Source organism: Trichosurus vulpecula, chromosome 1, assembly GCF_011100635.1.
Source record: "Trichosurus vulpecula isolate mTriVul1 chromosome 1, mTriVul1.pri, whole genome shotgun sequence".
In the NCBI taxonomy this organism is placed as follows: domain Eukaryota; kingdom Metazoa; phylum Chordata; class Mammalia; order Diprotodontia; family Phalangeridae; genus Trichosurus; species Trichosurus vulpecula.
The window spans coordinates 219,051,892-219,123,980 of NC_050573.1; the positions used below are offsets into that span (position 1 = coordinate 219,051,892).

Below are 72,089 nucleotides of genomic sequence, written 5' to 3' on the forward strand. Positions count from 1 at the left end.
AGGGGGGTGGAGCCAAGATGGCGGTTCGAAAGCAGTGACTTGTGTGAGCTCCCCACCAGGTCCCTCCAAAAACCCACAAAAAATGGCTCTGAACAAATTCTGGAACTGCAGAACCCACAAAATAGCAGAGGGAAGCAGGACTCCAGCACCAGGAGAGTGTGGATGGTCACTGGATGAGGTCCATCGCACATGGAGCAGAGGGCAGTGGAGCCAGCATGGGCAGTGCCAGGAATAACCAGACCAGGAGCTGGGCAGAACAGGCCCTAGTACCCAGAATCAGTGAGCTGTAGCAGTTACCAGACCTCTCAACCCACAAACACCAAAGTCAACAGAGAAGGTTAGTGGGAAGGGCAGTGGGGGTGGTGCAGCTACAGAACTATAGCTGCAGTTGCTTCTGGCCCCAGGCCCACCTGGTGGGAGGAATTAGGTGGCAGATCAGAGCAGGAGTGCAGAGCCTGCTTAAGATTTGCATCAGGTCTGGGTTGGCCATTCTTGGGGAAGGAAGAGTGCTGGTGTGGCAGAGCTCGCTGTATAAAAATAGCTCTGAAATCAACAGCGCATTGCCTCAAGCTTGGAACAAAGTATTCTATACTCTACAAGCAGTCATACCCTTCTGAAAAACTCAAGGGTGAAGTAAGTTGGCTGGGAACATGACCAGGTAGCAAAAACAAACCCAGATTCAGTCTCAGACTTTGGAATCTTTCTTTGGTGACAAAGAAGACAAAAACATACAGAAGTCAACAAAGTCAAAGAGCCTACATCAAAAGCCTCCAAGAAAAACATAAACTTGTCTCAGGCCATGGAAGAGCTCAAAAAGAATTTGGAAAACCAAGTTAGAGAAGTAGAGGAAAAATTAGGAAAAGAAATGAGAGAAATGAGAATGATGCAAGAAACCCATGAAAAACAAGTCAATGACTTGCTAAAGGAGGTCCAAAAAAATACTGAAAAAAAATTGAAGAAAACAACACCTTAAAAAATAGAGTAACTCAAATGGCAAAAGAGTGCCAAAAAGCCAATAAGGAAAAGAATGCCTTGAAAGGCAGAATTACCCAAATGGAAAAGGAGGCCCAAAAGACCACTGAAGAAAATACTACCTTAAAAATTGGATTGGAGCAAGTAGAAGCTAGCGACTTTATGAGAAATCAAGATATTATAAAACAGAACCAAAAGAATGAAAAAAATGGAAGACAGTGTGTGAAATATCTTATTGGAAACACCACTGACCTAGAAAATAAATCCAGGAGAGATAATTTAAAAATTATTGGACTACCTGAAAGCCATGATCAAAAAAAAGCCTAGATATCATTTTTCAAGAAATTATCAAGGAGAACTGCCCTGATATTCTAGAGCCAGAGGGTAAAATAGAAATTGAAAGAATCCACCCATCACCTCCTCAAAAAGGTCCCAAAAAGAAAACTTCTAGGAACATTGTCACCAAATTCCAGAGTTCCCAGGTCAAGGGGAAAATATTGCAAGCAGCCTGAAAGAAACAATTTGAGTATTGTGGAAAAACAACCAGAATAATACAGGATCTAGCCGCTTCCACATTAAGGGATCACAGGGCTTAGAATATGATATTCCGGAGGTCAATGGAGCTAGGATTAAAACCAAGAATCACCTACCCAGCAAAACTGAGTATCATACTCCAAGGCAAAATATGGATTTTCAATAAAATAGAGGACTTTCAAGCTTTCTCAGTGAAAAGACCAGAGCTGAATAGAAAATCTGACTTTCAAACACAAGAATCAAGAGAAGCATGGAAAGGTAAACAAGAAAGAGAAATCATAAGGGACTTACTAAAGTTGAACTGTTTTGTTTACATTCCTACATGGAAAGACGCTGTATATGATTCATGAGACCCCAGTACTATAGTAGCTGAAAGGAATGTGCATATATATATATATATGTGTGTGTGTGTGTGTGTGTGTGTGTGTGTGTGTGTGTGTGTATGTGTGTATGTATATATATATATATATACACATGTGTGTCTATAGATATATACATATATGTGCACATATATATACACACACATATATACGCACATATTATATATATATATATATATAGACAGAGGGCACAGGGTGATTTGAATATGAAGGGATGATATCTAAAAAATAAAATCAAATTAAGGGATAGGAGAGGAATATATTGAGAGAGGGAGAAAGGGAGAGATAGAATGGGGTAAATTATCTCACATAAAAGTGGCAAGAAAAAGTGGTTCTCTAGGAAGGGAAGAGGGCGCAGGTGAGGAAGAATGAGTTAATCTTGCTCTCATCAGATTTGGCCTGAGGAGGGAATGTCATACACACTCAGTTGGGTACTCTGTTAGGGAAATGTTTGTTTTATTCCACAAATTAAAAATAAAAACTTCATAAAGGAATAGTATAAGACAGTGTCTTATTCATATGTGAACAGCTTGGCTAAACTAAGAAAAGGATAGTAGTTTTAAAAATGATCATATATTTGGAGCAGTCTACTAAAGGTCATCTAATCTAACTTTCAGAGGTCACTAGCCTGATATCACACAGATAATAATTATATTTTGAGTATCACATTAATTCAGGTATTTGGGTCTTTTCTGGGGGTCAGGGTGTTGTTAATTAGAATGTAATATGAAAGGCAGCATTATTTTTAGGCACCATCTTATTCTCTTAATGAGTTTTAAGGCTTTGTTTTATACTATTCACATGACACCACTGATTATGTAGAGAAATGATAAACATTATTTTTGACATTTCAGGGACTGAAAGACTAGTAAAAGAGAGGTCAATTTATTAGTGGTTGAAAGACTAATAAAAGAGAAGTCTAACAACTTATTAAATATCAAATGGAAAGGTAGAGTTGGTTGGATATTTTTTTTTTGCAAATCATACATTTGTTTTGTTCAAACCTTGATCTTCATATTTGCTGTTCTATACAAGAGCTCACTAAATGAAGATCCGCAAGGGATGTTGAACCAAAGTGTATTCATTCTAGCCCACAAATAAGTATGATATTTTATTACCAATGTGATACCCACAACAGCTGCTATGAATATGCCAGTGAATTCCCAGGTTTAAATCACAAGATATAACAGATTCTTCATTGAAGATGAAACTGAAACACTTCTTCAAAACCCAGAAAGCCGAATCCATCATAGCAACAAACAAATCTATATACATTATCAATGTAGGGAGCACTGCCATCCCCAAGCCTGTCAGGACTCCCCACAAACAAACTCCCTTAAGCAAAATCACTCCTTCTCTCCTGCTAACTGCTCTGCTCTCTGTGCCTCCTCTCTCTCCCCAGGCTCCACCTCACTGCAATTTTCTGCTCTACCCCTTCCTGCTCTACCCATTCAGCAAGTTCCTCCCACCACAGACTCCATGTGACTCAGACTCAGCTCAGGCTTCCATGTGACTCAGGCAGGTCACATAGGACTGTTAATGGATGGAAAAGATCTTTCTATTGCATTAACATAACAGATATTAAAAAAAAATCTATTTTGGGAAAAGTAAAATGGGAAAATACAAATGTGAATAAAAGTAAATTGTAACATGGTTAAATTTCATATATATCCTTATATAGATAGATATATATTATAAATGTTCATACATCTGTTTTCAAGAAAACATTAAGCTCAGAGGAAATATTAGCCCCAGGCATATTTTCACTTTATTTAAGAGGCCTTGCATACTGAATTGAATTTAGGAGGAAGATTTCTACAATTTAATATCAACTGGACTTTCTACTTCCCTCTACTTCCTCACCACCCAATCCAGGATCATTTTAAAGTCACATAGAATTAGGTGTCTTCTCTAGAAACATGATACAGGAGGAGTCAGGAAGCAGGGGATTATATATAAAATAGATTTGGGCAAGGCTTCTTCAGAATTGAATTCAAAGGCACATCCTTTGCTGAAAGGTAGTACAACTACCACAATTATTTCCAGCAGGAAATTACATTCTTCCAACTCGAAAATAGCTGAAAGACTGTAGCATGAGGACATGAGTGGGGGAGTGTGGGGTGGTGGTGGTGGTGTTATGCTTCCATCTGTGCCAGGAAACTAGAACACCAGCTCAAAGGGAGAGAATGGAGCTGTGTGTGTATAATGTACTACCAAAAACCCACACAGAATTTTAAGTTTCTTAAAAATACTTCTCACGCTTCCCTAGTTCATTCTGTGATTAATTTAACAGTATTATGAATATATGTGTGTGTATAATTGCTAGATTTTCTATAATAAATAGAGAGAACTGGAACCCAGAGGGGCATACATTAGGATTTTATTACAAAGCATCTTACAAAATTTACTTAACATTCCTGATTGCAGAAAGGGATCTGCCCTTGTAAATCACTTGCTGTTTCTTATTGTATTCTGTTTTCTAATTAAATTGGTCATAGAAAGCTTCTGGAACCTTGGGAGTTGAACTCAAAGAACATTATGGGGGCAGAGCTATTCATTTCAAGCTCACTGTTGTTCTCTTGCATGCTGATTCACACTAAGAGGCAACTGCTGCCCTCCCAGGTGTGTTTACAGCTCCCCTTGGGCAGATTTCAGCCCGAAATGCTCGTTTCAACGAATCACTTTCATTTATTTCCATACTGTATATAACATCAAGCAAATCAAGGTATTTCATTATAATCTCTAATTGCTCCTCTGAAAGGTAGCATGTTTAAATGTATTAAAATATGTTAAACATGAAAACAGACCCACAGAGAGCCATTTGTGTCTCAACATCATCATCACCTGTAGGAAGTAATATAAGGTACTTCTGTTCTCCCAAGCAGTTTCTTAATTTGAGTGGAAATGATCAGAGAAGTAGCTTTCACAATTACTCTTTGCCTTAAGATACTGCTCCAAATGGGAGATAATCAATATTGTTTTTAGTAGTACATCTAACTTTCCCAGATTTCATAACATGATACTCCAGGGATAAATTTGTTCAGAATACTCAATTGCTAAATAGATATATTTAGAGATTTAATGAATAAAGATAGGTATAGATATAGAGACATACATACATGTATATATAGATATGAATATATGTAGTGTGTATATGTATGTATATATCTACATACATATATGGATATATATATATATACCCATACATACATATACATATAGATATATCTCACATGCTTTTTAATCTCATACAAATAAATCTGTATAAATTCGTCCCTGAATCTGTCTCTGAACCCTACTCATGTACTGTGTCAGGGATCGTCTAATTAAAAAAAAATCCTAACAAGTTTCCTTTTGTTGCACTCATATTCAAATAATTATTAGTACTTTTTACCCAAATATTCTAAGGTTATATCCTAGTTCTATGAATTTGATTTGCAAGAACAGGCAGGCATATATACATCTCACATAACTAATTGCTAAAAGAATAGTGTTATAGGGAGCATTTATTGCCACAATAACAATATTATGACTGAGAAATAAATTCCTATGTAGGGGGTAAAGCTAAAATCTTTGGTCAGTAGTGTATACTAGGACAGTAAGATGAATCTGTCATAGTAAAAATGGCAGAGGTTTAGAGGATAATTGTGAGAGGAGGGTGTCAGCTGCAGTGAGGAAGACTGAAGGCTAAGATCTACAGAATGGGAAAGGTCTCATGCCTAAGGACTACAGAAGGGAGGAGAGGCTACAGCAAAAACATTGTTGAGCTAAGTAGCCATCATAGGGATCATTGTTTGAGACTGGTATTGTTTTCATTGACTGGTCAAAGGATAGCTAATATAACAACAAGATTTCATGATATTAAAGTATTATTTTGGTAAAAATTTGTTAATAGCATTGTTGTAAAAGAGTATTGAATGGGAAAGCACTATGTAGGTTATTCCTGATACCACAATTATCCTTAAAATCAGCAAGGAAAATTGTATATTTTTAAAGAAAAACAATTCTACTTTTTAAATCATTCACTTTACAAAGTGAATGTCCTAAAGTAGATATAACTGCATAAATTCCTGATCTATTGCTTCCTTTGAGACTGCAATATCATAATTTCTTATATTCATTAAATGACATTTTAAAGAGTTTTCCTACAAACTATGTCCTACGATCTTCAGAACAATCTTGTGAGGTAGGGGAGATTATATTATTCATATTTCACATTCATATAATAGGTAAACCCAGTAACAATAATAACCTAATAACCATGACAGATTACTCTGTGATTCAAAAAGCACTTTACTCACCATGTCCTTGTGAGGCAATGCTTTTGTAGTTTGGTGCCTTCATGGATCCTTTATTTTGTTCAATATAGACACTTTCTCCATGCCTACACATCACAGACTTGCCCATGATTCCCACCCATCCTTTCCACCACAAGGTTTTTTTTTTTAATTTTCTGTGATGCTTGAAAATGTCTACTATAAATGATTAATAGAAAACTCACTAAAATTCACTGGAGGATTTCTGACCATTTGAAAAATATATTGGGAAGACTAATATACCAATTTATTACTCAGGTTGCCTATCTTACCTTGAGTAGATCATCACCTAAGAAAGACAAATCTTTTATTTTTTCCTAATTTATGCTCTATTGAATTCCCTACATTGTTTCATACTTTTTATTCTCTCCTTAAGCCTTGCACACCACCACATTTTCCCTCTTAGCAGAAGACCTGACTACATCATACTTTACTAACAAAATGAGGCTATTTGTTGTGAGCTTTTCCTTTTTACCTTTTCTTCATTTCAAAATTATTTGATAGCATTCCTCATCCTGTCCTTATTTGTTTAATTTTTGCTAAAGAAATGCTATTTCCTCCTCCTATTTGTGACCTTGATCCCACTCCTCCCATCTCCTTCTTCCCCTATCAACATCCTCTTTTAATTTTCAGTTCCTCACTATCCAAAGACTCATTATCTGTTGCTTATAAATACATCTCCACATCCTAAAAGATAAAAAAAAATAAAATCTCTATTTTCCCTAGGATCCATCAAGTTATCATGTTTTAACTCTCTTCCTTTTCACAAACAAATTGCTAGAAAAAAGTTATCTAAACACATTTCTTCTACTTTCTCACGTTTCACTTCTCAACTAACTGAATTCTGGCTTCTAAACTGATCACGCAAGTGAAACTGCTCTCTGTGAAGTTAACAATCTTCACTGCGAAATCCAATGGCCTCTTATCCCCACCATTTGAAATTGTTGACAATGCCTTCTTCTTGGATATCTTCTCCTCTCTGTATTTTTCATGGCACTGCTTTCTTTTGGTTCTCCTTCTGCACACCTGACAACTTCTTTTTAGTCTCTTTTACTTGAGTATCATTCAAAATCTACCCCATAACTTTGAACATACTAGACAGCCCTGTCCAGAGCTCTCTTTTACATTCTCTGCACTCTGCCTTTTGGTAATTCCACGAGTTTCAACAGGTTCTGCTATCAACTTGCTATAAATGACTTGTAGATCTATATGTCTGACTTTCATGTCTTTATTGATCACTTGTGCTGAACAAATTGGTCATTTTCAACTAGAGGTCCACTAGGCATCTGATCTCAATATCCCGGAGACAATTTATTAACTTCCCCCTCAAACTTCCTGCCTTTAAATTTTTTTGCCTTTTTCTGTGTATGACACTTCAGTCCTTCCAGTCATGACTTTGGAATCATCTTTAGCACTTCAGCATCATTCACCCTCCACATCATACCAAGCCTTTGTCGATTGCAGCTCTAGAAGCACTCACACCCATACTCTCTCAATCCACAAGCCCTAAACCCTAATTTCAGGCCCTTATCACCTCTAGCCTGAACCATATTAGTATAGCATCCTAATTGTTTTTCTTGCCTCCAGTCTCTCTTTTATCCAATCCATCTTGCACAAAGTAGCCAAACTGATATTGCTAAAGCACAGGGTGGACAATATGATTGTTCAAAAATCACCATCAGCTCCTTGCTTCCACTATGATTACTTTCAAACTCCTCTATTGGCTTTTAAAGACAACCCCAATCTAACCATGATCTACCTTCTTAAGTTTATTACATACCACTCTAATTCACATACTTGCTATTCCAGGCAGCATAGCCTACTTGGTTTTCCCTAAGTTCCACTCTCCATCTCCTGCCTCTACATTTATGTAGGCCATCCATCCCTGAAGGCAGTCCTTCACCATGGCCTTGAAGAATCCTGATCTTTCTCCAAGGTTCAGCTCAAATGCCACTCCCCATTCTCTCTCATCCATCCAGTTGATAGTTCGCTTCTTCCCATGCAAACTTAGGTTGTATTTACTTTTTAAATATTTTATTGTGTTTGATTTGATTTAATCCAACAGAGTGCAAGAAGGGACTATTTCATTTTTTTTCATGGCACAGAGCCTAGCACTGAGTAGGTGATTAAGAAATTCTTATGAATGGAAAAAAATAATCAAGGATCAATCTTTTCTTTTGTTTGGAATTTATATAGGACATCTTCTATGAGGATGACTCAATGTTGTAAATGGTCATATATTTTTCTGTTTTACACTTGTTTTGTTGTAAGTCCTCAGTGAATCACTAAACAAAGTCATCTTGTCTGAAGAGAAACTTCAAGGCTTCATTTTGTTCTTTAGAGGCAAATTTTAGAATTGCAGAACTTCAGAGTCTGAAAGAACCTCATAGGTTATTCAACCCGAAGCACATCTCAGTAGAACTTCCAACTACAACATCTTTGAAAAGTTAACCATCCAACCTTTAATTTAGGATCTCCAGTGAAGGGGATCCCACTGGTTCCCAAGTTGCCCATTCTGCATTGGGATAGCTCAAATCTTTAACAAGTTTTTCTTATAATGGACAGGGATAGGGAACTGAACATGTGACTTTATTGGTATAGGGAATTCTTGTCTGAGGAAGCTGTCTACCAGTGTAGGCTGACTTATAATTTTAGAGAATTTCCTAGAGCCATGAAAGATTAAATGACTTGCTCAGGATTACACAGCAATTATATTTCAAAGGTACAACTTGAACCTCCATCTTACTGGCTTCCTGGCTGGCCTTCTATCCACTTAGTCATGCTGCTTCTCATTTTTTTATTTACATCAATTTAATGTCTGTAATTTTTACCCAATCATTTTCCTGTGAGGTTTAGAAAACAAGTCCATACAACAAACTTGAAGCCATTTCATGGCTTCAAAACTGAATATTAATGTCTTATTCCTTTAATTCATGGCATACAGTCCTGTTCTCATCCTCATAGTCACCCTGCTCTGAATGTACTCCTGTTTTAAAATGACTTTTCCAAAATTCTCTGTTTGGCAAAGTAATTCCTAAAATGGGGTAACCATAAACTCCCCATTGGAGTATTAAACACAATACTACAGACATTGTCTGACCAACATAGAGTACATAGGGACTATGATCTCTTTGTTCTGGTCAGCATACCTCTATTTATATGGTCTAAAACCTTTTTAGCATTTTTACTGACCCTATAAACTCATGTTGAATTTAAAAGCCATTCCAAATCCCAGATCTTCTTTTACATGATCTATTTTTAACTATGTCTCCTCCTATACAATCATATAATTAATTTTATTAAACCAAGTGTTTAATTAATAATATAAACCCTATTAAGTTTAATTTTATTAGATTAAGATTTTTAATATTATTTTTGTATCCTAAATTTGTCATAAAATACCTTAGCTTTCCCCAACGTGTTGCCTCATTTTCTGATTCAATAAGAATGAGATATGTCACTTTACTCAATCAATATAAGATAAAAGACAATTCCTTATGAAATTTGCAGAGATATTCCATCAATTTAAAATTGATCCATTAACCCCAATTCCTATTATTCAGACAATTTCAAATGAATGTATTTGTAATGAAATCTAGTTTGTAACTCTACATTTTCTCCACAACTATATCATGGAGAAAGCTTGTCAAAAATCCTACTGAAATTTTGTTACATTCACCATGTTGGTGAGCATTTCCTAAAAAGGTCAGCCTGATACAATTTAGCATGCCTACCTTATAGGAGTGTTGTGATCTACAAATGAGAAAAAATAGATGTATTTTCTGAAATTAAAGGTGCTATAGTTCAATCACCACCACCACCACCACCACCACCACCATCATTATCATCATCATCTTTGTAGTGGTTGTTGGTAATAGTTATTGTAATAACAGTGGCAAGAAATGATTTTTGCTTTTTATGAGATATTTCCCAGAATCTTCTGTCTCTCCTCTGGAATATTTATAAATGTGTATATATCATATTGATCTCTACTTCTACCTCTACCTCTGTCTTTTTATTCTAGCTCTCTCTGTGTCTCTCCTCTTTCTCCTGTTTTTCTCTTTCTTTCTTTTGCTTCTCTTTTCCTCTATCTTCATGTCTGTCTATCTTCATCTTTATCTCTGTGTCTGTCCATCTGGTCTCTGTTTGCTTCTATCTATTTGTCTCTGTCTCTGACTCTGAATGTGTCTTGGTATGCCTGCCTGTCTGTCTGTCTCTGTATCTTTCTGTTTCTGAATGATTCTCTCTCTGCCTGTTTTTCTATGCCTCTGACTTTCTTTATTTCTGTCTCTGTCTCTGTATGTCTTTCTTTAAATACTGCATGATCATGATCAGTCAAGCATAGGTAATTTCATAATAAAAAAGAACTTTACAAAAGAGAATTTACTTTTCTGAGCCTTAGTTAGTTTCTTATAATTTAAAACAGAGATAATACACTTGTAGTTGTATTCTCTTTTTACCTTTGTTCCTATGACAAATATAAGAACCTGTCTTTGGACTCATATTAACCAACTTTTTTGTCACTGGCTCAGATGAAGTGATACATATTATTCTTATGGAATTTTAATATGGTACAAACCTTAGAGGGAGAGCTAAGATTTTGTATGGAAAAGTTATCATCCAATAAAAGACCTTGACCTGTTTAAAAAAAAAAGCTGGATCTACTAGGATGGAATTTTATACGGCAGTAAATGTTCCTTCCAAATTTAGATAGAACTAGAAGAAGGAGAAGGATTGGAATATGAAGGGAGGGGGAGAGAGAGAGAGAGAGAGAGAGAGAGAGAGAGAGAGAGACAAAGAAAGAGGCAGAGATGGAGACAGAGAGATACAGAGACAGTGACACAGAGACACAGACAGACACAGAGACTCTAAGTCTAGTACTTTCCCCCACCGACTAATACAGACAAGAAGGGACTTGATGACTTTCTGAATTTTGGAAAGCAAGTAAGTCTGGAACATAGGACTCCTAACTGGAATATGGAGAAAAGTATTTGGATCTTCCTGAATTAAAGGTTCTGATCAATGCTAGGTATAGTAAGATTAAGTCTTCGTAATCATGGAAAATATTAGCTCCAAAAAGGTAAAATTATTGAGACTATTTTAGATACTTCCATAAAACTCAGAATATTGCTACTTGGGGTTCTTCCTTCTTCTTCACAAAGGGTTTTTGCTATTCAGAGCTTCCCAGGGAGAAGAGTGGAACCAACACTGGGTCTGATATCAGAGGATCAGGGTTCACATCCTGCTTCTGATCCTATTTTACTTAATCTCCCTTACCTCAGTTTTCTCATTTGTAAAATGAAGAGGTTGGTGTAGATTGTGGCAGGAGGGTGAGGGGTAGGGTAGGAACCTGCAATGGGCTTCTAGGTCCTTGAGTGTGGCCTTTTGACTGAGTCCAACTTTTACAGAACAAATGTTTTTATTAAGGGGATTGTTCTGTGAAGTTTAGATTCAGTCAAAGGGCCACACTTGAGGCCCTAGAGGGCCACATGTGGCCTTGAGGCCACAGGTTCCCCACCTCTGGTCTAGATGGTCTCTGAGCATGCTTTTGCCTCTAGATCTATGACCCTCTGAGCCTATTATTTAATAGCTCCTCGTATGGAGAGAGCAAGACCACAGAGTCCCCTGTTATCCCAAGAGCAGAATGAGAGCAGGCAATCCTACCTTTCCTCAATTTAAAAGATACCCAATACACAATGGTGGGAGCAGTGGATTTGGACTTCATTTAGTACCTGAGTATTCCCATTCAACATCTACTACCACTTGGAAGCCTGAAAATAAGGGGCCACTGAGAATGCACTATCTTGAGGATGGTTAGCAAGAAATATTCTGAGCAAATACATAATAAATGGCTATTCTTCCCTTGACCTTTTTTCCTATCTCATTAAAAGTAACTATTATATTTGTATGTTCATGACAGACAAGTTTTATGAAGGTTAGACAGATAGATAAAATACATTCTTGAAAGATATTAATGTTACCTGACATTTCATTAACATTTTAGAATTTGTGAGATGCTTTAAAAGCATTATTTCATTTGAGTCTCACAGCAATACCATGAGGTAAATACAATAGTTATTAACATTTTGCAGATGAATAAACATAGGATCATCAAGGTCAAGTGACTTGCTTATGGCCACGTGGCTAGTAAATTCTGTATAACAAGATTAGAATTTGAAATAAAGTCTTCCTGATTTAAGGTCTAGCCCTTTATCTACTAATAACATGGCATAGGAGAACAGTAACTACAAAAAATCCTTTCCCAAGAAACTTGTGGGGCAGTCACCTGTAGATAAACTCACTATCACTGGGAATAGCAGACACAAACTTGGATAGAGTTCCATGGTAATGACAAATGTGACAAAAGCAACTTGTGTTTCCAGTACCATAGAACCTGATGTGTTTGCTCATGGATTCCTCTTCATAGTACAACTCTGAAACCCCAGGACTAATTCACTCTTACAATCCACAATCTTCTCTGCTATGGGGGGTGGCATGCTCTTTGAAACCAATTCCTCCAAGTTATGCCTCTCCATTTGTGTGTGTGAGTGGACAATATGTCTCTGTTCCCTTCTTAAACATATTTGAGCTTACATCCCTCTGTCTGATACTGAGAAGCTGTTTCAACAATCTGGCTAGCAACTGTTGTGGGGGTGAAAGACCAACACAAGCCAAAAGCCCAAGTTCTTTTGATCTGCTTTACTAAGGAAAGCAACATTAAGGGGTTAACAAGCTTACTTTAATTCAGCATACAAATACCATTCACTTAGTTCAGGGGGAAAAGGCAGCACCCTGAACTTTGGAGCAAATACAAACAAATTACAAACATCGACAGACAGACCAAGTACAATTCATAGTTACCAACATCTAAGTTCAGCCCGGGAGCTCATAACAAGGGCTGGCCCAGAGTCACTCGAGCCACCATGGCTGTGGGTAAAAGCTCTGAAAAAAAGAAAGCCAACCCCTGGTTTTATATCTTTTTCAGGGTCAAGGGTGAGTCACACATGTGACTCACCCACGTGACCTAAAATCGTCACAAAGAGGCAACTTAAACCCACGTGGTCTAAAAGCCTCTGATGTTCCAAACATGTCACTCAAACCCATGTGTAAACTAGGCCCTCCCCTGAGGCAAAGAGGTCACCAAAGACTTTAAATCTAATCAAGGAAACAAAGGCCAAACTCTTCAAGGGCACTTGGTTGAATTGAGTGCTAAGAGCCCATTTTGTTTGCCAACACAGAGGCACCATGGCCAGTGGTGGTCGGGATGGAGAAAATCTTGTGCTTAATCTTATTTAAAAGTTCTGTTCAAAAAAAAACAAATCATGGCAATACATTTAAAATGGGAAATTATTTTTTGTATTTTTTGTTGTTCTAATAAAAAGGGAGGTGCATCAGCACTGGACCTAGTCCTATGATGGGGATATTTTAATTCTAGGTATTTGTCCCCAGTGATTTGAAAACCTTTAAACCAGTGATGGACTTCTGCCTATTGGTTTGATTTGCCCTGCTTTTTCTTTGCTTGGTTAACAGCCAAGTGTATGACTTTGAAATAACCTCCATTTCCAGCCTATAACTCCACATCTCACCCATAATTTTTCCCACTGCAGCCATTCCTTTGAATGGACACTTTCAGCAGAGTGATTATCATATACAGTACTGCTCATAAGACACATATCTTATTTAGGTACTGGCCAGTGCTGTCATTTCTTTAAAGTAAAACCTTATGTAGGTTTTTCCCCCACTCTTTTATCACTTAAAAGTGAACTGAGTTTAATGTTCTACCAAAGCATTAAAGAAACTTTTATAAAACATGGAATTGTGGGGGCACATACTACAGAATTTTCAATGACTCTTTGGTTCCATAGGTGACCCTATCTGAATTTGCCTATTCTCTTAACATCTTAGGACAAATACAGCCTATCTGAAAAAGTGTGAAAGCAATAGCCATATTCTAAAATAGAACAGAGTTCTTAAAAGTATATGAAAGTTTGATGAAATCACAAGCTTGGACTAGACCATGAAAGCCTGAAAAAGTTCTTTAAGTGGAAAAATGGGAGCTACTTCATTTGCAGAAACGCATAGGGACACATTGCAAGACATAAAACCATTTGCTATTTGTCTATACTCTCTCCTGTATATAAATTTTATATTTTTTTAGTCATTTCCCTAGAATCTCCCTGAATCCTCATGCCAAAGATATTTCTCCTGAGTAATGGAAGTTTTAGCATAGTTTTGGGCAGATTAGGTGACTCAGATGCTTTGTAAACTCAATAGACTTAAATGAACAACTTTTCAAGGGAGGCTGCTACGATAGTTGTAGGTCAATATTTCTTAAACTGCGTCCTGTGAGACCCTGGTGTTCCACAAAATGTGAAAAGCAGTTCCATGAAGGGGGGAAAATGGTTCTATTACATGTTTTTCCTCTAAATCATTAAATATAAAGCATAGCAAAAATATATTTGTAGCAACATATAATGTGAAATAAACTTAATTATGGGGTACAGGAGAAGTGTGCTAAATTTGGAATCAGAGGACCTTGATTTGAATTCCAGCTTTGCCACTTATTCCCTGTGTTATGTTGGGCAAATCATACCACTTATCTATGTCTGTTTGCTTATCTGGCAAATGAGTTGACTGGACTACATTACCTCAACGGTCCTTTCCAGCTGTAAATCTATGATGTATAAAACTATCATATTTGCCCCCCAAATTTCAGTATCTACCCTTTATCTCAGTGGTAGATCATACCCTTAGGCTAGTTCCTCCACTCCCAGACCAATTTTTATGGGTCTTGATAGCATCGTTGAAGTCCCAAAATGCTCCTGTACAAATTTTGGAATAGGAAGTCCTTAGGTACAGTCATTTGCTAAATAGAATTGATTAAATCTGGCATGAAGGGTTAGTAAGAATAAATGAATTGTTTTTCCAGATTCTTAGGCTCTTTCTTTGACTATTTGACTATTCCTACAAGGAGGAAGTAAATAAACATTTATTAAGTGCCCACAATTTGGCAGGTACTCTGATCCAAAAAGAGAGTGAAGTCAGCAAGTGTGAGAGTGGGGCCTTGATAGTAATAGTACTGGGAGCTGAAGGTTGACCTTTCTTATTTTTTCTAAATAAAAATAGAAAAATAGAAAAAAAAATAGAATTTCTCAGTCAAATTAAGTCAGTTCCCCCTCCCAGCACTGCTCCATCCCCAGGTCCAAAGACCTCAGTCTCCAAGGACTTTTGGAGTCCTCAGGAAGTCCTCAGGACTGTTCTCTGCTTGATTACTGCCCCTTGCTGTTCCCAGTCTCCTTGTAGCTTCAAGAAAGTGTCCAGTGCTACATTTTGGGCCACATGATGGTAAAAGGGATTTCTCATCTGTTCCTGCTTCTGTTCCCCCAACTCAGCAACAATCTCCTTACAGGTCCCCAAAGTTGCTTCATTCCAGATGGTATCCAGCACTTCATGGCCATGACAGCTGCAAGCCAGAGCCACATAGTATCCCTTGAGAGGAGAGTTTGTGATGCTGGTTTCTAGTCACAGTAGAGCTAGTCAGCACAGTATCCAGGATATGGAAACCATCAGGGTTTTGGTCCAGGGCCAGAAGCTGTGGTCCTTCCATAGAAGACTTCGAAGCAAAGGGACCAGGGTTGAGAAGTGCAGCAGGTGCTGAAGCAACAGTGACCCAGGAACAGTCAAGTCCCCCAGGGGCCGGCTGCAGCCACCTCTAGCTTGTGTTCAGAAGGTACATTCTCATTCTCTAGTCCATAATACACCTCATAGGCTGTCAGGGAGCCAAAGAGGGGTACATATGCCACCTGCCGGCATGGGGGCTCTGCACAGTGAAATGCCTCCTGCAGCAACTGCAGAATTTGGGCCTGGTAAGTCCCAACTCTATATCAGGCACCCACCTAAGCAATGATTAAACCTGGCTTGTGTCAGCACAGCTTCCAGGGCAGGACTCAACTCCTCAAACACTTGGGAAAGCAAAAGGGGGGTGGTAATAGCATCAAGTAAATAAATGCTGCAAGGGGAAGTTGGCAATTTGAAGGGCCAATGAAGCTGCCCCCGGAAGTGATCCTTGAAGAGGCTCTGTAGCTGTGGAGCTTCTGACCCCAGCCATATCTGTTCTAGTAGTCTGGAACTTCTCTGGTTCTGTAGGAATAGCAGCAAGTGGCTGCCATGAGCTTCAGAGCTTCTAGTACTCAGATATTTGATCACAGAATCACAAAGGTGGCAACAAGCATTGGGAAGTTTCTGATGCAGTACCTGCAGAGGTCCTTGGATGCAGAAACTGGAGAACTTGTCAGTCATGAATACAGAAATATCCTTCAGAAAACCAGAACTCAGTTCTCATAAGCAGCTCAAGAAGGTATCAGGAACCTCAAAACTGACTGGCTTCCATTTCCCAATTGGGTCCTGCTTGCCATCAAGTGACTGGGGACTTCAGGTTCTGGCTATCTCAGAATCCAAGATTGTCCACCGTAACACCTGTAGTAGAGTCTTGACCATGAAGCTGTCATGAATATCTCCACTGTAGAGGACTAAGTACCTCTGATGCCAGCTTTAGCACCAGCTCCTCCAGAGTCTCAGGGTCTCCATCCTTTACATCTCTTTCCTCCTTCTTAGCAAGAGCCTCTGGAAATTGGGGCAGCTGAAGCATGACACTTTGTAACAAGTGGGCCCTCTTCCGTGTCAAGCCAGCAAGTGGAAATGAGGTAAGAGAGCATTCAGCAACCTGGGCAGTGGGCTGGGGGTGGGGTTAGCTGGAGGACAATAGCTCCTGTAGCATCCCACTGCCTGCCCTGTGTGTGGCCAAGGCCACCACTTGAGTATTTAATTCCTTTAGCACATTATGTATCAAAAGCTTGAGCTCCTCCCTGGTCTCCTGCTTCTCCTTCCATGCCTCCAGGGCCCGGTGAAAGTAGGTCAGCAACTCTGGCCGAACAAGGGTGAGGGTTAGGATCCTGCTGAGGGTGGGGGTCAGGTCCCTGTGGGGACTGCCTGCCAGGCTGCCCCCACCAGGGCAGTGGCGCCTGGGCTTCTGAAGGTTGACCTTTCTAAGTCACATTGATGGGTGGATTGTCCTCTAAAAACTAATCAATCCGTAGTGTTACTCAGAAGAGGGAGGAGTGGGAGCCTCGCGGGGGGCGGAGCCAAGATGGCGGCTGGTAAGCAGGGACTAGAGTGAGCTCCGTTACCGAGTCCCTCCAAAAACCTATAAAAAATGGCTCTGAACCAATTCTAGGACGGCAGAACCCACAGAACAGCAGAGGGAAGCAGGGCCCCAGCCCAGGACAGCCTGGATGGTCTCTGGGTGAGGTCTATTCCACACGGAGCTGGGAGCTGGGAGCTGGGAGCTGGGAATGGAGTGGAGTAGAGCCCAGCCTGAGCAGTGTGGACCATCCAGACCAGAAGCCGGGCGGAGGGGGCCCTAGAGCCCTGAATCAGTGAGCTGCGGCAGTTACCAGACCCCTCGACCCACAAACACCAAAGACTGTGGAGAAGGTTAGTGGGAAAAGCTGCAGGAGTGGAAAGAGTTCGCGGTTCGGCTTCCAGCCCCGGGGGCAGCGGAGGTGGGGCAGCTACAGCTGTTGTTACTTCCAGCTCCAGGCCCACCTGGTGGGAAGAATTAAGTGGTGGATCAGAGCAGAGGTGCACGGCCTGCCGAAGATCTAAGCCCAGTTGGGGTTGGGGGTTCTTGGGGAAGGAGCAGTGCGGGTCTGACAGAGCTGGCACCTCCCCCCCAAACGTGGAACATAGAACTCGTTAGTCTACAAGCAGTCATACCCCACTGAAAAACTCAAGGGTCAAGTTAGTTGGTTGGGAATATGGCCAGGCAGTGAAAACACACCCAGATTCAGTCTCAGACTTTGGATTCTTTCTTTGGTGACAAAGAAGACCAAAACATACAGCCTAAAGAAGACAACAAAGTCATAGAGCCTACAACAAAAGCCTCCAAGAGAAACATGAACTGGCCCCAGGACATAGAAGAACTCAAAAAGGATTTGGAAAAGCAAGTTAGAGAAGTGGAGGAAAAATTGGGAAGAGAAATGAGAAGGATGCGAGAAAACCATGAAAAACAAGTCAATGACTTGCTAAAGGAGACCCAAAAAAATACTGAAAAATACACTGAAGAAAACAACACCTTAAAAAACAGACTAACTCAAATGGCAAAAGAGCTCCAAAAAGCCAATGAGGAGAAGAATGCCTTGAAAGGCAGAATTAGCCAAATGGAAAAGGAGGTCCAAAAGACCACTGAAGAAAATACTACCTTAAAAATGAGATTGGAGCAAGTGGAAGCTAGTGACTTTATGAGGAATCAGGATATTATAAAACAGAACCAAAGGAATGAAGAAATGGAAGACAATGTGAAATATCTCATTGGAAAAACCACTGACCTGGAAAATAGATCCAGGAGAGATAATTTAAAAATTATTGGACTACCTGAAAGCCATGATCAAAAAAAGAGCCTAGATACCATCTTTCAAGAAATTATCAAGGAGAACTGCCCTGATATTCTAGAGCCACAGGGCAAAATAGAAATTGAAAGAATCCATCGATCGCCTCCTCAAATAGATCCCAAAAAGAAATCTCCTAGGAATATTGTTGCCAAATTCCAGAGCTCCCAGATCAAGGAGAAAATACTGCAAGCAGCCAGAAAGAAACAATTTGAGTATTGTGGAAACCCAATCAGAATAATCCAAGACCTGGCAGCTTCTACATTAAGAGATCGAAGGGCTTGGAATGCGATATTCCAGAGGTCAATGGAGCTAGGATTGAAACCTAGAATCACCTACCCAGCAAAACCGAGTATCATGTTCCAAGGCAAGATATGGATTTTCAATAAAATAGAGGACTTTCAAGCTTTCTCAGTGAAAAGACCAGAACTGAATAGAAAATTTGACTTTCAAACACAAGAATCAAGAGAAGCATGAAAAGGTAATCAAGAAATGGAAATTGCAAGGGACTTACTAAAGTTGAACTGTTTTGTTTACATTCCTACATGGAAAGATGATGTGTATGATTCATGAGACCTCAGTATTAGGGTGGTTGAAGGGAATATGCATATATATATGTATATGTTTATGTATATATATATATATATATATATATATAGGAGAATGTGTATGTATGTATATATCTATGTGTATATGTATGTATGTGTATGTATGTATATATATATGTCTGTTTATATATGTATATATATATATATGTAAAAGAGAGAGAGCAGACACAGGGTGAGTTGAAGATGAAGGGAAGATATCTAAAAGAAATAAAATGAAATTAAGGGATGAGAAAGCAACATACTGAGAGAGGGAGATAGGGAGAGATAGAATGGGGTGGATTATCTCACGTAAAGGTAGCAAGAGGAAGCAGTTCTGTGGGAGGAGGGGAGAGGGCAGGTGAGGGGGGAATGAGTGAACCTTGCTCTCATCAGATTTGGCCTGAGGGGGAATACCATACATACTCAGTTGGGTATCTTACCCCACAGGAAAGAAGAGGGAGGAAGATAAAAAAAGGGGGGGGATGATGGAGGGGAGGGCAGATGGGGGTGGAGGTAAGCAAAACAAACACTTTGGAAAGGGGACAGGGTCAAGGGAGAAAATTCAATAAAGCTGGATGGGTTGAAAAGGAGCAAAATGTAGTTAGCCTTTCACAACATGAGTATTGTGGAAGGGTTATACATAATGATACATGTGTGGCCTAGGTTGAATTGCTCGACTTCTTAGGGAGGGTGGGTAGGAAGGGAAGAGGGGAGAGAATTTGGAACTCAAAGTTTTAAAATCAGATGTTCAAAAAAAAAGTTTTTGCATGTAACTAAAAAATAAGATACACAGGCAATGGGGCGTAGAAATTTATCTTGCCCTACAAGAAAGGAAGGGAAAAGGGGATGAGAGGGGAGGGGGGTGATAGAGGGGAGGGCTGACTGGGGAACAGGGCAACCAGAATATAAGCCATCTTGGAGTGGGGGGGACGGTAGAAATGGGGAGAAAATTTGTAATTCAAACTGTTGTGAAAATCAATGCTGAAAACCAAATATGTTAAATAAATAAATTTAAATTAAAAAAAATATAAAATACCGAAACCAAAAAAAAAAAAGAAGAAGAGGGAGGAGTGGATTCTATTTAAATTCAGTTGCTTGTAATTTGTCACCACAAGTGCTTGGCTTTCTGAGTCACTGTTCTAGACCAAAGAATATGCTTATTTTATTATTTTGGCTGATATTGAGGAAGTTCAGGATCTCTGAGGTATTTGTCAGTCATTTAATGTACTTTATTAAGGGCCTGCTATTTGCCAACAATGGGGACAGTGGATAGAGTTCAGGGCCTTGAATCGGTAAAACCTGAGTTCAAATTTGTCCTCAGACACTTACTAGCTGTGTGACACTGGGCAAGTAATTTAATCTTATTTGCTTCTGTTGCCTTATCTGTAAAATGAGCTGAAGAAGGAAATGGCAAACCACTCCAGTATCTTTACCAATAAAATCTCCCAAAAGGGTCACAAAGAGTCAGGCATGACTGAAAACAACTGCAAAGGGTAGTGGTGGTGAAGGTACCCAGAGCAGCAGCATGATGATGATAAAATTGTATACAAGGATTGAAGCTGATTTGAAATGACTAGGCTGAGAGCCATCTTTAAATGGAGGACAGAACACCATCAGTAATGCTTACAAACCCCCAAACATATCTTAGATGGGACCTACAATATTTGGAATTCCATAAAGTTCAGTCCTGAGAGTCAGAAGCAATCAGAGCTCAGAAGAAAGTATGATTCTTTCAAGGGTAGGAGTCAATTTGGAGTCTTGCCACTCCCTTACCTATAGGTGTGAACTGATGACTCAGTGGGCAATTTACTACATGGGTGTCTAGCATAACTGCACTAGACCTTGTCCACTATGATTCCCATTGGGAGGGCTAAAAGTTTACTAAAGGATCTGCAAGTTTGGCTGTGGCCAAAGGTAGGACTCAATGTGTATATACTTTGCTAGGTCAGTTACAAGATTCACCCACACATTTAAATCCCAGAAATGCAGTCAATCCTTTTCTTTCCATTACTTCTACCTCCAATGCACACATACACAAAGTGGTGTGTCAAAGCAGGCATAAATTGAATGGTCAGCCTGGGTTTGTGCTTGGATTTCTACAAAGCGCCAAGATTCAAGATACTGATATAAGTGGAAGCTGGTTGGTAGAACAAGCACCAGAGCCAGAAGGGCAAGATTTGATCATAAAGCTGATGGATAAGAAACAAGAGAGAATTGGTCATCTGCGTACATGCCCAAAGCCCCATTCAGAGAGGAGGGTAAATCAGAACAAGGACAATCAAACTGTACCCATGGCTATAACAGCAATTTATAATAGTAATAATAATATCTGACATCATTCTTTAAAACTTGCAAATCGATATCTGTAAATTATCTCATTTAAGCTTCACAACAATCCTGTGATATTGTGATTCTACAGATTTTATTGTTCCAATTTAAAAGACCAAGAAATTGAGGCTCAGGGATGTTGACTATAATGATTAAATATTGGAGGTAGAATTTGACGTCAGATCAAAAAGACATTTGGTAGTCAGGGGAAACTTGTTCCATTGCAATAAAGACCAAACATTATATAGGTAGGAGAGAGTCAAATGACCAGCTCTGTGGTATTTCCAGCATTTGAACTTCTTAATCATATATGAATTGTCCCCCAATTTCAGTCATTGCATCTGGAGATACTATAGACACCCTAGCACTACGTCAAGTAAATTTTCCCTTTATTCTTGAGTTCCTTACAATTTGGGACCCAATGCCTTGCTCCCAGGTGTCAATTGTCCTTGCACCTACCCAGGGGTGGTGGCTAAATCACCAGCATATGTTGGTTGTCGGTCATTCATTAAAGAGGAATTGATAGGAAAAGCAGATAACTTGCAGCAGAAATCATTGAGCGCTTGGCACATTATAAATCAAATGGTCCCAAGGTTTGTGAATCTGCAAGACTAGCTGCCTGAGAACCTTCAGTATAAAAAGCCCTATCATTTTTATTGTATATAAAACAGGAACTGAGGTTCATGAACTAGATATAGATATAGGGGAGGGCATGACACGCATAAAAAAGCTAGAATTTTGATCTGAGAAGATTGTAAGGATCATCTAAGACCTAAAAGTCTTCAAACTACCTGCCTAGAAACTTGCAAGGTCCATCTGCTTTTTTCTTTTTTTTTGGAACTGAATTCATTATTTGTACATTTGCATTGTTATAAATACATTACATAAAGTTTCTACAGTGCTTTAGAACAATACATGGGGGCAGTAGCAATCACAGTAGCCAGGATTCTACTTCTCTCCTCACTGCTGGAGGAAAGCCCCTTGCCAGCAAAAAAAAGAGTTTGCTTCATTCTGTTCAGAAGAGTCCTACTGGATCTCTGGTTCCTTTCAGTCTATTTAGGGCAGCCTGAATCCAGCCTCCAAGACTTCTAATCACTAGGGGCTGGGAAGAGACCTTGCATTCATATCATTTCTAGGGGACAGGAAATGACTCCCTCCCCTGTCTCAATTTCCTTCTGATCCTCTGCTCATCTTAAACAGGAGAAACAATTTAAGGATTTAACCATGCCCATCTTAAAACTTCAGGGGCTCTCCCCATCTTTCTGGGGGAGTTGGGGTGGGTGGAGGGGGAACTTGACATATGATGTGTATCTACAAACATATACACACCATAAGCAAAGTTCGCTTTCCTCCAAAAGGCCTTTTTACCTGTGGAGAGTTTGGAGGTTGGTTCTAGTTTGCACAGAATTGGGCAGTCTCTGTGGGAATCGCCTTTGCAGGGTAGGTCACTTGTTTTCAAATGAGTGTCACCCAGCCTGAGAATCAGGACAAGATTGCTGATTGGGATTGTCGGTGCTAGAGAGCTGTGTCCTTGGGGCCATGCAGATGGACTTGGGGCCATGCAGATGGACTTACAGACTCTTCCTAACAGAAAACAAGAATCCTATGGCAAAACACAAAGGCCAAGGAGAAGAGAGGTGATCTTCACCACTGCTTTCTAGCCCCTAAGGAAGAAACTGGACACGCCAACGGCACTCCCTTCTTTGGTTACTGGTCAAACCATCAAGATAATTTCTTTGCAAGGCTAATTCCGCTGTTCGCTGTTCGTGACAGGGAGGGTGCTGAAATCCACATAGCTGTGGTAGAATGGTGTGCCATCCTCAAAAAAAGAATTCAGCCGCTACACGGGATATGCTCTATTCCACTGTACCATCAAAGAGCCTTTGCATGGAAAGGAATCCTAGGCCTGGGCAAGCACAGCAGTTGGGGAAATGGTCACATGAAGACAGTCTGTTGGAAGCAGTAGGATGGGTGGGGGGAGGCAGTGAAGGACTGCTTTCTCAAAAAGGGAAGAACTGTCTAATAGAGGTAAAGAGATGAAAGGAAAGAATATTACCAACACTTACTTCCTGCCATCCCACTCTGAAAAGCATGCCACACAATGAAAACAATGAAGGATTAAAATAAAATTCATATTTTGTTTCTTCCGTACCTTCCGTCCAAGGAAGGGACGATAGGAGCAGGACAGTGGGGTGGACCAGGCACTAGCAGCCAGTAAAAGGAAGAACTTAAGTCCTTACTCTAAGAGCCAAGGCCAAGCATGAACTGTAGGCAAGGTGAAGTATATGGCAGGGTAAGTAGCATTCTCAAGGACTGGACTCCTCTGAGAAAAGAACTAGGAAAGAATTTAAAAGTCTAAGGACACATTAGAGGACTGAGATGGAAGCTTGCTATGGGAAAGAAAGTCTAATTTAGTTGCTAGGGCCAAGCACTAAAGAAAGTGGGTTTGGGATAGAAGTATGACAGACCAATCAAAGCAAGGTCCACTAAGTTTAAGAAGTCAAAAAGATGAGTCAGCTACAGCTCCCAGTGTACATATACATCAGACCATGTGGAGAGCTGAATGCTGGGAATGTGCCTCCCTATTAAAACAAGTCCGACCACTATTGCCTCTGCTTGAGTCACAGTCGCACAGCAGGCCTGGGCTAGAGGGGCTGGGTCCACAGCATTCCTGAGAGCCAGTAGGATCCACATGGGCTTAGGCAAATCTGCCTAAGGACCTACAGCTAAAATAGACTTTGTAAAAATAAAACCACAAATGTGCCAGTACATTTTGAAGCAGACTATATGCCACTGGTGAGGTAGAAAGGGAACAAAAGGGACTTTCTAGTGGGGCCTGGCGGACAGGAAAAGACAGAGGAAAAACTAAAAGGAAAGGTATGACTTTTCAGCTCAAGGTCTCAGAAGTCTTACCCACTTTGATGTACTGTGACACAATCTCTCACCTCCGTGTACACAGGGAACCTAGGCTCCTGAGTTCACCCAAGTTTATTTCTGAACTGATATCTTATTGTGTACGTTTTTGAGGGATAATGTTATGCTGTGAGGGTTTAATGTTTTTTTGGGGGGTGGGGGTTCTGATGCAGAACTGATGCAATTAATAGGGAACTACAACAGAGTAGGATATCTGGGATAGTGCATTTCAAAACCTGCAGCTGGGTGAAGTTAAAGGAGATGCTCCCTCCCTAGTGACCCTGACATTCCCCTGCAGAATTCTGACCTTATCCAGAACATAAAAGGCAACACCAAGGCCTAAGACTGCCCCAGTATGTCTGGTGGTGGTTCTCCCCAAATTTTGCAAAGCTCTTTGGCTCTACCAGAGGGGAAGGGCTCTCAAGTAGATGATTCCACCTGTTTCGTTGGCTTATCTCAAAGCTGCTCCCCAGGCTCCCTCCCAGTCCCCAAGCCTGAGACAACATCTCATTGGCTGGCAGGGCTACCACCAGGAGAAGAAGGGCTTCTGGCTCTGAAAGCTCTGTGTATAAGACTCACTGGCCCTCCCTCGGTAGGACTGGGCTGTCTCTACATTCACAGGTAGATCTGGACTAGATGAAGGGGGCTCTTATTGTCTTTCAGGGACTAGTTTAGATTCAAGATCTGTCCCCTCATGACAGCAATTTGCTTGTGAAACTGGCCCCTGTCAAAACCAGGATCTTTCTTGAAGAGCACATACAGATCCTCTTCCAGGTCCTTGATGAAGTTAGGATCAGATATCTTTGGAAGGATCAATTCTTTGATTTCCTGGGAAAATGGAATTTTGGCTTGGGGCAGCCAAGTCCAATAAAAAAGATACGCTGTCCTGGAGTCAGGATGCTTCAAAGGGAAAGCCAGCCCATTGCCTATGGCAGCCAGTTTGATAAGGGGCTCCTTCACCATTACCCAGTCTGTTTCTCGGTAGCTGGAATTATCCATCAGACAATCATATTTGATCAGCCAATTGTCATTGCCTCTATCAGTGTTTCGGCTGATGTAATCTAGTACCACCAACTGCTCAAATTGCAATAGCAGCTGCCCATTAGTGTTCTCAGGCAGTGAACCTGCTTCAAATCGCGGCAGCCAATAGTCAGCATCCTTGTGGCCTTCAACAAAGTGCTGGAATGAACCAACCTTGGGTGGCAAGTTTAAACCGTTATCCAACTTTTGGCACTTTCTCTAGGGTGAGTCGCTTCTCCCTGGACTTCACTCGATCAATGGCACTGTAGTTGAAAGTCTCACTAGCCAGGTATACTACCTTAGTACGGGGTACAATATTGAGTTCCGGTTGTTGGTCCACCAAACTGGCCCTGGCCCCTGAGAGACAGCCCTGATTGAGGACAAGATACTCACGGCAAAAGCAACAAGGACAGCACAGCTTCTGCAGCCATTTGGTCCACTAGGGGTTAAGGTGCCCACATGGCTCTTCATTCTTGGGTTTGATGACACTGATGATTTTCCCCTGGGGGTCCTTGACAAAGTAGCTGCCGCTCTAGCCCTGGTAGATGCGTCCGGGAACTCGTTCCACTCCCTCTGGGCCTGCGCCGCCGTGTGTGCCTGGGCCGCCAGGGCCTGCGCTTCGACCGCCGCGCCCCGCACCCCGGGCCCCGCCCCAGCAGAGGCTGCTGCTCCGGGTCCTGGCCAGGGGAGCCCGGCGGCTACAGCCCCAGGCCGGACGGCGGCACCATCCGCACCACGGCCCCTGGCACCTGCAGGAAGTGAGGGCCCTGATCCGGGCCAGACGGGAACGTGTAGTCCGGGTGGTGAGCCCGCTCCGGGGACACCAGGGGGCTCGTTTCGTCCATCCTTGAAGCGGCCGGCTCCCAGAAGCGCTAGGCTCAGCGAAGCCCTGGCACCGGACCGAACCGCGTCACTCCCCGGCCAGCTCGCCGTCTGCTTTTTAAAATGGAGACTTTATCCTCCAAAACGTTCCACTGGATGGGTGGAAGACCATCCCTCCTTCCAATCCCAACCAAGAGTTTGTGGCCCAGGACAATTATCTCTGGATGTATATATGGATTCATAGGACTATAGAATCTTTATTGAAAGCAACTACAGGAGCCATCCAATTTAACCCATTCCCAAAGAAGAATCCTCTTGCCTGTATACCAAACAAGAATTCATATAGCCATTGCTTTAAGACTAATAGTGAAGGGATACCAGAGGTGTACTGGAGCCATTCAGATCAGCTCTCAAAAGATGATTATGAAATTTTCATTTTGAATATTATTACTCTTCGGGAACTGGAATACTATATAAAGGTAAGATTTGTTTTTTTTTAATCGTCTAGGCAACAAAGTGATGGAAAAAAAAGGTTAATGCAGATTAAACTTAAAAGCATGCTGGTAATATATATATTTTATCCAGAGAGCCAGGTGTTAAACATTTGCTGTCACATGGATGGTGAAATTCATTATTTTCCAGAGGAAGCACATTTTACTTTTGCATAGCTCTCTATGGAGTTTTGTTATCCTTTTTTTTTTTTTTTTTCCATTTCCAGTCCTCTTCAATTCTATTCTCAAGGGCCTAGGAGAGGAAGTATAATCCCTCTCTCATATGCCAACCCTTCAAACATATGAAGCTAGTTTTCATGTAATTTAATGATTCTCCTAGATTTTCTTTTTTTCTCCAAACTAAATATTCAATTCCTTGAAGTTATCCTCCTCATAAACCTCTGTTATTGGTCACCTTATCTAGGCACATTTCATCTTGTCAATGTCCTTCCTAAAACGTGGCAAGCAGTGCATAAAATAACTTATAATTGGCTGGAATAGGATGGAATACAGCCAGAACAATTTCCTCCTTCATTCAAAGCATTATGCCTTAGTGTGGCTTAAATTTGCATTAGTTTTATTGGCTATGGTGTAGCACAGATAAATCACATAGAGCTTGAAGTCCACTAAAACAAAGGGATATTTATTTGTTTTCTTTTGGTTCATTTTCATATGTCTTGTGTGGATCATTTTCTAGACATATTTTGACAAAGTCATTGTTGTTAAGTTTATTTTTGAAGTCATGTAAAGGACTTATTCATATGAAATTTCTTCATTGATTTTAGTCATAGAACTAGAAAAAGGATTTAGAAACCATCTAGGACAATGCTTTCATTTTATAGGTGAAGAAAGAGGCCCAGGAAAATTAAGTGATTTGCTCAAAGGCATACAGGTAGTTAGTAGTATGGTCAGAATTCAAACCCAAATATAGCACCCTTTCCACTGGACTACATCACATTCTTCACCTGTTCAAATTTTGTCTTGATCCTGACTCTGTCATCTAATGTGGTGGCTATTCATACCAGCTATTCTGGTTATAAATTTGATAAACATGTGATCTTTGTCTTCATCCAAGTGATTGTAAATATGTGTTAAGCCACAAATGGTCAAGCATAGACTCCTGATTAATTGACTACAAAACCACATTTTGAGTTGACTTAGATGTAGTAATGGTTTCTACTTTGTTCAAGTCTTTCAAGAAATTCTGATTTCATTTAACTATATTGTAATCTGTCTAACATATCTTCCTTTTGTCAACAAATATCTCACTCAGCATAGTCAATTACTAGCTTGGAGAGTTATAGGCTTTCCTTGGTGGGACAAACTATAGTCAAAATGAATAAATATAAACAATGGGCAAAACACTGTTGCATCTCTAAGGAATCTTTGAGCATAAGTGACCAGTACTGGCTTCCAGAACATTCTTACCAGCAGATCTTCATGCAAATTTGTAAAATGGTCATAGGTTTCTATCACATAGATAATGACTATGGTCAGACCTGCAGCTTGGGCTATCAGACTTGACTCCCTGCATGCTGTCTGGTCGTTCTTGCTCGGGATTTACTTTGAACATGAAATATACTGTTGAATATATACTCAATATACCTAATTATTAATTGGTGACAAACATTGATGGGTAGTTGCTCAAGATATCTTCAACAAATTGGACAAAAGAACTTCTTTGGGTACCTCCTGAATTGGAAGCATATATGTCTGAGGACCTGGAAGCAAAAACACAGCATGATAGAAGCTAGATGAAACAGGGGATAAAGCAATGGGCTTTAAGTCAGGAAGACAGGAGTTCAAATCTGATCTCAGATTCTTCCTTCCTAGCTGTATGACCCTGCATAAGGTCACTTCACTTCTTTCTACCACAGTTTCTTCAACTGTAAAATGGGAATAACAATAATACCTTCCTTCCAAGGTTGTTGCAATATAATATTTATGAAGTGCTTTTCATAGGAGCTGGTGCACAGCAGGCACTTTATAAATGCTTATTTCCTTCCTTCTTTCTCAAGTCCTAACTTTAAAATCTGGAGATTCAATATTAATAAAGAGGTGGCTTATTTTCCCAGAGCTTAACTGAGATGACTTCATCTGGTAGGGTCTTGCCAGTCCTTGCTTTCCTTCACTTTGGCATAATAGCAGGAAATTAAAATTATAAAGTCACTAAATCTTTGGGAATCACCTTTTCAGTCATTCAACCATCGACTCATTCTGAAAGACCTGAAATATCAGCTTGTTAAAGTCATTGGAACCATCTCAGCTCTAAATCATGAGAAACAGCAAGAATCTTGGGTATGACTCTGCCCTAGCTTTTCAGTTTATAAGTGGTCTCTGTCCAAATTAGACCTTAACATCTTGGCTCTCCAAGATGATTGCTCAGGCCCAAGACCTTAGTTTTTTGTTTTTTTTTTTTCTCACAACCAGAAAATATAAATGGTTCTTCAAATGAGATAAGGATGGTAACGGCAGTGGACATTTATCAAGCTCTTTAAGATTAGCAATGCACTTTACATCTATTATCTCTTTAGATGCTTTCAACAACAATGTGAGATAAATATTGTACCAATTCTTCTTGACCCCAATTGGGGTTTTCTTGGCAAAAATACTGGAGTGGTTTGCCATTTCTTTCTCTAGCTCATTTTATAAATGAGGGAACTGAGGCAAACAGTGTTAAGTTTCTTGTTTGGGTCACAGAGCTAGTAAGAGTCTAAGGCCAGATTTGAACCTACTGTGCCAGCTAGCTTCCCTGAGATAGGTATTATGGGTATTATTATCCTTATGTTAGAATTGAGGACACTGAGTTTCAGAAAGGTGAAATGAATTCTCCAGGGTCACACAGGTAATAAATGCTAGAACTAGCATTTTAACTGAGGTTTTTTGACTCTAAGTCCAGTACTCTTCTCACTGCGCCAATGTCTTTCATTCAAATAAATGATATTTATCAAAATGCCTATGTTTGTAAATGTATGAGTTTTTACTCTATTGACTTAAATTATATTTAATTAAGCACAGATCTTTCGATTCTCAAAACTTATTTAAAATTCTGTGTAAAACCCAAGGCTGTTAAAATGAATTTGTTTAATGCATTTCTAACATATTTATATAGATCGGTGATTTCTAGGATTAATTCTGTTTCATGCGAACAATTTACAGTTTAATTTTGCCTATGCTTTTTTACAAAGGAGAGGCCTTAAGACTATAGAGAATGATTTTTAGGAGTTACAAATAATAAATACAGCATTAAAGAAAAAAAGTTTCCTTAGGGAATCTGAAAATTAAGGAATATATCCCCCCCCAAAAAAAAACCTAATTGCTATGTAATAGGAATCCAGTGATATTATGAATGATAACTGTCCCTTTCATCTTATTACCTTGGGTCATTTGGAATATTATAAAATAAGAAGTTATGGTAAAATTTAAAGAGATCTGACAATTTGAATATTTCCATTTGGACATGTCAATCATACCGTTTAATGTTGTGGAATTCTTGCCTATGTAGACCATTATTAAAAAAAAATATGAGTCTGGTGAGAATCATGTTTCAAAAGCAACTTAGAGTAAGGTTGATGAAGCAAAATATTCATTCTCTTACACTATACAATTTAAAGGGGCTCAAGGGCCCAGCTTCTCTTCATTGTACTGTCTCCCTCAGTTTAGATTGAAATTTGAATGCCACTCAAGTGATTCCCTGGAATTAAATAAGGTATCAGTCAGTAAGCATTTATTAAATGCCTATTGTATTCCAGCACTTATAATAATTCTAGATGTACAAAAAGAGTTAAAAGATAGTCCCTGCCCCCAAGGAGCTTACCATCTAATGGGGATGATGACTCTTGAAAGTTAATGTTGGAATTCCCATATGTTTTCTGGAAAATACAGAGAAAGACGTGGGAAGAGAAACTGGGATTGTTTTTCTTGCTAATATCTTATTTTTAATCACTTGCAAGGGTAGATAAGGAAATATAAGGCATTTATCTAGAATTTCAATTTATTGAGATTATTTGTATATATGAAACAAGGTTGAAATGAATTTACTTAATAAAAATAAATGAGCTCCCACAAGTATTTAAAAAATGACAAGTCTGATGAAATCTAAAATATAAATGAATACATTGGAGTTTTATACATGATTCAGGACTGTACTTATTAATAATGACAAGTTTGACTTTATCCAGAGGATGGCCAACAAAGTGGTGAGGGATCTTACAACAACACATGTGATGAAGAGTGTAGACAGATGTTTAGCCTGGAGAAGGGATAATTTAGTAGAATCATGATAATGGTGCACAAATGTTTTGAAAGGCCAGTGTGAGGAAGATGAGATGATGAAGATAGAGAACACTGCATTAAAGGGAAGATGAAACTGAGGCTAAGGGAGTAAAAACTATAATATACATTTTGGCTCAAAATGTAGTTGACTTTTTTAAAAAAATAATTTATTTTTAGTTTTCAATATTCATTTCCACAAGATTTTGAGTTACAAGTTTTCTCCCCATCTCTCTCCTATCCCCACCCCAAGATAGCATACATTCTGATTACCCCTATCCCCAGTCTGCCCTCACTTCTATTACCCCACCCCCCTTATCCCCTTCCCCTTTACTTTCTTGTAGGGCAAGAAAGATTTCTATACCCCATTGCCTGTATATCTTATTTCCCAGTTGCACGTAAAAATTATTTTTAACATTTGTTTTTAGAGCTTTGAGTTGCAAATACTCTCCCTTCTTCCCTCCCCACTTACCCTCCTTGAGAAGGCAAGCAATTCAATATAGGTTATACATGTATCATTATGCAAAACACTTCCATAAGTAGTCATGTTGTGAAATAGTAACTATATTTCCCTCCATCCTATCCTGTCCTCCTTTATTCAATTTTCTCCTTTGACCCTGACCCTTTTCAAAAGTGTTTGATTTTGACTACCTCCTCCCCCATCTGCTCTCCCTTCTATCATTTCCCCACTCTTATAACCTTCCCCACTACTTTCCTGTAGGGTAGGATACTCAATTGAATGTGTATGTAGTTCCCTCCTTAAACTAAATCTGATGAGACCAAGGTTCACTCATTCCCTTTCACCTACCCCCTCTTACCTTCCATTATAACAGCTTTTTCTTGCCTCTTTTATGGGAGATAATTTACCCCATTCTATGTCTCCCTTTCTCCTTCTCCCAATATATTCCTTTCTAACCCCTTAATTTTATTTTTTTAGATATCATCCCTTCATATTCAACTAACCCTGTGCCCTCTGTCTATATATATGTATATTACCTTCAACTACCCTAATGCTGAGAAAGATTTCTTGAGTTACAAATATCATCTTTCCATGTAGGAATGTAAACAGTTCAACTTTAATAAGTCCCTTATGAGTTCTCTTTCCTGTTTACCTTTTTATGCTTCTTTTGATTCTTGTATTTGACAGTCAAATTTTCTATTCAGTTCTGGTCTTTTCATCAAGAGTGCTTGAAAGCTCTCTATTTCATTGAAAGTCCATATTTTACTCAGTTTTGCTAGGTAGGTGATTCTTGGTTTCAATCCTAGTTTCTTCGATGTTTGGAATATCATATTCCAAGCCCTTCAATCCCTTAATGTCAAAACTGCTAGATTTTATGTTGTCCAGACTGAGTTTCCACAATAGCCAAATTGTTTCTTCTTGCTGCTGGCAATAGTTTTCATTTGACCTGGGAACTCTGGAATTTGACTATAATATTCCTAGGAGTTTTCCTTTTGGCATCTTTTTCAAGAGGTATTCAGTGAATTCTTTCCATTTCTATTTTACCCTCTGGCTCTAGAATATCAGAGCAATTTTCCTTGATAATTTCTTGAAAGATGATGTCTAGGCTCTTTTTTGGATCATGGCTTTCAGGTAATCCAGTACCTTTTAAACTACCTCTCCTGGATCTATTTTCCAGGTCAGTGGCTTTTTCCAATGAGATATTTCACATTGACTTCTATTTTTTCATTCTTATGGTTTTGTTTTATAATTTCTTGATTTCTCATAAAGTCATTAGCTTCCATTTTCTCCATTCTGATTTTTAAAGAATAATTTTCTTCAGTGAGCTTTTGGACCTCTTTTTCCATTTGGCCACTCCTGCATCTTAAGGCATTCTTCTCCTCCTTGGCTTTCTGGAGCTCTTCTGCCATTGTGGGTTAGTCTATTTTTTAAGGTGTTATTTTCTTCAGTATTTTTGGGGTCTCCTTGAGCAAGGTGTTGACTTGTTTTTCATGATTTGCTTGCATCAATATCATTTCTCTTCCCGGTTTTTCCTCTACTTCTCTTATTTGATTTTTCAAATATTTTTCGAGCTTTTCCATGGCCTGAGACCAATTTATATTTTTCTTGGAGACTTTGGATGTAGGATCTTTGACTTTGTTGTCTCCTTTTGGCTGTATGTTTTGATCTTCTTTGTCAGCAAAGTAGGATTCTATAGTCTGATTTTTTACACTATTTCCTCATGTTCCCAGGAATTACTTGACTTTTGAGCTCTTTGTCAAGGTGTGACTCTGCTTCCAGAGTGGAGAGTGCTCTGTCCCAAGCTTCAGGTGTTTTGTGCTGCTATTTTCTGAGCTACTTGTAGGCACCTGTAAATTTTCAGTTCTTCTGAGGTGGTATGATCCAATGAAAGGTGTTCAGTCCACTCCTGGCCAGTGTTCTGGTCTGTGAGTGAACTCAAGCACTCTTTTCTGCCTTGGAACTGCCAGGAGGATACCCTCTCCACTGCTGCCACAAGCTCCACCAGTCCAGTGCTCCTCCTCACCCCAGGCCCACTACCCAGGACTGTGACCCAGGTCTAAGCAGAACAAGGCAAGAGAATCCTGACTCAGTCTCAGTAAAGAGATCCTTGCACTCTTGCTCTGATCAGTTGCTTGATCACACTACTCTCTGTGCACCTGGAGCTCTGGAAGCAGCTGCTGCTGCTGCTGCCACTGTTGCTGCTGCTGCCACCTCTCCTGGGACTGGGGCCGGACCTCACCCTTCTCTCACCCAGGTCCATCAGAGTTTTCCCACTGATTTGCAAAGCTCTCTTTGATGTTTGTGGGTTGAGAAGTCTGAAAACTACCACAGCTGTCAGTGATTCACTGCCTTGAGGCCTGTTCCACCAGGTCTGCTCTGGCCTGGTCCTTGCCAACATGGTCCATACAGGGCTATGCTTGGCTCCCAGCATGGTGTGATAGACCCTTCCTGTAGATCTTCCACGTTGTCTTACCCTGGAGATTTGTTTCACTCTGTCATATTGTGGGTTCTGTAACTCTAGAATTTGTTTAGAGTCATTTTTACAGGTGTTTGGAGGGATTTGGGGGAGAGCTCAAGCAAGCCCCTGCTTTCACTCTTCCAACTTGGCTCTACCTGTTTAATATCTATACTTGATTTAAAAAAAAGGATGTCTAAAATGAAATAAACTTCCTCATAATATATTGAACTCTCTATCAGAAGACCTCATCACAGAATCTTAAAAGAATCTTAGAGTTGGAAAGAATAATGCCTATGTTTAATTTACAGTAGAATGGGAAAAATCATCAGTCAGCTTTTATTTGAAATTCAAGTAACAAGAGACTCACTGCATCACAAAGATTACTTCCTTATTTTGAGTTAGAATTTCCACAAGGGTATTATTATCCTTAGAGTGATTGACCTTGGAATCTATTGTAGAGACAACCTCATATTTAATACTCAACAAATATTTATTAATGATGTGACAAACACTGGGATAAAAACTCAAAGAAAATGATCCATATCCTCAGGCACCTTTTATTTTATAGACAAACATGTCTTTACCTTTCTATTATCAGATTACGTTGTCTATATATGTGTGTGTATCCTTTTTATTTTTTCCCCAATCCCCTTCCTCTCTCTTCTTAAATACCCTCACTTCCTCCTATCTGATGCATATCAGATCTGATGCAGTCTTCTTTTCAACTGCCTGATTTTGTTTGAAACTCATTTCAAAGTCTTCTTGCTACAGAAAGACTATCTTTCATAAGTGGAGTCAGTCAAGTCTTGGAGCATGACAGATAACCATATGTAACTCACAATCCGTTCCCAATGAAACTAAAAATAATATTGAAAAATTCTGTCAAAACACTACCAAGAAAGCCTTATGATTGCTCATTTTATTACATTAAAACATAAACTCCTAGACAGAAAAGAATATGTCATTGAAAATTAAGCATAACGCTTAGCACATTGTGAGTGCTTGATAAATATTCATTTACTCAATCAATCAATCATTTTTTGTTGCTCTTTATTAAGGCTTTAGAGATAGTTCAGTTATTTCATGTCTGAATTGGCAAAAGTTATAAATGCCAATTTCATGGTATAGATTCTTTAGAAAAGCCTGCTATTATAGTGTCAATCATGATCACAGAATTGTTATACAAATCTGTTATGTTATTGATTTAACAGCTAGTTCATTTCCTTATCAAGATAGATTCTATCCATAGCAATACAGTTAAGTGGAAAGGAAGTTGGGGAATGCCATTGAAATTTTGAGATTCATCAGTTTTCCAAATGATTCAGCCTGATGTTGAGTATATTTGAGACTGAATAAACAAATAAGCAAACAAACAAATCCATATTAATAATAATTCAAAGTTTTAAAGCACATTAAGCTGTAAAAGGAAAAAGTCTGATAAACAAAATAGATCACACATGTCCCCCAACAGCTTCTCAGTATTTTGCATGTTATCTCTATAAGTCCATATATACATTTACTGATTTTTTTTACTGACTCATTCAGCAAATTGGCTTAAATGTATCTTTGTAAAAATACAAAGAAGTCCAATGAAAATTGATTAATTGCAATACATAAATGTTTTTAAAGCATTGAAGCTTGCTTATTTTATTAAAGATATGATTTCCAATGCTGAAAAACATAACTTTATTTTAATATATTTAAATGGCAAAAAATATATAGTATAGAATGAAAAATCTTTTTCTACGATAGATGACAAATGTTATCTGATAAAACTCTACGAACAGTTATTCTACCAAATCCATACATATTATTAATTACTTTAAATATTAAACTCCATATATATGTGTAAGTATTTATGTATGTGTGTATATGGATGAATTCTCATATGTGTGTATATACATATGTACACACATGCATGATTTTCTGTTTGCAGATGATTGTTCATTCAACGCAGCCTCTGAAGCTGAGACACAACAAAGTATGGATTAATTCCCTGCTGCTTGTGCTAATTTTGGCCTAACAATTAACACCAAGAAAACACAGCCACCATCACACCATCCATATGTGGAGCCAATTGGTTATAGCAAAAGGAGAGGTTTTGAATGCTGTGGAAAAGTTCACTTACTTGGTAGTATACTTTCCAGGGATGTATACATTGATAATGAGGTTGACACATGAATTGCCGAAGCTAGCTCAGTGTTTGGGAGGCTCTGAATGCAAGTATGGGAAAGAAGAGATATTAGACTGATTACCAAACTGAAGGTCTATAAAGCCATTGTGCTGATCTCATTGTGTATGCCTGTGAAACCTGGAGAGTCTACCAGCTCTATGCCAGGAAACTGAATTGTTTCCATTTGAATTGTCTTAGGAAGCCTGTGAAGATCACCTGGCAGAATAAGGTAGCAGACACTGAAGTCCTTATACTAACTAATCTGCCAAGCATTCAAATTCTGCTTCAGAGAGCTCAACTTCAATGGTCTGGCCACATTGTTCAAATGCAAAATGTCCGCTTGCAAAAAAGACTGTTTTATTGAGAACTCACATGGGGCAAATGTTCACATGGTGGTCAGAAGAAATAATACAAGGACACTCTCAAGGTCTCCTCAAGAACATTGGAATTGATTTTGTGACATGGGAGACATTGGCACAGGACTGCTCAGCATGGTGTTCCCACATCAGAGAAGGTGCTGGGCTCTATGAGCAAAGCAGAATTGAAACAGCTCAAAGGAAGCACAAGATATCCAAATTTAGAGTATCCACCCAAATGCTCACATGGACTATTCGTGCCCAACCTGTGGTAGAGCATTCCAAGATCATATTGGTCTGATCAGCCACAGCCAGACACATTGAAACTTGACTCTAGTGTAGTCCTCTTCAAGGATGAAGGATAACAACCAACTATATACACATCCATATATACATACACACACATATTTATATAGATATAGATATAATCTAATATGTAGAATATGTATAATATATTCTAGTATATAGACTATAGAATATAGTCTATATTAGATATTATATATCTCTATCTATCCTAATATATAATATATGTTCTCTTCTAGGAGTCCAGCACTGCTATAAGACTTATGAGGTAGTACGAAAGAATAGGGATCATAGATTTAGATTTGGGAGGTATCTTAAAGGCCTTTGAGCCAAATACCTTCATTTTACAGAAAAAGGAATAAAGATCTTGATCAGTTAAGTAATTTTCAAAAAGTCACGTAGCTAATCAGCACCTCAAGTAGAATTTCAACCCAGACTTACCTGAGTTTCACTGCCTTATCCCTTGCAGTAATCTACCATCAGAAAGAGAATACATTCATTGGAGAAGCAAAGAGTAACAGCAACAATAACGATAGCTTGTTGATGTAACTCATTAAGGTTTCCAGAAAGTTTACTTCAAAATAACCCTAGAAGGAAGATATGCTAAGTATTATCATTCATATATTAGATGAGGAAAGTGAGAAAACTCAGAGAAATTAAATAACTTGCCTAAGCTCATATATCTAGCAAGGATTTGATATAGGGTTTGTTACGGAATAGTAAGGGGTTCCTCGAGCTTATCTTTTTGAGTTGCCGTATTTCTCCAGAAACTGTGGACCTGGAATATGAAGGAGGCTCTGAATGTGTCAAGAACAAGCCCTCCCCACCTCCAGCAGATATAGTTTGTTGTGTTCTGAATGTGTCAAGAACAAGCCCTCCCCACCTCCAGCAGATATAGTTTGTTGTGTGCTCCCCAAGTTGGACTCCCTGTTTATCCCTGGGAGTCCAAACAGGAGCCAGTCAGTCTACACTAGGCTGAGAAACTGCTTGTGCAGATGGGACTCTTGCAGATAAGAAGAACATCATATTTCCATAGTCTAGCAGTTCCCAAGGGGAAAGAAAGCTCTTTTTGCCATCATCTTGCTCCTCTCCTGCAGGAAGCGTTTTGTCCTTTCCCCATCTTTGTTGAACCTTTCTCCATTATCATGACACTCCCCTTGAGGAGGAGATTCCTGATTTCTCCTCATTCCTTTGGTGTACTGTCATGAATATGCAAGTTTCTGTTTGGATTGTGAACTCTTTGCTCTGACTTTGGGTTCCATATGTATATACATTTCTCTTGTAATAAACCACACTTTCATGGAGTTGTGATTACCTGTTGACAGTTTTAAACCCAGATTTCTTCTGACCCTAACTCAAGCAAACAATTAAAGACAAATAAGATTTATTGACCAAAATGAATAATACAGACAATAAGTAATAGAGGAAATCAAAATAAAAATTGAGAGAAAATCCCTGGAGGAAAAAATGGTATTTGAAGGATGAAATATGTTTGGCTACACAGAGGGGAGGGGAAGGACATTCTAGGCACTTATCGATTGTGTAGGTCAAGGTCAAAGGTTCTATAAAATATTTTTGGTGCAAGTATGTGAGGATTTTGTTTCAACCTGTAGGACAGACACATCTTTGGTAAATGAAGCTAAAGAAAATTGATTACTAGAAAGATGTGTTTTATTGAATAGTTGTTTTTTTTTTCCTTTAATCTTGTGAGGGTTTTAATGTTATTTCAAAACAGAAGACTTGGAGCTCACGCTTATGAAAATAATATTAAGACTATTTTAAGGAGGATAGAAATGACATTCATTTCAGCAGTGCTGGAATTCCCTTCTTCACATGGAAAGATCAAAGAAGAAAAAATGGAAATAAGCCATTTAAAGTTCAGATCATATTTAGAAAATGAAATTTCAAAATTACCTGAAAGGGTAGAATGGGAGAACATTTGTTTTAGGAATCAGTGTCACAAGCCTGGGTACTTCAGTTCTTAACAGAGGGAGAAAAGCTTTTGAGTGAAGTGAAAGGTGGTTTTTCAAAGTTTTTTAGTGAGGTGTGGATAATAAATTGGGAGTTGTGCCAAGGACAGATAGTATTATCACCTGCTTCAGATACAGGTAGCAAAGTCATAGCTGTCCAAGAAAATAGAATTTAAAAATAATAGAATTATTATAAGTATGGTTTCTTCATAATTCTTGTCGATAATTATCAGTCTGTATGTGTAATGACAACATTTATATGATAACTATAAAATATAATCTTATTGTTCAGTCATGTCTTCTTCGTGACCCAATTTGACATTTTCTTGGAAAAGTTACCGGAATAAACCATTTCCTTCTTCAATTCATTTTACAGATGAGGAAACTGAGTCAAACAGAGTTAAGTAACTCACCCAAGGTCACACTAGTAAACATTTAAGGCCAGATTTGAAATCAGGTCTTTGTAACTCCAAGCCTAGCTCTCTAGTCACAGAACCACCTTTGTTCTTGTTTTTCAGTCATTTCAGTCATGTCCTCATGACCTAATTTTTTTTGGCACAGATACTAGTTTGTCATTTCCTCCTCTACTGTGCCATGTAGCCACCTAAAATATAGTCTAAGAATTCTAAATTCTAAAAGATAAGTGGGAAAATATGGGCATAAACAAAGGAACATGACAGTATGCAGAATAGAAGGGTAGATGTGGAGCAAGAAGATTAGGACAGTTTGAAAAAAAGTGAATAAACCCAGAACTGCCCCCCACCCCCCCAGGTCAGAGTAGAATGCTTTATTTAAAGATATTGGTATTTTTATCTGATCCATTTAAATATTAAAACAATTTCAAAAAAGAAGGGGTTGGGATTCAAGGATAGAGGTATTACAGATTATTTGGGAGGTGCTAAACTGTGTGTAATTGGGAGCTTTGTAGGGTAAGGAAAGGATTGCTGTGGGGATCCATTTGAGTAAGGTTTTATAGAGGGAGGATAACTTTCCTAAAAGTTTATGTTGTTCCTGAATCTGAGAATCTTGTTGGAGGACATATGCCATCTTCACTATCTCAGCCATCACATAAGTGAAAAGCCATAAAAAACTTAAACTCCATGAAAGGTGGAAGTCTGAATATGGTGACATGTTTACAATCTTAAATTAGACACTGAGTCATAACTTAAAATACTATGACCTATGAAAGTCAAAACAAGAATATCACGATCTATATGTGAACAGGACATGATCTATACACAAACTTATATTTGGGCATAACATTGGCTTAACTCCAAAACTCATTACTACAAAAATATCCACCAGCCAGTAGTGAGGAATTCTGTAGTTCCTCCTGCCTTTGTTTTCTATAATTACCATGGGGATTTGGGGGGTTCTTTAGAGGGATCCATGGAACTCTCTAGCTGCTGCCCCAGGGTGAAGATTGCCGCTGTTTGTCAGTTGACAATCCTTTCAGATTATTTGAACCCCAATAAGATCCAAAGCCTGAACTAATCAACCAAACTGCTTTGCTTTACTCAAAAAATGCCCTTTCTTGTGTCAGCAACTTCAAAGACCAGATAAGATTGACAGGGAGTATCCTTCCTGTTGGTGACAGGATGTCTGCAACCAGAATAGTGGGATTTATCTTATCTTGGTATCTTAGGGACATGTGCATATACAGAAGAAACACAGACCTCCTGGGATCCTAATTTCCAACTGACACTAACTTGTCAATTGTCTTGTCAATATGTAACACATATGGAGACCACAAGTCTGAGAGACACAAACATCCTGATTTGTGACTGTTCTGAAATGTATTTAAAGCTGCTTATTCTTTTGTCACACAGTCAGAACTTATGTTTTGGCTCCATGCAGCAAGTATTAGCTTGCTTTAAGGGAATAAACAATATGAATTTATAATCTCCTAGCCTGTTTGCTGTCTTTAACCAAACTTTCAGGTTGACAAAGTATTCATAATGATTCATTTAACTATTACCTAAAATCAATCTAGAGCTCTGTGGCCTCTTCCTTTAGTATAAAAAGAACACCTTACAGCTATGGCATAGGGACAGGGATCTCCAGCCAGGAAATTCCAGACCTTACAATCAGTATCTCTATAATTTTAACCTTCCCTACTTGTAAAGCGATAGGAAAGAGTAAGACAAATATTTGTCTCTAACAAAGGGTTTTGTGGAAGGACAAAAATTAATATTCTTAAATGTAAGAAATCAAATAAAGATGACTGAAAACTGTAATTAAAAACATTATTAAAAAGATTTTAGAGAGTAACCATATCTATAAATTAGAAATACTTGCTGTTCATAAGCAAATTGTGTTTAAAATATGAAGTTATAAACCTATCAAACATATGAGTAAGAAACCTTGAAAACTCCTTGAATTATTTAGGACTTTTGGATTATCCCATCAGGATACTTTGATACAAACTAGATCACATACCTCACTTTTGAAAAGAATGAGAGACATATTAATTTAGATCAATTTTCATTAGTCTCTCAATCTAATGATATTCTGTCATATGCCCAAAGCTCCAATGCAGGCTGATTAAAAACAGATAAAGTATATACTTCTTTAAATGGTTGTATTAAACGACTCCTTAAATTGAACTTTTGAAAATGATATATTGTGGTTTAATTGATTTATAATCATACAACCTATGAGGCAACCTGAATTTTGCACTGTTTTCCTACAGTAACTCATTCTGAAAATAGTAAAGCTTAGTTAGCTCTATCTAAAAATTAATGGTGATTAAAGATTTGACAGGACACTTCTCAGATTTTATCTCCTATAATGCTTAACTGAGTTCATAAACCTGTTTTATCTCCTCTAAGAATTCTTTTTATACATGTTTAAAGGTAAGAGTGATTGAAGCAAAACTAAGCAGTGGAAACGGGGGAGGGAGTTTGAAAGGTGGACCTGAAAGGTAAATTGTCGTCTTCAATATCTTAAGATCATTCCGGTTGTAAATTCATGACAAAATGAAATAACCCTCCCCCCACTTTTTGTTTCCTTTGAGAGTATAGGAGAGTATTAATACAACTCAACTGAGACAAATAGGAAGAAACGTGTTTTAATTTTCAGAATACAGGTGGGATTTCTGTGTAAGGGAGAGGATTCTGGGAAGATGGCAGAGTAGGTCAGGAAATTCCAAGCTCTCAAGATTTTCCCCCACAGATGGGATAGAATAGCACCTTAGGGTGAACAAAGTGTAGGTAAAAATAAATAAGAATAGGGGCACAACAGGGGTCTTCCTGGGGCAATTGGAGAAGATCCAAAGAAAAATCCTAGGATGAGCTTTGGTCCCTGTGAAGAGTAAACACCTCCAGGCTAGGGTCCATTTTAACCACAAGCAGCAAGCCTGGGGTTACTTGGTTTGAGAGGCTGCCTGGGCTCCAGCCTCAGGAACTTTTATACTCCTGGGATTGAGTGTCAGAGCCTGGGAAGATGGAGGGAACCTCTGCTGACAAGGAACCCCAGACCCAGCTGTGCTTCCAAGAGCTGCAAGTATGGGAAAGAAACAGCACATACCCAGTGAGAGCAGAAGCAGTGAGGTAGAAAGCCCCTGGCTATGGGCACTTTCTTACAGGAGGCTGGAGGTTTGGCTTTGGTTCCAGGTTAGCGGGGAGAACTGAAGATCTGGGCAAGAGGCATGATTCCACATACCCCAAGGCTACAGCTGATTGCAAAAATTAAGCTATTAACACAAAAAATGCACAGGCAAAGGAGAAAGGGGGAGGGGTGTTCATCTTCAGAAGAGTATTGTGCTTGTCCTTCCTTTTCGAAGAGGATAATGGCATGAGGGAAATGATGACATGACTTGTAGTTGACTTTGATTTGAGTGAGGGAGGGCTATGCAGAGTTACCAGTCTCATTTTTTTCTTCAGAGCCATCTGGATCCAGTGACCAGATATTCATCAGGATGACTGGAGATGACCCAGGATGCAATGGGAGATCCTGGCCCTTTTAGGCTAAGGCCTTTTCATGTCCACCCATTCATTGAATAGGTCTCTTTAAGAAGTGAGTCCAGGGATGGCCCCTTTAATTCGGAAAAAAAAAAATCAAGCTGGAAGAGGAAGACCGTTTGGGTTGCTGTTTCAAAGAAAAACAGTTACCATTGACATTCACTCTAAGGTTGGAGGGCCCAAAATACAGTCATTAAGTAGAGCTTGGGCAGGGACCTGTTGTGGTCCAATCTATGAGCTTCGGAGTGAACTAACTGGGTTTAAAGTTTTGAGAAAGAAAGGAGAGAGAGAGAGAGAGAAAGAGAGAGAGAGAGAGAGAAAGAAAGAAAGAAAAGGAAAGAAAGAAAGAAAGAAAGAAAGAAAGAAAGAAAGAAAGAAAGAGGAGGAGGAGAAGACTAGCTTTGTTACACAACCATCTGGGTCCCCATTCAGGCAGCTCAGTCTACTCATAGGTTGTGTTTGTCCTTAGTTTTCGAAGAGGACCTTTGCATCAAAGTCAACTTGAAGAGGTTTGGGGTTGAGGGGTGCTTGACACCCCAAAGTACCAAAACGCCGGGTCCTGCTGTGTTGCGAGTCCCCGGCCTCGCAACCAAATCGTGGGGGTCTGTGAGCCCCCCACACCCAGGCCTTTGCCTAGTAAGGGACCTGATCTCGCGGACGATGTATGGGGTGGGAGCTGAAGGTGTTGAGTGACTCCGATTTATTCAGGATAGCAGCAAGCTTTTATATCTTTAGTGACATAGGTACATTCTTTGGTTACGTGGGTGAGAGGACAGGTAAAATCAAGACACCTGGGTACTAGGACCACCCCGACTCCGCCTACTCTCCTCCCCTTCTCTTCCCGAGCTAACCCGAAGCTCCCTGTGCTCAGGCAGTCTAGGCAAAGAACCAGAAATTCCATGTGCTCTGGCAAGCCCAGACAGAGAGCCAGAAGTTCTATGTGCTCAAGCAGGTCCGGGCAAAGACCTGGAATTGCTAGGGAGGCAACAAAGGTGAGACCCCTCCTCCTGGCTCCACCCATATCTCAGAGCCCTGAGTTTATCTCAGCAGGTCCCTGGGCGTGGAGGTCTGAGGAGGGCAGGGCTCAGCTCTAACTCGGGCCCATAACAACTCCCCCTTTTTGTCTTTCACCAAGAGTCAACTGTACTGACTCAATGGCTGTATACAGGGCCCCAAGAAACATACTTGGCACTAAAGGAGTACAACATAACAAAAAAGGCATGGCCCCCACAATGGCCACAGTCTCTAAAACATGAATAAGCCAATTTGGGGTTAAAAAGGTCTAAATATGACTCAGAAAGTTGTCTATAACACTGTCAGGTTGTAAGTTCTCATGCACTGCCCCTCCTTCCTCAGTGGCCAATTGTAACACCTGGGTAATTTCTGCTATAATGTTCTCATTATGAAATAAGGCTTAAACATAGCATTCATTATCCTAAGGACACAAGGTAGACAAAAACTTATTATGACCAAACAAAGAACATAAGGTACTGTATGGGAAATAGTCAAGAATACATTAGGAAATGGGTAAATGTTTTGAAAATACCAATAATTTTTGAAACTATCAATAATCAATAATTGTTTTGCTACTTCAATATTCCACTCAATCAGTATTCCACTCAATGACTCGTACTCCCCCTTTTGTTTTTGCTGACACCTCACTACTATAGGTACATCCCAATTTTTTCCTTTAACTATCCCCTTGTAAGTAAACATGGGAAAGATTGATCGACGCATTGACAAATCAAAGGGGGCAGTCCCCTTTGTAAATATAGATACATAGACTCAAAAAGAAATATAAATGTAATTGTCTCTTTAAGATTCAAAAAGTTCTTTTCGTATGTAGCTGTCTGGCAGAGGACACCATTAAGGAAATCTTCTGGTTCTTGGTATCTGTTGCAGTCATCTCCAGCACAGAGGCTTCTTCTTCTTCTCTTCTTGCAGGAACCAGCTTTCTGTCCATTTTCCTACAAGAGTAATCTTAGCAGAATTTTAACTCACCATTTCTTATCCTTATAACCCTGATCATTTTACAGATTCAAAATTGGAACATTGACCAATTGTTCTGTTTAAGAAATTCACATCAGAACCCAAATTCTTATACTTTACATTACTCATCATGATGAGACTCCAGTACATACATAAATACATTAAATAACCAATTTTCAACACAGTACATATAATGTCATAAACTTTTGTCATGCCATGTTTCTTTGATGGCATTTACAGGATAATACACAAGCCATTCTTCTTTTAACATTACTAATTGTAACAAAGCTTTAGACAAGCTTGATATTAACCAAATAGCAAAATAATATTCTCACAAGCCCTTGACCTAATTGTCTCTATACCATTACTGGGAGAAAACCTAACTTATGCCTATACAAAAACACTGCTCCCAGTCCTATAGTAATCTAAGATGTTCCATAACCAATATTAATAGATTTTCACTGTGCTTACAAAACCTTCTGATAATAGAAATTTGCCACCAAGAGAGTAGGGACTTAGAGTAAGGGGACCATATTTTCCCCAGCTTCCTGTCAACTCCAGGCAGAGGCTGTATCAAACTGCAAGGTGCATTGAGTCAGGCTTAGACTGCCAGGTTTCAATTAAGGCATCAGGTCAAGACGGTCCCACCTCAGCACATGCTGAACAGTTGCCCTCTCAACTCTGCCAAGAAATCATACCTGCAGCTCATGCTTGCCCTCTCACAGGGCTGCTGGCATCTTGGGTCAGCCTTCCTTGATACTCACACATAGAGTTAGACTCAGAAAAACAGTCAGTTAACAGTCCCATAAAGTCTTTAAGTGGCAAGATTGAATGAATATAATCTCACATTGCTTCAGGAACACCCTTAAAACTAGCTCTAAATAGCTTGCATGCATTTCCTGCCTTGTTCATAAAATCTTCCCCTTAAGATCATAAGTAACTGCTCTAACACATTTGCATCAGTTTCTCCTCTATTTTCCTATTCTTCTCTAATTATGCCTGATCTGAAAGAATTGAGCCATATAACTTTATCTTTATCTTTTAGATGATGGAATGAATTCAAATACACATTTATCTTTTCCCATTAATACAAAAAAATTATTTGGAGAGCTTTAAAATGAGATATGTCTCCTTCTTAAAGCAAAATAACCTTTAAACATTTGGATTCATTCACAAATTAGTCCATAAACCTCCAGATTAACATAAATACAGCTTTAGATGATACAGGCTTGAAAATCACACTCCTATATTTTCAAAGTATTATAACAACTGAATTCTTTGTTATTACAGAATTTCTAGATATCACAAATAGGAATTGTTGATCCTGTGACTTCTGGTATTTCTATACTAATACATTAATATATAAATACATGCATATATATTCCTTTCAAGCAAAAGAAGCAAGCTAAAACAATTTTAGTTTCCCCTCCCTTCTGTCTACCTCAGCATGAGAAGAGAGGGATCCTTTTCACCTGTTGAGGAGGACCAACAAAGGTGAGTTAAAGAGGAACTCAGGATTATCCATGATAAACATCTCAGCCACAAAATTACCTTGGGCCGGGAAACCCCTTTGAGAACAAAAGAGCCCGCCTATGTTAATTTCCCAGGCGGGGAGCTTCCTTGACCAACAGTAAGATTTAACATTTTTAACACAGTCATACTTTAAATGGACAGAGCTTAATGATTATACAAATCAAAATCTTTCTTATAGTAAATACCCAGAGTTTCAATAAAACCTTTCATCATTAACTACAGGTTATAAGTTTCTTTTAGTTTCAGCTCCTAAGGTGGAGTGGGGGGAGGGAGTGGCCCAGAGCACATGGACCCCGAGCCAAGTGGACCCAGCCGCAGCCCCCAGCCCCACACCTAAACTCCTCCATACAAGTCTCTCTCTCCTTCCCAAACTCCACTTTAACTTTTTTCTTTTCTTTTTACCCTCTGTATCTCCAGTTACAATCTTTCTTTCCCAAACTACCTTAAACATTTCAAGTAAATAAATTACATACTCACCCAGCTTTTCCTTTCCCCAGCTGGCTTACTTTTCACCTTAAAACTTAAAGATTAAAATGAGCAACAGCTTAAAACCTTTTTTGGAAGTGAGAACTTTGAACTTGCCAGTCAAAGGTGAGTAGGACTCTGGAAAAAAGAGAATCCAGTGGTACCTTGTCCCCTTTCCTTGTACTGGAAGACTCAGAGTGTCTCTTTATTAGATTCATGCATTTTCCGAATTTGCCTTAGTGCCAAATGGTATAAGAAATTCTGACTTTATCTTAAGCCAACTTAGAACACATTTTCACTTAAATTTAAGGGAAAAGTTCTTGCTTTCTTTCTTTTCTCTCTTCAGATCCTTCAAACTGGCCACATTTGAAGAAATGAAGTGAAAAAGAAAGAGCATTATTTTCCAGCAATATTCTAAAAGTTTTTGAAACAAGAAGACATTTATCTCTCTTTCTCTCTCCCCCACCCTCCCACTCCTCCAAAGAACCTGGAGTCAGGGAGGGAGAGAAAGAGATAAGGGAGATTACAGGGTGTCAGATTACACACTCACACAGAAACGAAGAGGCAGAGACACAGAGACACAGACACAGAGGGGATTTTTTGAATCCTATACACAAAGTACTTGGCTCTCTGATGTAACAGAGGCCAGGTGCCATGCTTTATTGGGGTCATGGAGACCCTGCTTTAAGATAATCTGGGGCAGATCCCCCGTTCGTCTCTTCCAGTTGTTTAGGAGATATTTTTCCCTTACTAGCTTCTTCAAAACTTTCATATAATGTATTTTATGTTCCCAAATGCACGGATTGAGTTTATATTGAGGAGTTGGGGAGGGGCCAAAGGAGACTTCATTCTTTCCTCTGGATCATAGTCTAAGTTGCCCTTTTCTGGTATCTTGTCCTCGAAGTCTGCCAAGTGTGCAAGTTCCTCCTCTTGCTCTGTTCCAGCAGCCCCATCTGTCTGTAAAACTTTTGTTTTGGGGAACTTCAGTGTATAACGTGTTTGATGCAGCTGCTGCTGTGGTGTGATGCCCCTAACTTTTCTCAAATGAATCATGCATCCTTGCTTCTTGCTAAGCTTGTGAAGTATTCTACGGAATGTCTCTAAGTCCTTAGAGTCTGTGAAGGATGCACACTGCCCCATGATAAGGAGATAGACGTCCTTACCTCACCAGCTTTGAAACTGGGTTGTCGCACGGAGACGAGAAGATGAAGCCTATCTCACTGAGAATTTTGAACCTGGCCCAAGGCTGTGCGCGTGCTTCCCTCCTGCTCGTCTCCTTCCTGCTCCCAGAAGGAGGTGCCTTGGGTATCGTGGGGCACATACTGTGGCTCGGCCGTGTAATTGCCCCACGTCTGGGCACCACTTGTTGCGAGTCCCCAGCCTCGCAACCAAATTGTGGGGGTCTGTGAGCCCCCCACACCCAGGCCTTTGCCTAGCAAAGGGCCTGATCTCGTGGACAATGTATGGGGCGGGAGCCGAAGGTGTTGAGTGACTCCGATTTATTCAGGATAGCAGCAAGCTTTTATATCTTTAGTGACGTAGGTACATTCTTTGGTTACGTGGGTGAAAGGACAGGTAAAATCAAGACACCTGGGTACTAGGACCACCCCGACTCTGCCTACTCTCCTCCCCTTCTCTTCCCATGCTAACCCAAAGCTCCCTGTGCAGTCAGGCAGTCTAGGCAAAGAACCAGAAGTTCCATGTGCTCTGGCAAGCCCAGACAGAGAGCCAGAAGTTCCATGTGCTCAAGCAGGTCCTGACAAAGACCTGGAATTACTAGGGAGGCAACAAAGGTGAGACCCCTCCTCCTGGCTCCACCCATATCTCAGAGCCCTGAGTTTATCTCAGCAGGCCCCTGGGTGTGGAGGTCTGAGGAGGGCAGGGCTCGGCTCTAACTTGGCCCTGTAACACTGCTGAAAGTATTCGACTCAAGCCTTCTCAGCCAAGGGAAAATACAAAGTTTATTAAGGGTTTGCCATAATGGGTTGTCTTAAGAAATCTCACCCTTTGTGAGGCCTGTTTTCACAAGCCGGCCAGATTCAGTCTACTGAGCTAGATTGAATCTGAGCGCCTTCATGGAGGCAAGATGAGATTTATATACACAAAGATTGTAGGAGGGATCTAGGGTAGCCTTGAGTAGTCTGGGATGACTAGAGGAGGGGTTTAGAGTGGACTGGGGGGACTGGGGTGAGGTCAGACTCCAGGGTGGGAAATAGCTGAGGGCTACCTAGAGATGACAGACAACAAGAGAGCTAGGGTATAGATATTTTGATCAAGATCAAGGGTGGGAAACAGCCAGAAGGCAATCCAGAGGTAACCAAACAATGGAAGGCTAGGCTAGGCTATTTGGGCATGAAAAGCTAGATCATGTGGGAATATTCAGGGTGGGGCTCAAGGGGGTTCCCACTGATCCTACTTCAGATTCAAGGTGGTTCCCAGAGATGGTGCCCTCATCAAACTGCAAGTCATGTCATCACTTCCCTGATGCCATGGTCCTCTTCAAATATGAAGGACAGACACAAACTGTGAGTAGACTGAGCTGTCTGAATGGGAACCCAGCTAGTTGCATAACAAAGAGCATCATTTCCCTCTCCCTCTCCTTCTCCTTCTCCTCTCTAAAGGAAGGTAAATTTTGATGACCAAAAGCTGCCCATTTAACTTGGTGTTTACTGGCTAGATTCCTTCCTTCCTTCCTTCCTTCTTTCCTTCCTTCCTTCCTTCCTTCCTTCCTTCCTTCCTTCCTTCCTTCCTTCCTTCCTTCCTTCCTTCCTTCCTTCCTGTCTTTCACAAAACCTTGAACCCAGTTCACTCTGAAGCTCATAGATTGAACCACAATAGGTCCCTGCCCAAGCTCCACTTAATGGCTGTATTTTTGGCCCTCCTGGCTTAGAGTGATTGTCAGTGATAACTGTTTCTCTTTGGAACAGCAACCCTGAGGGTCTTCCCCTTCCAACTTGATTTTTTTCTTTTTTTTTTTTTTTTTTGGAATTAAAGAGGCCATCCCTGGACTCACTTCTTAAAGAGACTTATTCATTGAATGGGCATTACCTCACTCCAAATGAGTACATGAAAAAGCCTTAGCCTCAAAGGGCCAGGGTCTCCCATTACATCTTGGTTCAGTCATCTCCAGCCATCCTGATGAATATCTGGTCACTGGATCCAGATGGTGCTGGAGGAGAAAATGAGGCTGGTGACCTTGCCTGCCCTCCCTAGCTCAAATCAAAGTCAGAGGGGGATATTGAAAGAAAGAAACCCCCAAAGAGTGTGTGAGGTAAATAAAATGTGAAGACTTCACAGGGCAGATATCTATAAATATATATCTATATCTATATCTATACTAAGAAATATTTAAAAATCAAGAAATAGGGAAGTAGAAAAATTCTGAGGCTGTGAGAGTCTGATGGCTCAGCCTCTGGGGAAGTTTACCCTGAAACTTTTTGTTCTTTCTTCTGGTTCTGGTTTAAAGATTTGCTCAGTCAGAACAGGGTCATAATGACCTTTTTTCCCTCTACTGTAAAGAATGGAGAGGGTCTCCCCCTCCACTTATCCTATTCTCCTTCTTTAGATTTATAGATGTCATCTCAGTTGTAATCATTAATTAAGGGAATGGGAATTGGAGTTTCTGTGCCTCAATTTTCCGGTTCTTTGTCTAGCTTTCGTGCTCAGATTGTAAGCCCACCTCCCAGCCAATGGTGAGAAGGGTCAGAGGTGAGTGGGAATTCTCTTGTGTTAGGTATAATTATGGGTGCCTTGCATCTTGTAAAGTGCCTCCCTTGCTGGATTTGTTCTAGTGGGGGATGCCCAATTCTTGAGAATTGAATAAAATTTATTTCTGTTCCCATCCTGAGATGGCTCCTTATTAACTTTTAGTTGGTGAGGGTCTTTCATCCTACACAAGAGTAACATCAAGTGGTCACCTGCCCAAAAGGAATTCATAGAAGATTTTAGAAAAGACTTTCAAAATTAAATGATGGAGATGGATGAAAAACAACAAAAAAAGAAATCTCTGTGTAAGTTCTCTCTAGATCTGCTTCATATTGAGACAATTAGATTGGTCTTGCTCCAAGTTGCTTAATCAACATATATTCTCCCCTTTCTTCCAATAATCTGACTTAACTTAGTAGTTTTTAGTGGAGATATTGAAATGTTTCTTCCAAATGATGAATTATTCATATTATAAACACCATCAATTTATAAGAATTGTCCCTCAGATTATTCTCATTTATTAAAATCCTGAAAATTAAAACTATGGAAAATTTAAAGCATGAAAACATAGACAATTATTCCAACAGAAGAGACATGGCAATTGAAAGCAGAACTTCAAAATGTGTAAACCCACTTCCAATGAAACAAGTTGGGGGTGGGTAAAGAACTCTGCCTTCAGAATGTGATTCCAGATCAGTGGAGGGGATTCAAGTTCAGCCCTAAATGACTTGCTGAAGAGTGCTCCAGAGAGTACCAGGCAGCTCTAGAGAAGAGAGATATTATTCATTTTGGTTTCAGACTCTCTTGGGAATCCACTAAAGACACTCAAAAAAGAGAGATATAGACTTTGGAAGGCAGACATTTAGAGAAAGCTGGGGTTTCATTGTGTCCCTAGTTTCCAGTTTGTTTCCCTAGAAACACCAGGAATTTCTCCTCAGGTGAGAATAGGGTTTCTCTTTTGGCCAAGTGAGAGGAATTACTCTCGTATATTTCCTGGTGTATTCTAGTCTATAGAACATCCCTAATTTCTTTTTACTATCTATTTAGATAAATTGGTCTAAGCAGATAGTTTCCTATATGATATATTCTGCTCTCTGTTTCCATTATTTCTGGATTCTACATTTTTTGCCTCAAACACCCAGGGTTTAATAAATCAATCTATAAGCATTTATTAAGTGCCTGCAGTTTATCAAATACAAAAAAAAGGTCAAAAGCATACCCTCCCTTCTCTCTCTCTCTGACTGTCTCTCTCTTTCTGTCTCTCTCTGCCTCTCTCTCTCTCTCTCTCTCTCTCTCTCTCTCTCTCTCTCTCTCACATACACACACACACACACACACACACACACACACACTCGCACACACGCACGCACACACACACAAACAATATAAATTGGAAACAATCATCAAAGGAAGGCACCATCAATAAGGGATATCAAGAAAGACTTCTGCAGAAGGTGAGACTTCGGCCAAGACTTGAAAGAAGTTAAGCAAGTTAGAAGGTGAAGATCAGGAAAGAGAAAGTTCTTATCATTGGAAACAGCCTATGAAAACTCCTGGAATCAGAAGATGGACGGTCTCGTAAAAGGAATAAGAAGGAGACCAATCACTAGATCACAGTGTATATGGAGTAGTATAAAGGGTAAGAAGATTGGAAAGGTAGGAAGGGACAAAATTATTAAAGGGAAGGGGAGAAATATTTTGTATGTAAGCTTCTACTATATGCTAGCCAGCGTGCTAAGTACTTTACAAATAATAACTAATCTGATTCCATAAGCACATTGTGAGCTAGGTACTTTTATTATCCCTCTTTTCCAGTTGAAGAAACTGAGGCAGACAGGTTAAATGACGTCACCAGAGCCAAATAGAATATTATATTCATCCTGGTAGCAATTGGGAGTTCCTGGAATTGATTGAATAGTATGGAAGGTGTGGGAGGGGGAGGGGGGCTTAATATGGCCAGATTATGACTTAACAAGAATAACTTGACAGATGAGTAGAGGATGTAGTGGGGCAGGGAAAAAAACTTGAATCAGAGAGCCCAACTAGCAGGCTGTTGAAATAATCCAGGTAGGACATTACGAGGTCCAGCACCAGAGTGGTAGCAGTGCGAGAGGAGAGGATGTTAAAGTATGTCCGAGAGTTGTTACAAAGACAGAAAAGACAGGTCTTGGCAACTGATTTAGATATGGAGAGAGAGAGAGAGAGAGAGAGAGAGAGAGAGAGAGAGAGAGAGAGAGAGAGAGAGAAAGAAATTAAGGATGAAATTTAGAAGCCCTGGGGATTGGGAAGATGATAATATTCTCAACATTAATAAAAGTCGGAAAGAGAGTGGGTTGGTTGTAGGAAGATGATGAGTTTAGTTTTGGATACATTAAGTTTTAGATGTGCATGGGGTGTTCAATTTAAAATGACCAATAAACAGTTGGAGATACAAAACTGGAAGTCAGGAGAATTATTACTGGTAGATGAGTAAGTCTGAGAATCACTTGCATAGAGATGATGTTTTAAGCCGTGGTGCCTAATGAAATCACCAAATGAAATAGTATAGAAAGAGAAGTGAAGAAATCTTAGAACAGTCTTGAGTGATTCCTGTAGTTAGCAAAAATATTGCAAAGGAGGCGAGAAGTATCAGCTAGATATGTAAGAGGATCACCAATAAAGAGCAGTGTCATGAAGACGTAAAGAGAAGAGAATATAAAGGAGAAGAGGACAATCAACAATGTCAGTCTACAGAGGTCAAGAACGATGAGGAGTTAGAAAAGGGTAATTAGATTATGCAATTTACAGATCAATGGGAACTTTGGAAAGAAAACTCTGTTGAAAGGTGAGGTTGGAAGCAAGGCTGCAGAGATTAAGAGAGTGGGAGGAAAGGAAGTGGAGGTAGCTATTGTATTCAGCATTGTCAAGAAGTATAAGCTAGAAAAGAGATAAAGGTTAGGAAATGATAGCTACCAGGGATGAATGGATCAAGAAATGTTTGGGCTTTTTTGTTTGTTTTTGAGAATGGGCTGACATGGGAATGTTTGTAGATGGTGGGGAAACAGGCAACAAATAGGGAGAGCCTGAAAAAAAGTGAGAGAGTTGGACTATTTAGGGAAGTTTGGCAGTGCAGTAGATAGAGCGTTGGTCCTGGAGTCAGGAAGGCTCATTTTTCCTAAATTCAAATCTGACCTCAGACACATACTAGCTGTGTGATTCTGGCAAGTCACTTAACCCTGTTTTCTTCAGTTTCTTCATTTGTGAAAAGAGCTAGAGAAGGAAATAGCAAATCATTCCAGTTTTTTTTTGCCAAGAAAACTCTGTAAAAGGTCATGAAGAGTCAGATACAACTGAAACAACTGAACAGCAAAAACAGGAATATTAGAGGAGGCAATCTGCTGGAGGAGATGGGATGAAATGAGATCTCATGCATGTAAAGGGGTTTGCCTTACAGTGAAAAGGACTACCTCTTCATGTGAAATGGGGGTGAATGAGAAGGGAGTGGCAGGAGCCATCTTAGTGATATGAAGTAAAGAAGAGGGGAAAAGAAGAGAAAGCTCTTGGCAAATCTTCCCCTTTTTCAGGAAAGCATGAGGCAAGGTTCTTAGCTGGGAAGTGACAGGAGAGAGGGAGAAGAACCTTAGATGGGGGGAGGAGCCAAGATGGCAGACCAAAAACAGGGACTTCCTTGAGGTCGCCCTCAAATCCCTCCTGTAAAAATGACTCTAAACAAATTCTAGAGTTACAGAACCAACAAAATGACAGAGTAAAACAAGTCTCCAGTCCAAGACTCCTTGGATGGTTGCTGGGAAGAGTCTATCAAACTGTGCTGGGGGCAGAGTACAGCCCAACATGGGCCATGTCAGGACAGACCAGGCAGGAGCAGACCAGGAAGAACAGACCTCAGGGCCTAAAATCACTGTGCTGTGGTGGTTTCCAGACTTCTCAATCCACAAACACCAAAGACAACTTTGCAGGTCAGTGGGAAAATGCTGTTGGCCTGGGGGTGAGAGAAGGGTGAGGTCGGTGCCCAGCACCAGTGTGGCTGAGGTGCCTGTGGCAACTGCAGGCAGCAGCAATAGAGGCTGTGGTAGTAGCAGCAGTGGTGGCTGCTTCCTGAGCTCCAGGCACATAGACAGTGGGGGGAATCAAGTGACTGATCAGAGCAGGAGTGCAGGTATGTCTTTGATGGTGCAGAGGAAGGATTCTTTTGCTTTGCTCTGCTTGGATCTGGGTTGCAGTTCTGGTTGGTGGTCCTGGGGTGAGGAGGAACACTGGTGTGGCAGAGCTTGAGGTGGTTGTGGAGAGGGAGTCCTCCTGGTAGTTACACAGCAGAGAAGAGTGGTTGAGATCACTCACAGACCAGAGCACAGGCCAGGAAAGGACTAAACACCTCTCACTGCATCATACCACCTCAGAAGAACTGAAAATTTACAAGTGACTACAAGTATCTCAGAAAACAGCAGCACAAAATCCCTGAAGCTTGGGACAGAGCAATCACCAACTCTGGAAGCAGAGTCACACCTTGACAAAAAGCTCAAAAGTCAAGTAATTCCTGGGAACATGAGCAAACAGTGTAAAAACTCAGACTATAGAATCTTACTTTGCCAACAAAGAAGATCAAAACATACAGCCAAAAGGAGACAAAAAAGTCAAAGATCCTATATCCAAAGCCTCCAAGAAAAATATAAATTGGTCTCAGGCCATGGAAAAGCTCAAAAAGGATTTGGAAAATCAAATAAGAGAAGTAGAGGAAAGATTGGGAAGGGAAATGAGTGATGCAAGCAAATCATGAAAAACAAGTCAACACCTTACTCAAGGAGACCCCCAAAATACTGAAGAAAATAACACCTTAAAAAAATAGACTAACCAAAATGGCAAAAGAGGTCCAAAAAGCCAATGAGCAGAAGAATGCTTTAAAAAGCAGAATTGGCCAAATGGAAAAGGAGGTCCAAAAGATCCCTGAAGAAAATAATTCCTTAAAAATTGATATGGAGCAAATGGAAGCTAATGACTTTATGAGAAATCAAGAAATTATAAAAAAAAGAATGAAAAAATAGAAGTCAATATGAAATATCTCATTGGAAAAAGCCACTGACCTGGAAAATAGATCCAGGAGAGATAATTTTAAAATTATTTGACTACCTGAAAGCCATGATTGAAAAAAGAGCCTAGACATCATCTTTCAAGAAATTATCAAGGAAAACTGCTCTGATATTCCAGAGCCAGAGGGTAAAATAGAAATGGAAAGAATTCACTGAATACCTCTTGGAAAAGATGCCAAAATGAAAACTCCTAGGAATATTGTAGTCAAATTCCAGAGTTCCCAGGTCAAATGAAAACTATTGCCAGCAGTTAGAAGAAACAATTTGAGTATTTGGAAACTCAATCTGGATAACACAAAATCTAGCAGCTTCGACATTAAGAGATCAAAGGGCTTGGAATATGATATTCCAGACATCAAAGGAGCTAGGATTAAAGAATCACCTACCCAGCAAAACTGAGTATAATAGTTCAGGGCAAAATATGGATTTTCAATGAAACAGAGAACTTTCAATCATTCTTGATGAAAAGACCAGAGCTGAATAGAAAATTTGACTGTCAGGTACAAGAATCAAGAGAAGCATGAAAAGGTAAACAGGAAAGAGAAATCATAAGGGACTTACTAAAGTTGAACTATTTACATTCCTACATGGAAAGATGATATTTGTAACTCCTGAAACCTTTTTCAGTATTAAGGTAGTTGAAGGGAATATACATACATGCATACATACATACATATATATCTATGTGTATATATATATATATGCATATATATGTGTGTATATATATATGTATGTGTGTGTGTATATATATATATATATATATACAGGGAGAGAGAGAGAGAGAGAGAGAGAGAGAGAGAGAGAGAGAGAGAGAGAGAGAGAGAAAGAGAGAGAGAGAGAGGCACAGGGTGAGTTGAAAATGAAGGGATATCTAAAAAAATAAAATTAAGGGGTGAGAGAAGAATATATTGGGAGGAGAAAGAAAGGTAGAGATAGAATGGAGTAAATTATCTCCCACAAAAGACGCAAGAAAAAACTGTTATAATGGAAGGGAAGAAGGGGTAGGTGAAAGGGAATGAGTGAACATTACTCTCATCAAATTTAGCTTAAGGAGGGAATAACATACACACTCAATTGGATATCTTATCCTACAGGAAAGTAGGGGAGAAGGGAATAAGGGCCAGGATGATAAAAGGGAGGGCAGATTGGGGGATAGGGTAGTTAAAAGCAAACACTTTTGAAAAGGGACAAGGTTAAAGGAGAAAATTGAATAAATGGGGGATGGGATAGGATGGAGGGAAACATAGTCTTTCACAGCTTGTCTATTTATGTAAGTGTTTTGCACAACAATACATGTGTAACCTATATTGAATTGCATGCCTTCTCAAGGAGGGTGGGTGGGGAGGGAAGAAGGGAGAGAATTTGGAGCTCAAAGTCCTAGAAACAATTTTTAAAATATTCTTTTTACATGCAACTGGGAAATAAGATATACAGGTAATGGGGTATAGAAATCTATATTGCCCTGCAAGAAAGTAAGAGGGAAGGGAATAAAGACAGGGGGTGTGGGGTAATTGAAGGTAGGGCAGACTGGGGAAAGGGGCAATCAGTATACATGCCATCTTTTGGGTGGGAGGAGAGGGTAGAGATGGGGAAAAATTAGTAAATCACAGTCTTGTGGAAATGAATGTTGAAAACTAAAAATAAATAAATTAAGTAAAAAAAAAAGAAAAAAAGAACTATGGATGGTTTGAGGAATGATAGAAAGATTTCAAAAAGGAACTATAGAGAGTAGATAAATAGAATAGTAAGGCAGTTAGGAAGGTGTGGGAAGGATTGCCTTGTTGCTTTGAGGGCCTAGTTGATATTATGTAGCATAAATTTTTAGTGGACCTATTTAAAACAATTTCTTTATTCTCTCTAGTTGCATTCATCAGTGTGTGCATATGAATAAAGGGCTATCAAGGGATATACAAAGGTTCAAATTAGGACAGAGACACAAAGCCATGTCTGAATTTTAAGAATTTTCCAAGCTGGGAGTTTGAGCTATTGTGGTAATACAATAGTATTTTTTCATCTGAATATTTCACCATTGCTCCTAGAATAAAAGTGAGTTCACTCTTGTAACAAATTGTGGCTAACTAAATCTCCCACTTGTGAAGTACCATAGAAGTAGACAATGCCCAAGTGAAATAAGTTAAGTCTAGGTCAGATTCATCTCTATCCTCAAAAAGGGAGAGGAAACTATTGAGTCCCTCACCCAATACCAATCACTCATTGGTGGCCAGTAAGGTACTTTCACTCTCTCACAATTCACATTCACTTGAACTTACTCTTCCTCTTTCCTTTTCTTTTCTCTCTCCATGTCTAATCAGAAATATCACCATACCTTGAAGAGGAGTACAATGGTGATTCAAGAAATGTAATGGTTTGACTTCATTATATTTACCTAAAGGTACATTCCAAGTAAGTTACAGCCACTAATTCTGTTCTTACATTCTATCTTTACATATGTGTGCTTTTCCTTCCTCTCAGAACCTTAGCCCTTCCATTTTCCCTCTACATCTGACATACTATCAATATGTCAGTTATTTCAAATTATTAAATTGTTAAATGATAAATATCAATAATAAACAACAATATTCATTTGTGTAACAATGTTAATAACATAATATAATAATTAGTATAATGTATAAATAAATATAATAGTAATAACAAATGTATAAATGATTATTAATAAATTAATAAATTAAAGTAGTTATTGGCTTAGGCATATTCCCTTTATGGATAACAGCTTGTATATTTTAAAATGAAAATTTCCCCCAAATAAATGAGGTATAGTTTAATTATGTATTTTCAAATATTTATATACTCTTGTTTTCAAGTAAGAACTTATCAATGAGTTACTGGGCAAAATCTGTCAATATGCACATAAAAGCACATGAGGCTTTTGGAACATGTATCAGAGAAACATATGTCCACAGAAAGGAGCCTCATTTATACCCCAACAAAGAACACAAATTCTGCTTTTTGCAGATATGATTAGATGCCCACAAAAATATATTCCCCAAGAAAATTGAACCAAAAAGCAACCAAAAACTGAAGAGTCTATTAATTCATTTAGAAACCTGTTACTCAATGATCATTTATCCTATAATTTCTTAACATCAAGTCCTTCCATTCCAATTTCTTTTGAACAAATGGAAAATGAATCATGCTTTGCACAGGCTAGTATAACAAATGCTGTGTTGGAAAGAAAAAAAAAGAAGGAAGAAAAGAAGGCACAGAGGGAGGGAAAAAAGGAAGGAAATAAGAGAAGGAAGAGAGGGGCGAAGAAGAGAGGAAAGGAAGGAAGAAGGAAGTGAAGGAGCAAAGAGAAAAATAAGGTAGAGAGGAAAGAACAAAAGATGAAATGGAGAAAGGGAGGAAGGAAAGGAGGGAGAAATGAAGGATGGAAAGAAGGAAGGAAAAGAGGACTCTGTTTTCATAAGAAATAGAAGTATATCAAAATAATAAATTGGGGAAATATTTGACAACACATTTTTGATTGTCAGGCAGTTGACAATCAGAGTACACATTTTTGGTGGCATTTTCCAAAATTATGATGGTTCCTGCTAGGCTTTCTATATTTTCTCCTCATCCTCATGACTAATAGCATATGTTTTCAAGGTAACTGGCAGGACATGGAGAATGGAAAGTCTGTGTCTGTGGAACAGAGTTATTCTTCTCCTGCAGTTAATTGGTCCATATTGTGTTGAAAATGTCACCTTGTCCTCATTAGCAACATGCTCTAACCAGCTGAACTAACCAGCCTGGACATTGTACAATAACAATGATTTTCATATATACGGCACATTCGGAAAGACGCTATACGTACTGCAAGAAATTGGCATTCTGCTTTTTGTCCTCACCAATGATAGTCTTTCCATTTGTCTTTCTTGTACCCTGGTAACACATCTTTCTGAAACTGGTACTTATCGGTCTATTTGGATAAATTATAGGTTTTTATTCTAACATAAGAAAGTTGAAAGACTGCTAGAAAAACTATTATTTTCAAAATACTATGATTGTCCTGACCTATCATTGTTTATAATCATTATGCTTTTTCTATTTATTACACTTTGCCTTTAAAAAAATAAGGTTAGGCTTCAAACAATCAGCCATTTGCTATAGCGATCTGTTTCTCCTTTCGGTTTCTCTTTCATTTGGGAACCCATATTATATGTATGTGTGTGTGTGTGTGTGTATGTATGTGTGTGTGTGTGTGTGTATATATATATATATATATATATGTATATACATATATATTTACACTAACAATACAAGTTCTATTTCATTTGGGAATTTTAAAAAATACATCTTTACACTAACAATTCAAGTTAGTTTATGTGCCTAAGGGCCCAGCATCTAAAAGAAATAACCCATGTCTAAAGGAAATATGGTATATACAGAATTTAACAACCTTGCCTCTCATTTTGTGTCTTAAAATATATTTCCTTAGGAATATATTTCTGCCATAAATCTCTAATTGTATATGCCTGCAGGCAGATGCATATGCTCATTGGCTATAGGACAGCTAGCCCCAATCAGCCAGTGATGATTAAAACAGAATGATTCATTAATGTTGAAAAGAGCCAATCAGCTAAGGACTTGGAAATATTTTTGAGAGATCATTCCTTCTTAGTCAAATGCAGAACATGAAAACTGAGAGCTATGTTGCAGAAGACTCAAAAATAGTGAATACACTTGTACTCCCTACAGTCATGCTCCAACAAATAGTAAAAATTTTCTAATTTTAAAATGGCATTGTCTGTTAGATCATAGTTATGGGAGCTGTCAAGGGAGAGACAGTGGCTATGTTTACCACATAGTAGGGACTACTAGCCAGACTGCCTGAAATGAACTGAATGCTTGATTCAGTGTCCTTCATGACCTGGTTCCAGTCAATAGTGTCACTCTTAGCTTCTACTGTTTGTCTTTATGCGTCCTATATTCTAGTCAAACTGAGCCATTTAAGATTTTAGTTATTACCAAAGACTTACCCATCTCCACGCCTTTTTTCAAATGGCTTCTTATACTTTGGATTGTCTCCACACTAGCTCTATCTTCTTTCTATCCATTCTTCAAGGCCTAGCTCAAAAGCACAATCTTTTTTGTAGCCTCCAGTCAAATTAATAATAAATATAGTTCACCAATTGTAACAGTTCATAAGCAAGTATAATTATTTCTATTTTTAAAGTGAAATCAATGGCATAGAAAAAGAAATATAAATGAGGAACTGTGACTAAAGAAGGAAAATAATTTCCTCAGATTCACAGTTAGTTAGCACATGGTATTCAAACACAGATCTTCTAATTCATGGAAATGTCTCTCAAGTTTGTTGGTTAAGGGTCCATCTTCATCACCGTCGGCAACATGAGTCACATTAAGTAAGTCCTGTGTGTAAGATGCTCTGCAGAATAATAATGGCCAACATTTATGTAGCTCTTTAAGGTTTGCAAGGTACTTCGCAAAAAAAAATCATTTTATCCTCGCTACAACTCAGAGACATAGGTGCTATTATTCATATTTTGTAGATCAGGAATGTGAAGCAAACAGAAGTTAAGTGACTTGCCCAGAGTCACACAGGTAATAGTTGAACTTAATTATTCCTGACTACATGTCTAGTACTTAATCTACTACATCACCATCAGGCATATTTTGGGGACTTTCTGCCATCTTTAATGCTTATTTATTTATCCATTTGGTTATATGAGATAGAGTCAGTGTTGAGTAGTAGTTATAGAACTGGCCTCAAAACAAAACAAAACCTGGATTCAATTCCTACCTTTGACACATATGGATTGTGTCGCCTCACAATCTCTTAGTATTCTAGGCAACTCTAAAATTACAAGTTGCAGATGGGATGCTAGCCTGCATTGATAGAAGGTGTTTCCTCCACCGGAAATTTCTTATACCAGTGAAATACAGGTCTAATGTCTATCCCTCTATGTGATATACACATATGTACGTATGTGTATGTATATGCATATATATTATGTATGTGTGTATACATATACACATATGTATGTGTATATATGTGTTATGTATGTGTGTGTTATGTATAGACACACCAAGTTATTTGATGAGACTTGATTTCCCTTACCTGTGAGTACTCAATATTATGGTTTATGATATTGCTATTGTAGTTGATGATAACGACAATAAAAATCCAAAGATTTTCATTCATTCATTTAATCAGAGAATTTTTATTTCACAATTTCTATGTTCAAGACTTTAAGGTAACCCTTATGGCAGATGTAAGGTCGTATAAGAAACAGGCCTTGTTCACAAGAATTTGAGAGTCTACATAAGAAAAAAAAGGCAACAAAAGCTGCAAAGTGCTTAACAAATTCAGGGTGTTTTTGTTTGTTTTGAGGATGAATGGTGCTGTGAAAATGCTTGAGGATCAAAATTAGTGGAGAGATCACTGGCCTTGGTAGACACTCAAAAGCTATTTGGTATTTACCTTCCCTGCACAAGACCCTCCTCATCTGCATATGAAAATGTGTCTGGTCAACAGAAGATGCTCATTACTCAAGTGGGCTTCAGAAATTTACCAGGTCCAAGGAGACTAAATTGAATGTACCTGGGATTCTTTATGTCTTTAGTTGAACAGGAAGTGTTATCCAGGGCCAAGTAAGTCCCAGCGATAGCATTTTCCTAGGCCTACCCCACATTGGCTGTGGAGTCAGACTGAGGAGAGAAAGAGGGCAGAGAGGAGGTTCTGTTAGGGAAATTGGAACAAATATTTGAGCAAAATTTGGTTCAGGCTGATGTTTTGTCTTCTTTTAAAAAAAAAGTGTCTCTATTTTGTGTATGAGAAGAAAAAAGGTGTGCCCTTAACATCGAGTATAATGGGGTGGGGAGATAAAAAATATAGATGAAGTCAAAAATCATAGAGGTCTGTGAATGCGTAGTCAAAAGTTTGGAATTCAAATTTCAGACCTCAAAGTCTGATGTGGAAGTAGATACCATGATTATGAATTAGACATACATTAGGCTTACTCTAGGTTCTTAGCTCTTTTCAGGTTCAATTTTAGTGCCAAATCACAAACCCTGTCCATTATCAAGTGTATTATGTTTTATAACAAAACAGTATGCGTTATTCTAAATATATATATATATATATGTTCATATATAAATATATACATATATATATATATATGGGGAGGGAGGGAGGGAGAGGGAAAGAGAGAGAGAGAGAGAGAGAGAGAGAGAGAGAGAGAGAGAGAGAGAGAGATTTCAAATTATAAGGAAGGTTTATTTATGAAATCTTCCAGGATTCCTTTAATTAGCTTCAGGAGATTTGTGCTGTTCATGTAGATAAGGAAAGTGCTTTGGTGGCAGATAATTAGAAATGTATTAAGCATTTTTTGCAGTGTTTCCAGTTTACAAATTCTGATGCAGGTCAGGCTGGTTATGAGATACACTGTGGTATGTCATCTGATCATTTAGAAAAGTAGAGGCATTTATGGGGTAGAGGAGAGAGGGAGAAAAGGAGAGTATGTGTATATACTATATATGTACATACAGGTACATACACACATGTGTATGTATGTATACATACAATATACATGCATGCATATCTGTATCTATTGATCTATCTAGGTATATATACACATATATCTATATGTATATATATATGTATATCTATATGTATCTATACATATATATGGGGGGGAGAGAGAGAGAGAGAGAGAGAGAGAGAGAGAGAGAGAGATTTTCATGAAAATACTTTGGAGGAAAATTTTTTAAAGTCTCCAAGGTATGGCAACATTCAGAGATTTCTTTAAATGAACATTTCTTGAGCATTTATTAAGCTGAAATAACTATGCCATGAAGTCTAAAATATAAAATGGAAAAGAACACAGACCTTGCTTACTATCTAATGTAGGAAAATTGTCAGGTAGTAAAAGAAGGATAATATAAAACTATGATAAAAACAAAGAAATGCTCCAGATAAAGTGGTCTAGTAAAATATGAAGAGTAAAAGATCTCTTTTAGGTATAGAGATCAGGGAAGACTCAATATCAGTTGACAAAAATTTTTAAAAAGATAAGAAGCATTTCAAAAAGGACCTCGCAAGGATTCTAAAGCCACCAATAAAAAGGTCCTTCAAGTACATCAGAGGCAGGAAGTTGTTTGGTGTATCAATGGAATCACTTGAAAACTGCACTGCAAAAGATCTATTCTGGCAGAAGTAAGAAAGAATGAGTAGAAGAGCCCTGGTGAAAGTTTTACTTCTGCCTTACTAAGAAAGTTATTATTAAGAAGAACCTCACATTAAAATACCATATTGTAGTGAGGAAGGGAGAGGGAAGAGAATAAGCATTTGTTAAGCATCTGCCATGTGCCAGGGACTGTGCCAAGTAACAAATATTCCATTTATTCTTCATGACAGCTCTGTGACGTAGTTGCCATTATTATCCTAATTTTATAATTGAGGATGCTGAGGCACAAAGAGGTTGATCAGTCAGTCCAATGTTACTCAAATAATATGTGTCTGAGACTGTAATCAACTTAGATGTTCCCAACTCAAGGCCCAGGCAGGTCAGCTCAAAGGTGTTAGATCAAAGAGAAGCCATGAAGTGTCTTCTAGTAAGTACTGACATATGGGGTGGAAATAAACCAGTAGGAGCAGATGTCGTCTGACTCAATTATGAAAGGGCATATGGGTGAAATCGTGGAAATGGTAGCTAAATACATATTATCCCCTTACAAACAAAACTAAATTATGGTAGGATGGCCCACAAAACTCTTATCTATAAAGTAAGATTATGCTTCCAGATTTGACCATGAATTATAAAGGACTCACTTTCATATATGGCCAACTGGTGGAAGCTATGTGGAAAGGAAGGGTTTCTGAATACGAACCAAACCTAATCTATTGAAAAGTAGACAATATGGCTCTGTAAGTGGACATCATACTTTATTTATCTATATGAGACATATGAGGAGGTTAATAAGTGTGTAGAAAGTGGAAACTGGAGCATGTACCTTACTTAGCTTTTGAACAAGCTATCTGGAATGTAACCCCTGTTCAACTTTACCTCTTATAATCCCTAGCTTCCTGAAATGCTCCAATAGGATCTTGCTTCCTATGGGAAGTCAATCTTGATCCAACTAGTTTTTACTGCCATCTACCTCATCAAATTATATTGTACCTGTGTATGAAGTTAAATGTTACATCTCTTCTTCCCACCAAGTAGATTTTGAGTTCCTTGAAAGTAGATACCATTTTTCATTTTATCTTAATGTCCTTAGATGATACATTAGCCCTATAACATGACAGAGACATTTCAAACAGATTTGTAATCAGTCAAAAAAGTTTAGGCTGACCATCCACACTGGAAAGACCAAGGGAATGAAGACTGTACAAAGCTCAGATTAAAACATGTAAAAGCTATAGAGCTGGTCCATAAATATGTTGATTGGGGACAGACAATATTGCTAGAAATGGGGTGCAGAATTGAACATAGGGAAGACTACTTACAGAGCAACTAAGTGGCACAGTAGATAAAGCATCAGACTTGAAGTCAGGAAGGTCTGAGTTCAAATCCAAACTCAGATACTTACTGGCTATGTGAACAACTTAAGCAAGCCACATAACCCTGTTTGCCTCTGTGTTGTCATCAGTAAAATGATCTGGCAAAGGAAATGGCAAATTACTCTAGTATCTTTGCTAAGAAAACTCCATCACAAAGAGTCCGATATGACTGAACAACAACAATCCATGAAATTGTAAAGATCTTTTAATTAACACAAGCTTCCCATAATTAGTCTTTTTTTTAAAAATATCATTATTGTTATAATGTTGCTGTATGTCTGGGAGTAATAGATTATAAGATTCTCTGATGAATTAGAAATGACAATCACAGGACGATTGAGAAGTACATGGTGGGTATAAATAAACAGTCCTGTCTAACAAATAAGGAACTTTGAAGAATAGTACTAAAAGATACCATCAAGTAAATATATGATAGGAAGAAAAGATAGGTTGGTCTTATAATAAAAAGAGAGGATGATATTGGGAATCCAGAATGCTTCACTATTACCGAAAAACCACAGTACATTGAATGCATACTTTTTGATGAATTTATGACAGTATGTAAATGAGTCACAATAGGTAAATAGGATGTGAGCTGCCTTAATGGTGACACCTTCCTTAATGGTTAGATTATGGATCTACTTGAGTACTTGAATATGTTTAACACAGTAGTGGTTGTACAATAGATGCTAAATTTATGTTTATTGATTGAATGACTAAATTTTAGACTTTAAACATCCTAAAGAAAGTTCATTATTTGGATTCTTTTGACTATAGGAAAGGATGATTTTGTCAAGTTTAGGTGGAGAGAGCAGCAGCCTAGGAGACAGGAAGACTCAAAACTTTTCTCAAATATCTACTAGTTGTGTGACCATAGGCAAATATTTAACCTCTCTGTGCCTTAGGTTCTTCAACTATAAAAGAAAATCCTTTCTAATTCTAAATCTTTGACTCTATGGATAGAAATGAAGAATTTTACATCTGGAAAGGATTCTGGAAATACACAAAACTCTTAGGTTATGTATGATTTCCAGAAAGAATACACAAGTTGCCCTAAATGTCAGTGATAAAGTCAGCTTTAAAAAGGGGGAAAAAGGAATACAGAAAACAAATGGGTGCTTCTCTATGTGTTTGTCAGGTCTTGAATGATTCTATTTTTTCCTCTGAAAATGTGCAAGAAGGAACTTACATTGCAATCTCTAAGTCTTTAGATTTATCTAAATTTAAGCTCTCTCTACCAACTCTATCTCAAGTAATGAAATACTAAGTTAAAAGTCATATTGTAAGAAGTTTTCACAAAAAAATAACATATATTCTTGTAAAAGGCAGCTGGGTGACAATGAATAGACTGCTGGACTTGGAGTCAGGATGACCAGAGTTCCAATCTTGCCTCAGACACTTGGTAGCTGTGTGACATTGGGGAAGTCATTCTACTTGTTTCAGCTTCAGTTTCCTCATCTGTAAATTGGGAATAATAATAGCACTTCCTTGGCAGGGATAAAATGAAATAGCGTTTGTAAAATGCTTTAAGGTTCACAAATTCCAAATGATAAATGTGAATAGCTATTATAATTATCGTCATCCTCCTCATCATAGCGGTAGCAGTAGCTGTACCAGTGCCAGTAGCAGTACTAATGGTAGCAGCAGCAGCAGCAGTAGTAGTAGTAGTAGTAAGATCTCTGAATTATCATTTATGTTTCAAAAAAGAATCTGAAACAATTGTATTACTTTAAGAGCATAGTCACTTTGTATTCCTTTCAGGCATTTCATCATATTGTATTTTTTTTTACTATACATATTTGTATACATGTTATCCCTCTTACTAACTGTGTCTTGATTGTCTTTTTGTGTGTCTCTGCTTCAACTAGGATAGCAGGCTTTAGCAAGTGACTGTATAGAGTTTGTTGATTGCATAACTGAGTAAGTGAATCTTCTTTAGCAAAAAAAAAAATATCATGAATGTTAATGTGAACAAAAAAGAAAGCAGACTTGGACTCTTGGAAGAAATGATACTACTTCTGAAAAGGCCTAGTCTCTAATGCAGTTTAAGACAGACAGTACAGCTAGGTGTGATTTAAGGGCAGTAAAATGATCAAGCAAAATGGGGTGTTTTATGAGGACATATTCAAAAGTTAAATTAAGAGAAAATAAAATTCATAGGAAACAAACATAGGACAGTTTATAGTCACAGTAGCATTAAATAAATGTTTGTGAACTTAATGTTGTAGGGCCCTAGCCCCTACTAGCTTTTTTTTTTTCATTTAAAGCATTGGTGGGCAGGACTAGCATGAGGACTTTCTTTTAAAGGAATTGAGGTTGAAACTTTTCATTAGCACATCAAGCTTCCAAACACATCATGACTCCAATGCCAATCCCTTTGTAATTACTCTTTTAGCAGATATCCAAACTATGTGTTTGGCTTTGAAGGTTGAATGAAGTCCACCTTTACACAGAGCTAAATAAACATTTTTAATATTTTGCCACAGATGTTAATGTAGCCTGAGAACATTAGAATTTACACTTTTCATAGAAGATAAGTTCATAATGGATTCTAAAGGGAAGTTAATGTTATTTGGCTATAAGCCTGACCATTTGAAGTCAGCACTTTGTGGGGGGTAGTACAGACCGTTGTAAACACCAAGAAAGACTGATGGAGCTACTAGAGTTCCATCCATTAAAGCCTAGTGACTTTTAGACTTACTAACATAGACAACTTAAAAAGGGGTTATTAGGTAAATAGGAATCAGTTTACCTGCAAAACTGCTTACACAGACCCCGAGTCATTTGTCAAAAAGAAAAAAAAATATAAGAAGGCATATTTGCAAAGTTTTAGTTCAAGGTCTTATATTATTACATCTGATATGTATAGAGGCTACCATAAATTTGAAAGAGAAAATGAAATGTGTCTACAGGGGCTGGTTATGGGATGATCATTTTTCACCTAAAATTGAGTCAGATATAGAGATTCACAGAACAAGAAGAAAAGAAAAAAAATCTAAGAGGCTTTTTTTAGTTCCTTCATGTTACTGTTTCAACAATTACAGCAATTAGATTTAATACAACTTAGACTATAATTATAAAATTTGTCAGGAAAATAGAGACATCACCTTAAATATATAGTATGATTTTGAAAGTTTGCTGTATTCTTAAGATGATTTTACCATATATGATCAGATTATCTGTGAAACTATCTCTGAAATGATACTAAATAAATTTTATTAGAGGTATAGACTGTGCCTATCCAGGATAGTCAGAACAGAGAAGTAGGGAAAAATGGTTAAAATATAGATTCCTGCTTGTAATCAGACTCCCTCTTTTCTCCAAAACCATTCTTTGTAAAATAAAAAAAAAAAAAACAAATGGGGTGGGGACAGAAGAGCAGAGTAAAAACATAAGTTTTTAATAGACAGTAATATATATGTGAATATATATATATATATATATATATATATATATACTTACACATATATAATCATAGTTAAAATTGAATGGAATAGCTTCAACTATAAAAATTGAGAAAGGTAACAGACTGGATTAGAAAGAACATAACAACACATTGTTTATTAAGAACAGCTGAAATATAAAGATTCACATAGAGTAAAATTGTGGTGGTAGAGCATAATTAATTATTCTTCAGAATTTTTAAAAATGAGGATTAAGTAGCAATCATGATCTAAGATGAAGCCACAGTGAAATAGACACGGTTAAAGAGATAAGCAAGAAAAAAAATATTTTTAAGGACATTTTGTTTGTAATGAAAAAAAAAAATGTCAAGACTTAAGATGCACGTACCTGATTTCATAGCATAGGAATACGTTCAGGAAAGGTAAATCAAATTATATGGAGAAATTTATAGAAAAATGTAAGGGCAAGCAAAGCGGGATTTTTGCTGTGTTTCCTTTTGCACTTGAGTTTCTGTAACACATTAAGCTCTTAATGTAAGGTTAATTTAATTTATCAACTATCGATCCAATTAGGTGCTGACCTCCAAGCTTCTCATCACCCAGCCAAGCAAGTGCCTTTGAATTGAGTCTTACCTTTGATTGAACCCAGAGTCTTTGATTAGAAACAATATATATTGGATTGCTTGGAGGGAGAGTGGAGTGAAGAGAGAAGCAGAGCTGAGACAGAGTGAAGCAGGAGTGAGTGGGCTGGGAGAACTTGCTTGTGGGGAGGCCTAACAGAAAGAATGTTTGTGATGCTGGCACTCTGTCTGTTGGCCTATGTTAATTTCTCAGACAGAAGCCCTGTCTGTTGGTCTTTATGGTGAATTGAGATGATGGTGCTGGTAATGTGTATAAATATTGTAGCCCTGTTCTCCTAGAGATAGAAGCTGCAGGTAGGAGCCCCTGGAGCCTGCTATCAGGCAGTAGTAAGAAGAGCTTGGAGTGGAGCAGTCCTCACAAGCTGAGACAAGGAGCAGGAGCAGAGAGCTGCCTGTGTGTGAACCCAGGCAAGAGCTGGGAGTGGTAGGCCCACAGAAATAAGAGCCATGGAACTTTTAAGTCAACCTCCAGTCAAGATGAAAGAGGACTTTACTTGGAGACTGTATTTATTGCAGAGATTGTAACTTACTGTGACCTACAGATGGATGGTGTTTGTATTTTCTGCTAACCCTTGAGGATAATATATTGTGCTATGGAAGACCCTAGCCTGGGACATTCTACTTGTGTTAACAAGTATTTTGGAGATGCAATGATATATGCTGTGTGAATATTCTGAGGATTGCTCTAAGATACACTGAATGATATGTTTTGTTTAAGACTATGTGGATACCTTAGTAGTAAGTTGTTGTGTTACGCTGTTGTTAATGTTATGCTTTAATTTCCTGAATAAGGTTTAGTTCTGAATAAACAGAGAGTTCATTATACTATGAGACTGAACTTTAACACTATTCACAGCAACGATTCTCAAGTGTGCTGCCATGATTGGTTTTACACAAAATTATAGTAGTTGAAGACAATAGGTATCTTTCAGACCTAGCCATATCTAAGAAGATAAATAAGAAAGAAGTTAGTGAGTGAATAAGATTTTATATGAGTTATAAGTAACATCTTTGGCAATTACTGAATAAGGGGAAAGCAAGGTAAATGCCTGTTTTTCAGCTTTGTGTGGATTTTTACAGAAATTGAGCATGGGCATAAAAACTTCATAAGCAGATCACATCCTTTAATGGTTACAATATAATAAGAATTACAAAAAGCAAAATGCCTTTGAAGAAATGATGGAAACTTAAATAGTAGCTAAATAAACCAATTCACAAGATTTGCCAGGTAAAGAACAAATCATGGAAACAAAATAAAATTTTATTAAAGAAAATTATGATAAAAATCTACAGAGACTTTTGGGATGCTTCCAAGGAAGTCCTTAAAGAAAATTTTCTATCCTTAAACATTTTCATCAACAAAAGAGAGAAGAAACCAATTTGAAAACAAATAGAATACTAATAATTCTTTAAAGAAACCAGGAAAATATAGACATAGAAATTCTGAAGGGCAACAAGAACTTACAATGTGCCAAGAGCTGTGCTAAGCACTAAGGATGCAAATAAAAGAAAAGTAACCCCTGCCCTAAAATTGCTTAGACTCTAATGTGGATGACACAAAAGAGAGTTGAAAGTTTCAGGTGGGAAGTAACTGTGTTGGGACATGGTGTTGAAGTTGGGAAATTCAGAAGAAGAAGGAGGAGGGAATAAATGTTGGCCAGCCTGGGCCAGTCCTGAAAATAGAGGCACAGGGAGTAACTTGCTCATGAGAGAAGGGGGTTGACATGGTAGAGGGATGTTCCATGATAAGAAGGTGGTAGGGGCTCATGGATATTTCTGGTTAAGGAGGCCGCTGCATTATCCTTTTCTTTTGCCCTTCCTTGATTCTTTCCTTATGTTTAAATATTTTAATGATCCAATGCAACCTCTTCCAGTAGTACTCCTTCCCTCCCCAATTAGCTTTCTTAAACCTCAGAAAGAGAAATATCTGTTATTGAAGTTCCAGCTTCTATTTTTGCGGAATAGGTTAAAAAAAGAAACATATCTTTGTAGAGAACATATCTTTTCATTTATGCAGATATAAGAAATATTAGAGCACAGCTTTGCCTTCTTTTCTTGTATCAAAGAGTGACTAGAACTTCTATGCATAGGTCTAGTCTTCATACCAGAGATGCATGTAAATAATACTGAGTCATTTAGTAGGAAACAGTGCTCACCCCCAAGTGCTCAACCATTTTTCCATATGAATAGATACTCTGGATATATCTGATATAGCATGTCGCTTCTTGTTCCTTTTTAGTCAACTGTTCAGAAACCTCGCAAATGTCAGTAGAGCCATTTTCTCCCCATCTCCCATGGCATGAACTCTCCAATAACATTTTTTTGGCTTCCACCAACTGAGTAAGTTTCTGGTGGCATTCTCCTAGAGAAACCATCATATGGGAATCACCATATTGGAGCTGGTGGACTAATCAGTAGTAATAAAGATGTTAAAATATTATGTTAGTATTTCATTGGTTGGTCCAAGATCATATCAGGCTCTGTTATCTCTCATATTTACCTAAGTTGCATGTCTAGAATCCTATAGGACTTTGGATGGTTGCTTCATTTCCATGTCCTCACAACCAATGAGAATCCGGGTACCAAGATATAAGGGATTCAATTTTAGAGACCTGTGGAAATATACAGATAAATAATTTAATAAATATAAGGATGAAATTATTTCTCATGACAAGCATATGAGGTGTAATAATAATCTATCACACAAAATTTCTAAACTTGATATTTATTAAGTTCACATAGTTGATGAGCCAGATAGATCATTATCATGTTCTTAACCTAAAGCAAATTGAAGAATGTGTCTGTTTTCAATCCTGTAAGGATCTAGCTCCCTTAATTCATTGAAAATATAGATATCATTAAAATAACTTTGATATTATGACAGGCAATTGAAATGTGGAAAATTATGCATGTGCTTTTAGAAAAGCCCACACGAATGCAAGACTGATATTTCTGTACAGCCTCCTCTACCAGCTGAAA

At 38.6% G+C, this 72,089-nt stretch overlaps 2 pseudogenes; both read right to left on the reverse strand.

Moving 5' to 3' along the window:
• Nucleotides 1-15,439: 15,439 nt before the first annotated feature.
• On the reverse strand, nt 15,440-24,257 carry LOC118836083 (annotated as a pseudogene).
• A 742-nt stretch (nt 24,258-24,999) lies between these two features.
• LOC118834387 lies at nt 25,000-26,341 on the reverse strand (annotated as a pseudogene).
• Nucleotides 26,342-72,089: the final 45,748 nt, after the last annotated feature.